The following is a 57633-nucleotide window of genomic DNA, read 5'->3' as shown; positions in this document are numbered from 1 at the left end:
GATAACCTTTTTATGCTCCATGCGCTCAGAGCTTGAAGAAGAAAGGCCCTTCTAACAAAGTTGATAATCACCAACATGGTACCCGCCATCTCTGTCTGAGTGGGGTTTTAGCCTCTGTCGAAAACTTTCTTTGTAGTACACACCGCCAGGTGTGGACAAAGACACAGAAGTTGTTTTGCAGCTCAAATACTGGGTGAACGTTAAGAGGAAACCTCTAAAGTTAAGGAAACCCAACTTCTTCTCTCAAGTCATCCAATTTCTACCTTGTCCTTTTATTTTAGGCTGTGCTTTAGGACTATTACTCCATTTCCTACTTTGGTACTGAAGATAAAAGCTTTGACCCGTGATATCAAGCTAGAAAAGCAACAGTGCACCACATGCACAGATTACCTCCACAGACAACCCCCTGTACCAAGGTCCTCTGTCATTCCTTTTGGAGCTTAATCATGCAAAATGCCCCTCTATTGACTAATGTTGTAAATGTAGCGCAAATTCTACCTGTTTAGATTCACTTGTATACTAATACTATACTACTACTTCCAAGGGTCAACGGAAATTGAATGAATAACCGTAAACTGCAGTTGGGTCATGTCCATTCTCATGTGACAAGAGTACTGGTGTTGAGTCCCATGAAGATAAAATTACTAAAATAGGGGCCTGACCATGGGCCCACTAGTCTATTTCACTGTTTTAAAACATTTGATCAATTGCTTGTATTGTCAAAAATGACCAGTGGCCAAAAACTGCAACCGAGTGAACAAAGGAGATTTGTGGGCCACAGGATAACGATATCAAAGACTAACAATAGAGAGTGCACTAGAGCTCGAAACCTCAGACACCCTGCCAGTCCTTTGTTCTGTCAAATGGTCTATTCCAGTCCCCATATGCTCACCTCTCCACATGGTTAATGATCACAGCTTAGCCTCCAGGCAAACACACACACACACACACACACACACACACACACACACACACACACACACACATTGAGACAAGCCCCTCCTCTTAATGGGATGACAATCTGCCCCTCGAAGTGACATTTAATGCATCATCCGTGGGAATAAAAAAGGGGCACCCGCCACCCGTATATTCTGCCAGCTGCCCACACACACACACACACACACATACACACACACACACACACACACACACACACACACACACACACACACACACACACACACACACACATACACACATGACCAATCTCTCTTGTGTATAAATCATATGATTCAGGTCAAAGCTGAAGACAACAGATGTGGTCTGAATAGTCTAAATTTGTTTAAATCCTTTCAGTCAAATTTATACAAGTTCAAAATATAAATTATCTGCTAGGATAAGATGTCATTCCGGGGTCTGAAGTTGCCAAACTATATGCTGCAAAAGATTATAATTATTATTCCAATCCATCTTGTATAATATATATATATATATATATATATATATATATATATATATATATATATATATATATATATATATATATATATATATATATATATATTTGTTTTTTATTATTATGTATTCTGTTATGTGGAATACACTGGAATATATAATTTAGAAAATAAGTAAAAGAAACAATGAAAACAAGGTGTTTTTGCTTGTAATAAGTGAAATATAACTTTCTTGAAATATGATGCGATATTTAGGCCTTTTAAAATAAAAATAGATCTATAAATAAAAACTAATTTCGAGCTATAATTCACCAGTAATAGGAACCACTAATATGTGTCATCATAAGCCTGTAATGTTTAAAAATAGAACCACTGAAGATATTACAGATGCATTGTCTAAAAACAAAGTCCTCGTATCTCACTGAAATGCTACTCGGTCGGTGGGTGATTATGTCTCATATTAGGTGAGATATTTTGACTAATAATTAATCAAAGGTAATTTGTATGATTTTGCATTTTTGCACTGATATAAAGAATTTGTAGGTCTCCTTCAGACAGACTGGTGAACTTGGGCAGCATGCCAGACCTAACTAAGCCACAGTGAGTGGACACACACACACACATGGAAAAACAAAAAAAACATTATTCTCAACACAAACATTACGTTCACACACCATTATCTACAGGTAGACAGACAAACAAGTGTGAGGCTGTTTATATTGAGGTATTTGTCTGCCAGCCATCTAATCAGTCTGACCCTCCAGACTGATATAAGCCCAACTAATCCCACAACCCATCTCTGTAAATACTGCACAAGTAGGGCTATAGAGTTAGGGCAGACTTGTCTTTCTCGAGGTTTCAGCTCGTGCTGTCAGGATTTAGTCTAATTCACTGCCAAACCAGAAATGGTAGTACTCTACCCAGATAAGTAAAGCAATGCTTATTTGTGATTTGTCAAATGTATTCTACTGGAAAGAATACTACTGAAGGCCTGTTTGGAATCCAGAGATGGGCTTACTATCCTGTATCTTCTATCTGACCTCATTCACCGTTTATAACTGCTCGCTTCCACAGTGGAAAATATTCCTCCCTGCCTGCCAGCCCAGCAGACAGACAGACAGACAACAAACGACCGTTCATCCTACGAGAGATAAACTGGAAGAGATCTGACTTCAGCTGCTCAGAGACATGACCACACTCACAACGGTGGAGTCAAGTCTGGGTCGATCAAAGGCCAAATGCAAAGTTTCCTCTGAGACAAATTTCACAGAGACCATCCACAACTTAAGATCCGCTGTTCTTAGTCGTTCCTCCCATACTATTTGGAAGCAGAGCGATAAACACTCAAGTCCCTGAGCTCTCCTTTTTCTGTAGCAACCACCCTTAGGCATACATTCCCTAAACAAATAAGCAGGTTGTCATTAACTTTACTGACCCCAGTCGTGCTCCCCAGAGGATGAACTTTGAGATTTCATGTCACACACAAACGTTACATCGCTCACAGCCCACAACAGGTAAGGCAGTGAGATGACACTAAAGGGTTGTTTGCTCAAATACCAATGAAACTGTGAGTAATGGCAAACAATAATAAACACTTGGAGGTCCCAGTCCCACATCTATCCACCTACGTCTATTAGTGTTTGGTGCTTGGAGGGTGTTGACAGTATGGCTGCAAAAGTCAATGACTTGAGTGAAGACCTGGAGTACACATTGTTTCACTCAATTGATCTCTGTTCTCTACTACGGTGAGACTGTTAGTGAATTTGGCTTAACTACTTTTGAGCCAGATGCTGGGACAGCCTCCTCTGCTGTAGTCCAGGCTGCCAGCAGCCCAACAGAAGGGAAGCTTCAGCCATATTTGACATTGAAAAAAACGACAAACATGCTTTAAGTTACAGAAAGATGGCTCCATGGGCTGTTGCTAAGGTTTTTAGTGCAGTGATGATGGACACTTCCCCCCCACAGTGCAATACATTAAAAAAAATGGAGCAGCTACTTGCAGCTGGAAAAATTAAAACTATCTGAGCGGTGAGCCAGTTCCAGGAACATCTTGGAAAACAAAGAAATCATCATTAATCGTTTTTCTTTTTTTTCTTTTTTTCTGGTTCGGAATGAAATGTTGGTAGTTGCATTAGATTTCCACAATTGTGGTCTGATTGTTCCATATCTAGTACCATTTCCTGCATACAAAATGGCAAGTTACATATTTTTATGAGCTTGTGATATTGCCGATATTCAATTTTAACAGTTTGTCATAACTTTTCATGTTGTGCCTTTATCAGACTGCAGCTATTACATGAACAATGGTGGCATGACACTGGCTTCAGTGGATAATGACTTATACATGAATGATGCCCTTTTAGGGAAACGTGCACACATAAACCCAGAAGCATAAATAAGAAGTATTTTGGGTGGAATAACTTCTGTGCATGTCCTTCCTCTCGAGTAGAGAGCAGTTGTTCTGGAGAATGCAAACGCTGAGAGAAGAAATGAACGCAAAGTGTAAAGAGAACAAATGCGAAGGAATACAAAGATCACAGAACGATGGGGAGAAGAAAAAAGTGGTAAAGAATTGATCAAATACAAATAAATCAGATTTAAACTGAACCTCAAGCATTGTTTAATTGTGTGTGTGTGTGTGTGTGTGTGTGTGTGTGTGTGTGTGTGTGTGTGTGTGTGTGTGTGTGTGTGTGTGTGTGTGTGAGTGTGTGTACACTTGCCATCCCATATAACAGCTGACCAGAGGCAGAGCTTCAGTATTTGCAGGGTCTCAAGGGCAGATCAAAGCATCTGCTCCATTCAGCACAGACTACTAAAGCATGACCCAACATCAATACTTCCCCCAACACACACACACACACACACACACACACACACACACACACACACACACACACACACACACACACACACACACACACACACACACACACACACACACACACACACACACCACTAAACCTCTGGCCCTCTTTCTCTCAATGTCAATGTATACAGTATATCTTCCACTGTTGATTTGTTCTGCTGTATTTGACTCAATTGACTTACTCCCAATGAGGTTATACCCCAAGATTGACTTTGATGCCATTACAGCATCACAAATCAAAGATGTGTAACAGTTTAAAAATATAAAATAATACACTGATATATAACAAATCACAAACACCACCAGGACTGCATTACCATGTGAAATCTAAAAATCTGGTTTTATGGCTGTTAAGAAGAATCGACCCTTCATCTGTATTCATTGACATTTACCAATTACAATACCATCCGAGGCGTGATAGCCCTGCGTCAAACGTTACAAATGAATTGTGTGATAAAAGTTTAAAAAAAGAAGAAGCTAATGAGCCAATGAGCACTGAATGAAGTCCAGAAGGCAGAGCCTCCCCCGTGAGTTAGGCAGGTGTTTACTCACCGTGTCGCTCCTGCTCCTGGCTGCTATACGTTCCTCTCCGGTGTCCTGGGACAATATACGTCCGCCGCCACTTATTGAGCTCTTTGTGCGATAGGCCCGTCAGTAATGAAGCAACGTCATCACGCACTCCGTGTCATTCATTTCTCCAGATGGTTATCATGAAGGAGGGGAAACAAACCTCAGCAGTGACGCATTGTGACCGTGAGATTTAAATACACTTTAGACACAATAACTTTATCTTTTTGTATTATTATTTGTATTTCCTATGATTTCCTCACAGGATCGCCCACATTGCACGCATAAGTGGGCGGGGTCGGTCAGACACAGCATCACCGTGCACTGGCAAGGTGGGCTTGTTGTAATAAACGTGGCCGCATCCGTCCACAGAGAGGCAGAGCAGCGTCCTGCAAGGTGACTAGAGGCCATACTGCCTATTCATTAACTAGTTATTATGCATCTCCAGTTTCAGATGGCCGCAGCCTTGGTTTCCCTGCATGGTGATGTACTCTCGCTCTCCCTCACTCAGACACAGACATGCATGCATGCGTGTATGTCCTCTAGATACAAATTATATGATTCACCACCTCCCTCTAGTGCCCATTGACTGCCATTACATACCAATAACTCCTCTTGCTGCCTGCTATAGTTCACTTTTTCAGATGTCCAGTGAAATCCATGCATCTCTTAATTTGTTGAGTTTGTGTTACTTGTTTTAAAACTTAAGATACAATGACAATGAAAATGCCTCGACACAAAGCTGAAAACAGGGCAGTTTTCTTTCTGTGCTTATTAAAAGTTGAGTCTAGAGGTGAGGTTTTCACAGGACAGTGACGCTTAAAACAAATGCTGATCTTTGTCAGGTTGGGGATTACGAGGCTGCAAGGAAAGGACCCGTATACAGACAGGCAGACAGGAACAGTTCAGTGATCTATTGAAAGGTGAGGATACAAAGGGGAATCAGTAACAGGTGAGCAGGTGGATGTAATTTAATTAGAAGTACTCTACATAAAGTCAGTTAATTGCCAAAAATGCATTTAAACATAGGCATTTAATGGATACGCTATATGAATGGTCTGTCATCACTGTCTTCGTTATAGTATCTTAAAATGCACATGTAGGGAAACATGCATAGTATTTGTAGGATTGTGGTGAAACCCCTATTTTTTTTGGTCAAAATATACACATACAGTCCAGAAAAGGCTCTGTGGACGAGACACTGTTCTTATTGATTCACTCCAAAGGCGCCGAGGCATCAACCATCTGCTCAATAGTGTATTGTTATGGACCCGGTGCGTTGAATCATCCGAAAGTTGTCAGAAACCAAAAAATCCTAATAAATATAGTTTGTACCTCATCACCAACACCATTACTAACAATTCAATCAGTTTGTAGTGGAATGGAGTTATTCACCCCTCCATAGATCATAGTTCAATTAGGCTAACTCACTTGTTTTAATGAAAAATACATGTTTAAACAATTTCTTAGGTGCATTGGAAAAACCTAGATATAAATTGCATTTGTCTACCATAACATGTATTTTTTCCTAAATTTTATTTGCATTTTGATTTATTTATTTTTTTCATGGGCTGATGTAGATAAATAAAGATTAAACTCCTCTGCTGTTCAGAGTCATATTGACCCACTCACTCCAAATCAAGTCAAATGAGTCATAAGGATTTATATTGTAAAGTTGGTAGAACTTTGTATGTTTCACCTCCCCTGCTAAGTGTGGGCAGAGTTTTCCCGTAGGAAAAAAAAGATGTTCCTGTCAAAATATTATTTGTATTTCTTGCACAGGTGGGGTAGTTAGAAAGAGAGTGTGCGTGCATCTGAGATTGGGATGAAATATGTGTGTCACTCTCAGTCAGTGTCTCAGTCAGTCTATTAGAAATCCTATAGTACCATATTCATTAGGAGAGACATGAAAGAAACCCTTACTTTGATGTTCCCGGTGTATTTAGGGGGAAAGTGAGAAGATAAGCATTGTTTAGTCTGGAAGGTGTGGTTCACGTAGGAGGGGGGCACATGAAGGAGGACAGAGACGGTTCCCATAACAAACACCTGCTTTTTTGTTTGAAGTTTGAAATGTGTACAACTTTATATATGGGGTTGTGAACAGGTGTGTGTGCGTGTGCGTGTGTGTGTGTGTGTGTGTGTGTGTGTGTGTGTGTGTGTGTGTGTGTGTGTGTGTGTGTGTGTGTGTGTGTGTGTGTGTGTGCGCGTGTGCGTGTGCTTTTGTGAGAGAGAGAGAGGGAGAGAAATGTGACGAAACCTGGTAGGCGGGAGTAAGAAAGACTGTCTCTCACATTTTTTCGAAGAAAGAAATGGTCTAAACTTGACCCTTCTGACCCCTTATAGCCTCCCCTTCACTCGGGTCAAAAACCCGAACATCATCTCTGTAATATAAACCTGCAGGGGAGGGGGGGGTTACAAATACATGATATTCTTTTGGTATTTATTTTTATGTTGATTACACCAATTAAGGCAAGCAGAAGAAGTTTCATACAGAAAAAGTACTTTAAAATATTTTTCCTAGATGTTCAGACTTTGAAACGGGTCAATTTGACCCGGAACATAACAGGAGGGTTAACGTATTCACAAATAATACAATTGGCAAAAATAACTTATAGTACTTTACGTGGTTGATATCAAAGTAATTATGCATGTGACCCTGGCCATGTGAGGAGTGTTTTACTCTTCCCTGCCAGAGAAAATTTCAGGCTAGTGGTTTTGGCTGACGAGTGTATTCCACATGAAGAGTAAAATACTTTGAGAAGAATATATAAAAAGATAGTCACATATGTTCTGAATTTTTGGATTTGGAGTAACTGCACTTTGACCAGTCTCCTTCTTAATCAACCACTCTGTATCTTCCATGCATATGCAGATATTGTAGAAATAAAGAACATTTGAGGCAAATGCTCTCATTGAACGTAATCCATGGATTTGCAATCAGTAAAATACAAGTGTAATCATGTGTGCTCCTTTCAGATTGATGAAAATGGTGGATTCAGGATGTTTAATCATCACATAAACCAACATGAAAAAGTTCTTCCCCAACATTTCCTCCCCTTCGTTGCCCAATAATGTTTGTAGGTATAAAACCAACAAATGTGTGTCAAATGTTAAAACTCAGATGATACAGATACAACACCAAATGCTGATTACAGATGTGAATCAAGAGCAAGAGTGTAAATTATGTGAATCATGAGCAAGATCATTTATTTTTAATGTTTTCAACGCGCCGTAATTGCTGCTGTGTGCTGCTAATTAGTCTTGCTCAAAGGATTGCACTAATAACATCAATATTTAACCAGTTAAGAGCAAAACGTTTCCATTCATTCCCTGTAGTGATTCTATTATCTATCTAAAAAGAAAGCATTTTTCAAAAGTGTAGTACATTTACCATCCAATAATAATACGTCAGCAAACATCTTTGGTCATATGTGTACTGTACATCTACATTACTGGTGCTTCCTCCCTATACACACTCACTCACATCTCTGGCAACAACACTGTGGCATTCACAAGTAACAAACATAGTTCAGGTACATTTTGTTATAGGAATAGTGTCAGGAAACAGTGGAGCATTTGTTACAAAGCACTGTGTCCACACAGAGAAAGACACATTAAAGTCACCACAAGGAAAAGGTTAACAGTCTGTGGTTCTATGAGACATTTGACCCTGTCTGAGTCTTTTCACAAGTATTCACATCAATACCTCAACTATTCATTATCCCACCATCTCCCTGCCAAAGAAAAGTTGGAGAGGTCCACGTTGCCTGAAGGAATTACTACCACAATACAATAATGTAATACGTGTACTTTAAATACTATAAAAACATCCTCAAAGCCTTAAGTTATTGCTGTCCTTTCTTTTCTTCAAGTAATTTTCACATTTTTGTGTGTGATATAAGTCAGACTCTTTTTGAAGTAAAATTGTCTCCTTTTCCCATTAAGGTGGCAATAGATGTCCTCTCCTCAGTCTGCAGCAGATACTTCATGAAGTGTGTCTCACGTTTGTGAAACATTTCAGCTCAGAATTTGACATCACTATTTCATATAACTGAACTAAGAATCTGGACCCAAAAACACATGAACATATGTGGTTACACTTGTCATTTTTGAGAAATCAAACAAAAATGGGCTCCACCCCATGCTGCCTCTCAGGGTGCAACTTTTCCTGCCAAAGACCAACACACAAATGGACACTGTGTACCATAGCCAGGTCATATTGTTTCATTTTGCATACAAACCTTTCTCCGGTTATCGAAGCAAACAGGGCGCTCGGTACACACGATTCACTTTGTCCACATGCAAAACAAATCTGGGCCTGTGGGTTGTGTTCTCTGATGACGAATTAAAACAAAAAGTACACAGGTCATTATTGCCCAACCAAGTCCAGCTGGTCATGGGAGTATCGCTCCACAGCCTCAAAGACTTCTTCTGAGAAGTTTAGGCTGACGAAGACATTGTTCTCCATTGCTTCAACACTGTCCTCTAAGCAGACACTGTCGTGCTTGATGAGGCTGCTTTCAGATGTGGGACTGATAACGATAATGCGCGGGACATCCTGAGGCGATTTGGGATCAGTGGATTGGATTTTACCAAAATTCAGGGAATCAAAAGAATCGCTCTTGTAGGGATCGCTAATGCTGTCTTTCTTCTCCCAAGCATCTGGCATCTCATTGGTCAGACTCTGGCTGCGCTTCCTCGTAAGAACCAGTAAGGGGAGAGAGGCGATGGTGAGGGAGCTGGAAACCAGTTCTTGCTCACAAGTGCTGGATGGTTCACTCAAGGTGGATGGGTGCTGGCAATATGAAAAACAAAAAAACTGTTTTCTCAATAACCCAAAACACATTTAAACTGAAGTCACAGTGTTTACATGTTGTGTTCCTCACCTTCTCTGCAGTGTGGGTCTTCTGCTCTAATTGTTTCCGATAGGACCTGCCTCTGGAAGACTGTCTGTATGATGGTATGCTTCTGAAGGAATCCCCTGACTTCCTCCCAAAAGGCATCTCTACATCCTTTAATACCTGCAGGACAACGCAGAATTAATGTGAGCTGAACTCAACTCAACTGAAACAACTTAATTCAAGAGGAATTCACCTCAGATGCGTACAGCATGTCATTTAACTAAAAACAGGAACATGAACATGAGAAAGATTAAAAATGTCAAGAAACAGTGAAACTCAACTCTTTTTTTCATAAACAAATAAAATAGTAGGAATGAATGTATGCTTGTTTCTTCACATGTTGTTGTTAAGACACCATAAAAGTAAAAGTGTAAAGCATTATAATATATGAGATTTATGATTTCATAATTCTCATGATTCATTTAGATACATACAAAACATCTTATATAGTACATCAAAATACAGGTAAAAAAAGTGTACCATGTCAGGGCACGCTGTAATGAAGTGAGTCCTTGATGCTGTAGACTGTCGGCTAATGATGGAGTCCCTGTAAGAAGACTCACTAATGGAGGAAGACATGCATTCCTTTCGAGGAGGGGGAGACAAAAACCTCAAGCAGGGAAACTTGTCTGCCAGAGTCCTCCTAAAAAAATACAGGAACAAAAACAATCACTTTTGTTTTGCTTTTAAAGATGGATATGATGAACTACGACTTACAAAACAAGATCTTCGCAATAAGATAGAGAGTGAAGGTACATAAGAAAACATGACACAGATTCATCAGTTACCTGTATTTGTTGTGTATGATAGCGTAGATAAAAGGATTGTAGATGGCAGAGGCCTTTGCTATGATGGCAGGGACCGCCTTGGAGTACGGCGACAGGATGTCGGCATGACTGAATGAGACAGAACAACAGGAGTTTGCAAAAAACTGCTGTGACAACCCCGCAACTCAAAGTTCCCTTTTTGTGTCGTAATGGAGGGGTATGCTGGATCAGGGATTAGCCCAAATGTGCCAGCTGCCACAGAGCGGTGGTTTAGTCCATCTGATCTCTGTGTGTGCGTGTGTGTGTGTGTGTGTGTGTGTGTGTGTGGCAACCTTTCCCCGGTGAATGAGCAGGGGAAAGATTTCAAGGTTACATAACTACACCTCATCCTCCTGTTTTTTCTACCAAGGAGAGACGTGGTTTGGTGAATGTTTTGACGGTTTGGAAAAGCAGAGGATTTATGAGCAACTTTAACGTCTGTTGATATGTTACCCTTCAATGGTACTTGGCCTCCAGCTGACACAACGTTACATAATGACACATTCAATACCATTTTGGGAACATGTTTAACCAGATTGGCAGCACACCACCCGTACTCTGAGTCAGAGTGACATGGAAGTTTAGCATTACTGCTCTGCTGCTGTAAAGCTGCCGAAAGTGGGTTTACTCAATGTTTCCAGCTGAGCCTCTTTTGATTCTTAAATCTCAATTAATTATTTGATGCATCTAAATCAGGCTGCACTTACGCAATTCTTTATTATTGGTTGGGTAATTGGTTTGGTAATATTGGTTTGTGAACTTCCGTTTTGAAGCCTTGAGTTCGGCATTTTGGCCGTTGCCATCTTGTTTTTGCAACAAGAGGTGACTTGAGAGGGTGGAGCTAATCACAACCGAATGCTGAATAAAACATGTTTAGGTTAAAAAGGTTGCCATTAACCTTTATGAGCTAAAACACACACTTTTTGGGAGACAAAAATGCAACACAGACCGGACAACCTGTCAATTACAAGGTAGCCCCGTCCTAAAGCATACCATGCTTTATGATCTATTTTACTCTAAATAGCACCATAATTTACTCAATGAACATAATGCTGTATTAAAGAAGACTAGAAACTAGCGATTTAGACCAGAAACTCATATCTGTTTCAGCTATATCATGTAAGTTGTAAACCCCACTACGTGTGCTAAAAACATCTCTCCACAACAGCTTTCCCATGTAAAATGTATTGAGCAACATGTTTTGCATGTTAAAGCCACATTGGTGGACTCAGGCACTCATCCCCTACATGCATTAAAAAGTAAATGGAAACCTCAGAGAACACTGATCTCAACATTGCAGGGATACTTTTATAGAGGGGAACATGTATACGATAAATAATCATATCTAGAAATGTACAATCACACTAAAACCAGAAAAAAATCGTATTTAAGAATGAAGTCTTACCCAGCCCAGGAGATCAGTGTGACACAGGCGTACGGCGACCAGGAGAGGACATAGACTACGATGACGACAAAGGCGATCTTTGCCAACTTCCACTCACTCTTCATGGACTTCTGCTTGATCAGGGTGGATTTCCTCACCTGGGTCCCCAGACGCGCCACCTCCCTGTAGGGAGCATTACTATTGTGGACAAGCAAAAACCACATAATATTCACATACTCTCTGATGATAAGAGTTACAATACCTGCTCGTCTTCCGTATAGCCAGAAACATAAAGAGATAGCAGTAAAAGATGATTCCCAGTGGAATGAAGAAGACAAAACAGCACAGCATCATCGTGTAGCTCCTATTGGCCAATGTGTACGTGACATAATCCCATGTACAAGATGTCATCAGGCCCTCCGGGATATAAGAGCCTACAGGGGTTGAATTGAAATCACAGGAAATAAGATATCAGGTGAAACATCAATGGTTCTGCATTTTGTTTGACTTCCGTGTAGTCCGTGGCACAGTAGATCAAAGTGACATGAGTAACTGCAGGTGGATCAGTTACATCAATCGCTACATCAGTTTTTTCTACAGCACAGGTCGCCTTGCCTGTTCCTGTTAGACTCTCACACAGCATACTGCATTATTGAGCTTCAGCCCTGTGGCAAGTAAAGAAGATGAAACTCACTCCAGCCAACAAGAGGTGCCAGACTCCAAGCCAAAGAGTAAAGCCAGACCAAGAGAATGGCTAGGGTGGTTCTTCGTTTAGAGCCCCAGTGAATATTCTGCATAGGCTTGGTGATCACCAGGTAACGGTCAATAGAGATGGCCAGTAGGTTTATCATGGAAGTGATGCCAAACAAGGCGCCGCAGAATGCATACATCTTACAGCCTGCAGAGAAGGAGCACATACAAACTCATAATCAGCAAGAGCAGAATACTGTTCCATCTTGTGTCCTCTTTAAAAAAGGAGGATCTAAAATCTATTGTAAAACAAGAAAGAGGCTCACCCATCTCTCCAAACACCCATTCCTTGTAGAGACAGTTGATGAAGAAAATGGGGGACTGCGTGAAAGCCATGAGGAAGTCACTGATCGCCAGGTTCATGATGAAGTAGTTAGGCAGGTTACGGAGTTTCTTGTTACTACACACACACACACACACACACACACACACACATAAAGGAATGGAAGTTTTATAGCCAGTTGTAACAATACACACATGTTTTGTTTTGCCCTTCATTCACTTGGATTAGTCCGTTTCTTTTGTAGAGAAAGTTTAGTTACTTATTTAGTTGTTGTCTTTACCTTTACGGCAGCAGAGCGGTAAGTATACTTCAGTACTATTTACTGCTACATTACGAGCAAGATTTGATTTTGTTTGTGATATTATATTTAGTTTTTATTAATGAGGGCTAGGTGAGCACTGTGTGACTTGCTGTGCAGCCGATGCATATTTATACACTGCAAAAAAAAGAATCTGAGGCTTGTTTCCTTTTGTGAGAGAGACTTTGAAGCATCAGTTAGCTTCTTCCTTGGTTCTGTGCTGGCCCAAATGTCTGCAGTCGTGCTTTCTTTAGCAGAAGGAAAAGAGTCAGTTACCGTGTCATATATGTTGTTTGACTGCATAACTCAATCAACACACGGCTGTTTAATTGCCAGCATGAATCAGAAAGAAGCTCTTTGCTGAACTGGTCAACTCTGTGAGAACCATCATTCACAGCAGCTTGATTAAGCAGCATATTGACCTGCTGTCGGCCTCCACAGCTCTTCATTGATTAATCTTTGTTTCTACGTCAGCTGAAACTAAAGTGGCGGCTCTCTGATTGAACACCAAACAATCAGGTGAGGTAATCCTGTGAGTACTATACGACACTCCCTTCCTTCCTGGAAAATCATCATATTGGGTGACATCTCACTCGACCATTATTTCACTCCCCCTCTCTCTCGCTGTGTGTGTTTGTGTTTGAATTAATATTCTTGGAACTCATAACATCATGTGCTTTTCTGATTCAATAAACACATAATCAGCACAACACAATGAACCCATCTAATCTATACATGGTAATGGACGGATGAAATATAAAAGCTTCTGACAATCTCAGGAGCACACACACACACCCACACACACTTTCTATCGCTGACCCAGTTTCTGTGAAACCGTTAATGTTAGTAGCACAATAAGAGGTCTACGGCAGTCCAAATTACTCAAAATATAACACACATTCATCCACTTGACTTCTCAACATATGTTTACAATTTAAGAGCCACACTTGGTGACTTTAGATGGACAGTGTACATTTCACAATTCATTTGAACTGCATTGTAAATTAGATTTTTGACGGTAGAAAAAAAATGAAGAAATAAAGAAACCTGTTATACCAATGTAAAGACACATTTTACACTGCATACAAATCATTTTATTTGGGTAAGAACACAATTAATAGCCTCAGTTATGATCATATATCACCTGTATAATATCCAAGATGGTCTTCACAATATTTCTCAAGGATATAAGACCGATTTACTCTGATGTACTCCTCATTCTACAAAAGTGATGTTTCGACCAGAACACTAAGATGCAAAGATTATTTCAATGCAATTCATACCCTTTGATCCTCTGGAGAGGAGGCAAATACTGACCCTTACTCTGCAGTGAAGTAAAGACAGCAATTTAATGCTTAATTTTGATTGAGATGTGTTTGCCTCCTAAATCAATCAGACCCCACTGTCTGTCTCTCTGGGAGACCATCACATCTCTGAGTGATTAAAACATCCCGTCAAGGCTCTGGTTAAAAGAGAGAAACCCACATTCAAAATGGTAAGGGCTTCAGGGGAAGAGAACAGGCTCCCCAGTGACTCAAACATGTAAATCTGAACAAACTAATCCCTCGCACAAACCCACCTATAGAAGGCGAACATAACCAGCGCGTTGCCGGTGATGCCCAGCGCCCCGATGACAAAGACAAATAAGGCGACGATGTAGTGAGCATGGTCAGGCACATCCACCTTGCTGAAGAAGCTCCTCTGGGTGTGGGCGTTCTCTGGCTCCATGCTCTCAGTGGACCACATGGTGCAAACACCTCATCAGGATTGCCAACCTGGCTGGGTGCAGTGGCTCAAGAACTTTGTAAACTTTACTTTGTTCGTGCCTTGGCTCCATAGTAGTACCATTTGCACACGAGATGCGAAGGAGATGGACAGTATCTTCTTTATATCGTGCTACATTAAGGTCGAGATTGATCAAGATTCATATCAGTGAGAGAAACCTTCTTTCTTGGTAAACCATCCATGCAGTACTCTGGACTGAATACGGAGGAGAAGGTGATGTCCACTTTGTGAAGTCCATATGTTTACTTCTGGAGTAAAAGCTGGAAGACTGAAAAGGGTAATCTGGACAAAATTATATATATTTTTGTCATACCAAATGTTATCAAGAGTTGTTGTTAGTGAAAGAAAAAAATAGTTCCTCTTTTACTTCTTTGTCCAGCAGTGTTAGATGCCAAACAACGTCCACAGCCGTGCAGTCATTAGTTATCTCCAAATGGACCCATCCGTTCTGTTCCTCCACTCTGGTCTGCAGTTCCACAACGTGTCCTCCACCTAATGTTTCCTGTTTGACCCTTGGGCTACTGAGTTGATAATATATACATCCAGCATATTAAATCCCCCACTCGTTGTACATTGACACTGTCTGTCCACTCAGTGTTCGCCTGCAGCCTCCTCACCCGTCACACCAGCTGTGCACCAAGCTTTGAATCAGAGGCCTGTCTCTGATTATCTTGCCAAATGGCGACTCCTACCCGCTCATCTCTCTCTATGTGTCTCTCTCGCAATCCCGTGTTGCTCCGTGTCGCTCTCTCAGCCCTGCTCCCTTGTCAGACTCTCTCTTCTCCTCAAACCAAACATAATGCCATCCTCGCCCCTCTTGCTCTCTCTCTCTCTCTCTTTTTCTCTCTCTCTCCCTCTCGCTCTCTCTCCCCCACCACCCCCCTTCATGTAATACAGCCCAGCCCTGAGCTCTAACCCTTTAACTACGAGATCCTTACATAACAGACATCATGTTCACGAACTCTAGTATTAACAGCCCTTTCAGCACAGACTTTGTAAACGGGGTATGCACACAACGATGCACGGATGTCACCTTTCAAGTCTATTGATTCCCGGTATGCAATTCAGTACAGCCAGTCAATTAACAAGCGGACCAGTCTGTGAAGCCTTTTTGTGTGCATGCGAGCACTCACGCATGTCCCATCGTCAAAATAGTGGCCGCTCTGCTGCGATATCATTGTGTTGACAGTCACCGACACGCACAGACTTTTTAAGATCACTCATGGAATCACACTAATTGGTCTTCCCCAGTCCCATTGATTCACCACAGCTATGACTCATAAGGCACGCATCATGATCCAGAACATGCACACACACACACACACACACACACACACACACACACACACACACACACACACACACACACACACACACACTTCTCACACACACAACATGCCATCCCTTCCCTTTAGCTGGAGATATTAATGTGCAGAAAGGCCAACTATAGGAAAGTTACTGTAGTACAGTTTATCTAAATGAGTACATTCAAAAGCTTTATCTAAATCTGCCAATATCATTGGGAAACCCCTAATACTAGTTTGTTCACTATTTGTGTTGTATTGTGGTGAAACCATCAACCTATGCTAAATATAGATTAGTTATTCGATGTACAATGTGAATTTCAGAAAGTGTGCATATATAGAATACACTATAAAAAGAAGAATTTCATTAATTGTGGTGCTAATATCCTCAGGATCCACTTAGGAAGGCATTTTATTTCTCAATGATATTCTGAGGACTACCGACAGGACATCGGAAGGAAGCATTACTCATCTGCTGGTCATTGCTTTTTATGGTGCTGGACATGTTGTGAAGAAGATGAAGGGAATAGAGGGAGGTGAAGAATGCAGAGCTTAGACAGAGATGTCAACTAAGCCCCTACAGCAAGGGATAGCCTTAATCTGCACACTGTGCATGCATGTGAATCAGTGTTTGATCTGCATGGAATAAGAACTTATGTGATACTCTCCATGCAACTGTGTGACATATTGTGTGATCTGTCCACCCGTGTAGGCACGTGTACTTGTATGTGTGGACTACATCCCAATCCTACAGCACACACGGGCAGATGTTTTCAGGGATTACTGTTGGTTTCTGCTGGCCTTGATGACCTAATCACAGTTTATGTTTATGTCAGCACAGCAGGGGAATATACACCAGGACATCTAGAGGTACTTAAATGTTGATACAATGGTATTTCATTTCAAACAAACACATTTTAACGAGGGAGCACACTTTGGATTACATAAATCAGGTCAAATTTGATGCTGATTTGCCTTACACTGACTGTGGCTGCAAGGCCACTTGTCGTGTTAATACAGTATATACAGCAAGTGTGCGTTAGAGAAGGATTAGAGGAAGATGAAGGAGCCAAGACATCCTCCTCATCCAACTCTTAACCACAAGATGACAGCTCCATTCGAAGTTCACTTATTTAGAAAGATTTAATTGATGAAGTAGAAAGATTATTAGGCCTTATTTTGAATTAATATATATTTCAGGAGCTTCTTAGGTATTTTAGCATTTCTCCATGTGTCTCGTCTTTAGAGTTCCATCTATTTGTAGCTTCCCCTCTGTTTCCCTCCACTCCATCTGGATGAATGACCTTGTCTGGTTGGAAAAACACATCAGTGGTACGGCATTCACAGAGCATGACATGAGCAAATGAGGTCAGTATTCCACATGTCAATGAGTCAATTATTATTGAACAAACTGGTAGCGCTGATGCTTAAGTCCTGGGTATGAATCCCTTGTTATACCTAGCTGGCGCACAGTGGAAAATATACTAATTATTATTGAGTGAGTGGTGCTGGCCATGTGACAAGGGCCCTATTTCTCATATGTGGTTCAACAAAGTCGATCAAATGTCCTATTATCCAGCTGAAATTAGCGAGATGATTGACATCAGGCTAACTCGGTTTCTCCACGCCTGATCCGTGCTGAAACGGTCTCGTTAATTCTAACCAGACGTCAGTCATCTGGATAATTGTGCGTGCACGCTCCTCTTCAAAAGGGGGAGGAGTCGAACACAGATTCGATGATCTTCAAACACTACAATGGCAAATAAACTCAGAGAAAGAGCGTCTTTTTTCTCCGTGGAGGAGCAGGAGATGATCATGACTACATATGATGAATTTAAGTCCATAATCAAGTCTAATGGTGTGTTCCAGTGGCGGGCCGTGGGATTTGTACTTCCGCCTTCAGTGGATCAACTGCTTTAACACATCCATAAGTTTCTTAAGCGCTAAATAAACATTACGAACAGCACGCCATGCAGCGGCTTCCGCGATGTTCTCCACATCGCAGACACTGGACAAACATGTACCACTTGCAAAAAAGCTCAAGGCTGTGATCAAGTCTGTGAGACACTGTGATCCAGTCTGCATACAGTATGTGAGCTTTCGACAGAGCTGGTCAAATAGATTAATGGGTTATGGTTTTCTTTGAATGGAAAGATGTATAGAGGTCTGAATTTTTTCGATTTTTTTATTAAATACAAACACAGTTGCGCATATATGGAATTAATATACATATTGAAAATAAATCAAAAGAGTTTTACAGTTTTGTTCTGTCTTTGATACCACTCATTAACTTGAAAGGTCCTTGACTTTCTCTAAAACTTGCTGTCTTTCTTTTTGCTGAATGTGGATGGTGGGCTTTGTTTCTATAATCGCTCTAAACCGGTTGTGAATGAAAAACACAGCTAACCATGAAAAAAAGATTCAATACACAGCGCTGTGGCATCGGTGTCTGATTTAGTATAGAATATATAAAATTCAGTTTATGAACTTACACTTATATTTTATTGAATATTCATGAAAGGATTTTTTAATGGATGATCATTTAAAATATATATTTAAAAAAAAAAGAGAACCACTGTAGTACCTGGTCCTCTGGTTTCAGACGCTAATATTAAGAGGTGCAGCAGCATGTGCATCAGAGAAATGGGAGTCAAGCAGGACATTATGGATATGGTATTAGGGCTTTAGAGCTCACAACTAATGCATTTCTTAAGCCTCTTTAGTAACTGCCATGGGTTTCTGTTCACCACCATATTGGAAATCTGGGTTATAGATCATACAATGTGGAAAAAGCAGGCCATAACACGCTCTCTGTTTAGTGGAATGCAATTCAGTCAATAACACACAGCCACAGTAGGACTCTGGATCTCTCTATCAAGCCATCTCTTTGCCTCGTTGCCTCTACCTCTCCCACGGTAAAGGAATGCAATTAATCTGATGGGTTTTTTATTATGAGAAGTGATGGATTAACTTGATCATCAGAGATACATACATACAATACAGATCAATATAATATGTAAAAAGATTTAAAGCATGCTGAAATGCTTCAAATGGCAGCTCAGGTCTGTAAAGGTGCCCCAGTTCTTCTCTTTGCAGATGTCCGCATGTTTATGTATTAAATAGGACTGAACACACACCATAAAAGCTGGACAAGACTGCACGATGCATTATAAAGGTACATATATAATGTATGTCCAGGACGAGTGAATGGATATTGGCAAGATGGACAGGGCTAATTATATCTGCAGTGTTATATAAACCATATGCTCCATATCGCAGTAAAATCTATGTGCACGGATGTTTTTAGGCTCCTTGTTAACTGCAAAATCTGGACAACAAATCAATAAAATCCACAGGTACAAAATGTTTGCAATTTTTTTTTTTTATAGACATTGTTCAGTGTCTAACGATGTTCACCCCAGCACCTGTAACAACAGCAAACATATCACAAGGAGAAGTAGAGGTTTTGCCACAGCCATTCCTGCACGTGCTCCTGTAACCAGACTGAGACTCCCTGGGGTCCCTGGGAAAAATCACAACAGCAGTTTCTATCTGTGATTTTGCATTTAATTTGTCACCATGCTGTACCTACCTCTGATCAGAGGGTTGAACTTCACACTAACCCAGAAAACTGTGTGCTGCTGAGCTACTGTGGCTCTAAAAAAAAGAGTAAGAGAGCAGAGGTTTTACGTAGCTTTATGCTTTTGAGATTGTAAAGAAAGTAGTTTGGTTTACATGAAGCAGATAGGGCTTGTAGAATTGGGTGGTATCCAGCTGTATACAGTGGTGTCCTTCAGGTTGGTGTGTATTTCCCACACACTGCCCAATGTAAAACATCCACATCAAATTCACAATACAAAACTATTTGGACCCAAGAAGAATAACCACATATTTTCTTCATGACTAGAGTTAGCAGTGAAATCTGTCATATTTTCCTGTCTGCTTTTTTAGGAGTCTAGGTTCGTAAGACCCACCTGAAGAGGCCTTGTGTCTGGAGGAGGGATTTGCCAGCTCCCCAGAGCATTAGTGCTTCTGTCTGGCCGAACCTCCAAAGACCACCTCTATATTCTGGCCCAGTGATAATCACTGCAGAAACATACAAGAGCACGGCAGTTATTGTACCCAGCACTGTATTTGTTTGACAGGTCTTATCTGAACATTTGCACTTGCTTTATGAAAATACAGCCTATGAACAAAATGACAGATGAATAAGATGGACATTCATAATGAGTATATATACAGTAAACTAATACTATTTGCAGACCAGCAATGGTGTCCAAAGTAAGCTCTTACTTCCTAACAAACAGATGCATACATGTACACCGAAAAGGTCCAAGGAAAATAGTTTTCACTTTGCCTCGTTTTAGTATCAAGTGTGTATCAAGTGTGAAACAAATATTTGTATTCTCTTTGTATATATATACATTTTACCTGTGATGGCCTGAGAGCGTAGGGCGCTGCTGACGGCTGAGGCAGCAGCAGCGCCCCATCATGCCGAGGCAGCATTTTCATGAAACCTAAAATCCTTTTGTTAAAAAAAGTGACTTGACAGTTTAGCTCTACTTTCACAAAGGAGGAGTGTTGTACTGAACACACAGCAACTTTGGAACAAAAATGGAGATTTTTTTTTCACAAAACAAAGACTGCAGATTTTTTTTACTGAATTACATTATCAATGTCCACGACACATATCCAGCAGAGCAATTACTTCATGTGTAAGCTTTGTCTTGACAAACCTGAATGCCAATGTTGTGCATCTGAGCAGGTTTGCCATCAGGCAGTGTTGTGTTGTGTCGTTCGACACACAAAATAATGCTTTTTTCAACAATGTAACCAAAGAACTGTGTTTTTTTGAGACTGCATGAGGAGAAGCAACTGTGACTACTGAGTTTTCTTCACTGTCAGCAAAGACTAGAAACATACGAAACAACAATAAGTGACCTGAGAAAACCCAAAGAGCAATTAGTGTCGTGTAAGTGAGAATTGCTTCTCTTGTTAACTCCCAAGTCGTTGATTCAGTCAGAAAAAATAACCTTTTCCTGAATGCATGCACATGTGTAATCTTTGGGCTTAAAGGATTAGTCTCTCATTTGTAAGAGTATTTCTTAGTGTCCTCGAAACTTTCTAATCTTTTGTATTTTTCTGTTTTATAATAACAACACAAGAACAAAGACATAAAGTAAAGAACTGAATCTCTCTTCCCTAGTGATTAAATCCCAGAATAGCCATAAGTAAAGTTCTGTCCCTCCCTCTGACATTTCACACTTTCTGTTTGGTCTTTACATCATATGTATTATTGCTTTTACCGATAAAAGGGCCACTGGTGACCTGACACTTAAAGGAAAGAGCCTGCTGTGCTTTTAATAAATACAGAGCCAGGCACCATGACACGTTCTCGCTGGCTTTCACCTGTTTAAATGTACATCTCCCTGAGAGGATGCGCTGTACTCTTTCATCATTTATCATTAAAAAAAAATGTTTTAAAGAAGCATTATGGCTCAAACTGTTGCAGAGTCAGATATTCTAGTCTGATAATGTTTTGTTCCAGCTGATTTCTGAATCATTGATGTGTCACTTGCTAAGTTATTCATTCCCAATGCATTGTACACTATGTTCTCTTTTCACTCACAGAAAACCCCATAAGCCTACTTGGCAAGACTAATCAGTGTGTTCTGTATAGTGAATAGAGATCCAACAGAACATCCTTTTGTTTGGTAACACAGTTCCTTGTGTTCCTTATGTAAGCAAAGACACGTGTGCACAAAGACAAAGGTCAAATGACTTCTACTGTTATTTCCATTAATCTCCTGGAGGCTCTCCCGAGTCAGCTGAAATTACTTGGAAAACCTCAGAATAACTCAGAGAAACAAGAGCCAGTAGAGGGTGCAAGTTCTTTGCTGTACTAGTTAAATGTGTCTAATGAATGCAAAAAATATTTCCATTTTATTTGTTTCAACATAAAGCATAAACTACACATAACCTGAACATAAATATGTTAAATATGTTTGGGTGGGTAAACCCTTTTAAAAGCGGCATTTGCTGTAAGTAGAGCAGGATGAGGTTATAGTGTTCTATGTGTATGTAACATGATTTGTTATGGTATTCAAGTAGACGTTAATGTTCTGAGTGAGGAAATGGATTAGGGTTAGATACAGGTTAGGTAACTGTTCTGATAACGGCATTAATACAGAGGGAACGTACAGAACGATTAGATAAAACCAAATTATAACAAGTGAATTAAATGTGACATGTTTAGAGCAAATCTTTCAGAGGTTAGCTTTCACCTTAAAATGTGGACGACCTTAATATAACTAAATGGTTTCATTTATATGAAACAGCTGGATTCATTAGTTCATTTGAGTGTGAACGCTGTGAAGTTCAATGTAACTCTAGTTTTAGACATAGAACAATGTCCTGCAGTGCTGCGTGTTAGTGTGTATGTGTACACGAGTTTCTGCGTGTGTTTAGAAGTCAGGAAAGAACAAGAGCGGCCGCACAATCAAATTAAATTAAATATAAAATTCCTCTAAGCGATACTCTGAATCTAAGCAAGACCATGTCCTTCTTTATGCCAAAACTATAACTGTACAGTGATCGGTGAGACATTACACACTCAACTGAATACTTTAAAGCTGGGTTGTGTTGTCGCTGAGAAAAGTGAGACCAAACCAAGCTATTTCAGAAGCACAATGGAAAAATGTTGGAGCCACAGGAATGTTCTGAAATGTATTGTCAATCTGTCACCAGATTCATCACACACTCACAAACATATTGCTGGAGATCTTCAAGCCGCATCTCATATCCACTGCAGCGATTGTATAAGTGAGCACAACATCACAGCCACATACGAGGGAATATATTTTCAAAAATATATCTATGGAAAGATTCTATATATACATATGCATGTAACTGGTGGTGGCGTTTTTGATTCACATTTACTTTGAGCTCTTTGTCCTCTCCAATAACCTGTTCTTCTGTTCATAGCTGACCTTAATGCGTGGCTGGTATTGGTTTCACCTTGTGAGTCATCATGGAAAAAATATTGTCCCAGAAGCATCTTCTTTAGTAGTCAGATTTGTCACAGTAATAATGTCACAATAGATGCAGTCACAAATCTGTTCAGGTTTATAGTAGGATCAACCCTTACCCCCAAAAAGAAATGCATAAATAAATAGTTGGGTGTAACAATCCTCTGTTACCCCCGCGAGTCTCGGGCAGCACAAAGAGGGCGACTGTTCCAGCTGCGTCGCCTCTGCTGCCCGCTCTTTCCCGTTCCTCAGGCGCCACTCCTGTATTTAACGGGGAGAGACACAAAACACAAATTGCCCTCAGCTGAGGCTGATTACACCTCATACCCGGCACCTGTTCCCTGAACCACACCCTCGCTCAGTTCCCTCTGCAGCTGAGCCTAACCCCGCCCCGCCGCCTCAGTGGGTAAGAAGTGTGGAATGGGCCAGCCCATTTTACCTTTGCGCGATGGCCTCCTGTTGATGTATTTAGGCATTCATTCGTTATTAATTTTGTTCTTTAAGATAACTACTATTCTAAGCTTTCTGCCAATCCTTCGTCTCTGTTGTACTCACTTATCAATGCATCACGATTATAATGTGTCCTCATACTGTTATCCTGTTCTGTGGTGGATGCTGCTATTTGACCATGTTTTGACGAGGCCTCACTGTAAATCTGTCTTTCTAGTTATTTACATATATTACATTTCGACCTATTGTAACCGCAGTCATTGCATCATAGTCCTCGTGACCTCACATGCTTGAAACTTTATTTTGACATGTGGTATCCTGCAAATTTCCCCACGACGGGACTAATAAAGGAATATCTTATCTTATCACATTAATTGCAGCAGCAGCATTGGGGATCTCATGTCGGGTCCATATTGAGTTGGGGATTACGTATGTGCATTCTGCAATAGTTTCATTTTCATTATATTTTACTAATTGCCCATATAAATTGTACTCTGATATGTAGTGTCATAGCAATCATATCGGGTGGTGCTGTGTCATCATACCTGGTAAGTAGCATTCTATCAATTCTATTTTATTACAAATGATTCATATGATTGTATTCTCATAATTGTGTCATACGTTATCTCCTATATTCTAATTGCTTGTGTAATTGTTCACAATCATCGTATTCTATAGGTGACGCCAGGTACATGGTACATGGAAGTGGTGTCAATGTCTTATGAGGGATGTATGAGCCAGTAAATGTGGCTTCTAATGGAGACTTACTGCTGAGCCAAATATATATAATTTATGCCTGTTATTTCAGTACACGAGCCACATTGTTCAATCTCAAACTGTTGCTATGCAGCTCACTGCTGACCATTAGCCATTGCTGGCTAAGCTCCAAAAATTGTAGATACTCTGGTCAGTGCTGACCTTTGACCTTTGCAGTACTTTGATTCCTCTACTCATTCATGGTAAATCGTTGATCCTCTTCACCTTTCTGTCATGCTCCTTGTTATCTCTTACCCGTTTTGTTCCTGCTTGGAAAGTAAACTTTTTGGGGGAAATATTAGACTGTGGTTTATTTTTTTCCTTTTGGGTGATTTATCTTGTTCAGGGCAAATGCCCCTCAATTACAAATCTCCCTGTCGAGTCCAAGCGCCAAAGACTCTGTCAAGACTTTTCTTCATCTGACTTGTCTCTCCTGACTGAAATGTTATTTAACTCACTGAATGTATTTGTTTCATTGTGGATTGTACATGTAAACTTTCAAACTCTCCTACAGTACTCTTTTCATCATATACCAAATGGTTACACTAGTCTACCCTTCCTTAAATTACTTCTTTTCATTTTTGAGGGATTATTATGGGTCATGCTGGGCTTAAGGTTGACTAGTATCCTTGGAATGAGCACACTCAGCCGTGGTTGTTCCTGCTTGTCCCGTTTCAGCTCGACTCAGGCCAGTTCCTCTGAAGAAATCTGGATTAACTTGCATCACTAACGAACAACGAGCATAAAGGATCTTTAGACACATATGGCGACATCCCAGATGCTGCACCAACATCTTCCTACAGTCTCCGGTTAACGGCCATTTAACGAGTTTCAACACGTGCTACATGTTGTACAGTGGATGCTCAAACCCATGTCACTCATGCTCATTCACATTAATCATTCACACGGTGGATTTTATTTCACGAGCCTTTCAGACTTGACAAACTTGTTGAAATGTCACAACGACCACTGACTTTCTTACATTCTTTTCAAAATAAATTCAAGAAGTAAATTTGTGTAATAACTGACAATTTATTACAAGACTTGTACTGAGCTAAAACTTACAACCAAGGTGTGTGGGCCTCATCATATTTTCACATTGTCGTCATTTGTTTTGGGGGGGGGGGGGGGGGGAAACAACAATTAGGCAAGCAGTTAAGCAAGATCCAATCGAAAGCTTGCAGAAGAAATAGCTGGAACATTTGCAAAATGTTCATTTTAAGCAGCACAGCTTAGGCATTGATACAAATTTGACCATCTTGCACCACAAATGCTTAAATAAGAGATATATTATCTATTTTCTCTAGTGTGACAACAAAAGTTCAACTTGAGGGCTGACGTCCACAGGGCGGTGGTTTGTGTCAGATGATGTCATGCACAATTTCTCCAAGATTTTGGCTGCCTCCCCGTGTCGACATCAGGCTTTCATGTGACTAGAATCTGAGAGTTCCTAATAAAGGAGCATGTAAACTACAAGGAGTGTATACAGAAACAAATGTAGTGTGCAGCTGACATCTCTTCGCCCTTCAAAACTAGCAACCTTTAAAAAAAAAAACTGACATCAATCAGACTTTAAAGAAAAAAAAAGTAGTCTACAGACTGAAAATACGGCACAAACAATAATAAGAGTGCAACAAAAACAACAGAAATCCTCTATGGCCAAAAACTTCTACAAAGACATTTATCTCTGCTAGCTGCTCTAGGTCAGGTTCATGAAGAACTTGTGATGACTCTTGATCCCTTGGATCACTTGGTTCTTCCAGCAATCAAATAAGGATTTACAGTAGAAAAAAATAAAGATACGATTGGAATCGTCCCATAAAAAAAAAAAAAGAATTGTCCTTCAAAAGACCTTCATTACCCATAATGCCTAAATTCACAGGTTATTTGTGCTTTGTAATATCCATGGTGTTTCTTTTTTTTGCTGTAGCCGTGTTTCGAAAGAGCAATTTATCAACAAGTTGTTTATGTTCAAATTAAAACGTACAACTTGGCAGGCTAAAGTTGGTTTAAAAACTTTTCACCCAGGAGCCCCTTTAATCTTCTCGTGACTCAGAGTAAAATTGTCGTTCGTCTTTTCGCACTTTGGGTTTGTACCATGTCCGCCCCCTAAATAGGAAGGCCAAAATGTTATTGGTTCAAGATGACAAATCAGCCGGTTGCGGTGTTCGCTCCACTTGAAAATGTTGCGGAAAACGCACCTTCACGTGTTCAAGCCATGTGCTAGTTGGAGCAGGTGTTGATGTTCTTGCCGTCAGCAGCGTCCTCCACTAGTGCTAAGTGATAATCAGTGGAGAGTGTGAAGTGGGACACGCAGCCCACCAGGCCTCCCATGTACTGTCTGTTTGTGTGAAGAGCAATCTCCTTCATGCCTCCTTCAAGGAGAGAACATACGAATGCAGATATTAAAATCACTGTTTGATCTGCAGTACATATTCAGCAATGTATGTGATTGTGAGTGGAAAGCACCACATACCAACATATAGGGGTCCGTTGATATTGAGTTGTCTCATCTTTCCAGGTGACCTGCCTGTTTTTGCTCCATAGTCATCCACGGTCAGCTTCCCTGACTGTCCATCCCTGAACAGATAATGAGATGGAATGTTACTTTCACCGTTGCTTTTTGCATCCCCGAAGTACGTATTAAAAGAAACCAAATCTGAAGTCCTTAAAAGGATGTCCTTGGGGGTTTTATTTTCCACATGGATTGAAAGTTAACTTGTCTCTGAATGTCCTGGACAGGACAGCAGGCTACCAAATTACTTCGACATGAAGCTGCAATAATCCATATCAACAAAGGATCAAATGGCATATATGTAATGCGATGTGTGGAAGGGGTTGATCATTGGGAGGAAAACACAATCTGTAATGGCACAACTCTACAGTTTTCCTCAGGGAGCATCTTAGTATATTTTAGCTCATTGTTTACTGTTTTCATTCATAACTGTCTGCTGGATGTGTAAAAAAATAACTGTTTGCTAACTTGTTTGCATCTGTATATCAAATCAACAAGGAGACAATGTCAGCTTGTTCTGCTGCCCCCAAGTGGACAAATAAAGCAATTGGTGCATCTTTCCTGTGAGTTGCCAAGTGACACAGATGTTGTGATTACCACAGTGTCTTTTTGATGAGGATGTTTTTGAAGCTTACCTCACAGCTTTGACTCTGTGCCACTTTCCATCGGTAAAGGTCCCGTTGACAGCGATGTTAGCCGTACCGCTGCCCAGGTTATAACTAGAACAACATGGAAACACGTGCAAGGAGTTTAGCTGCTTTCAAAAGGATGGGTTCACATTTGTACCGTACTGCCCAGATACAGCCTGGTTCTTCTGCAGGTCATGGTCCTGCCCCAGACTTCAGGTCTTTTTTTAGAGCTGCCTCTACTGGGTGCTTAGCTCTCCCTGCCCTTCGGTGGGATCAGCGTCTCTCCCCATCATCCTCATCCTCTTATTGCACCAAACTTTCTTCTCTTGCTCAAATCTGACCTTTTCCTGCTTGCCGTGTTGTCAAAAAAGACAGGGAAGAGCGACCATGTGGTAAGCAGGACTCGTACACTGACTAAAAAGAATTCTCTATTATAATGTATTTCTGTAGGAATAAGTTGAGACACTTACACAGGTGTTTTTATTGTTTTCGTCCTGTTTTATGCAAACACTGACCTGAAGATTAATGCACCCTCCTGAAGCCCCATAGACAGCAAGTCACTGTTGGGTCTCATCGGACTGTCTCCTCGCCAAAGCAATAGGCCGTCCTTGGCTGTGCTCTTGAAACGCATGAAAAGATTGGTCCTGGACCCAGACACCCTAAGCAAATAATGACAAATTGACTTGCAAGCGTGATTTAAAATTGTTGCTGCGATAGTAACAACATTAAAACTTGAAGGTGGGACATTGTATCTGAACAAATCTGAAACCCCATTTCACACTAATTTCACTCCAAACCTTTTCAGGATATCTCTGTTGTCATATGTCAGATAACTTCGGCCGATGAACTGCGGGATCTCAATGGCTTCAGTCACAGCTGGGCAGAGAAAACATTGTATTTACTTCATAGCATCACAAGGTGGCAGCGTCCGCTAGTATCTACTGAAATCGGCTAAACTAGAACGCTGCTTTTTGAATTCATTAAAGAAAACTTACTGTTCAAACAGTAATTCCCACACTCTGATCAGTGAAAGCATTAAAAACAGAGAAGGCATAGATCAACTGAAGGGATTATGTTGTCCAATATATCATTTTATATGCAATTACATGATTAAAGAAAACACATTTAATCACTGAGAAGAGGAAATCATGCCACATGGTTATGTTATTACACACAAACAAAAACAGTCATCATTCATTTCTTTGCAATTGATTAAAAAAAAAGAATGTTATTTGCAATTTCTGTTCTTTGTGCACAAACCACTAAGTGTGGCGTCTAAATGTATACTGGTAGTACTTTTTGGTTTCATTCGGCAAAAGAGAGACATGCCAAAACAGATTTATATTTACTTCCAGTCCTCAAAAACACATGGCAACAGCTCAAAACACATCTTTTGCTGTGTGTAAACCACACACTGATTTCAGTTATATTTATCATTCCATTCCATTATCCAAACCGCTTATCCCATTTGGGGTCGCGGGGGCGCTGGAGCCGATCCCAGCTGTCATTGGGCGAAGGGGGTTAACCTAGACCGGTCTCCAGTTTATCACAGTCCACATATAGAGACACACAACCATTCACATTGGTGCATTCACACCTATACGGGCAATTTTAGAGTCTCCAATTAACCTAAATTAGTCTTTGGACTGTGGGAGGAAGCTGGAGAACCCGCAGGGAACCACAGAGAGAACGTGCAAACTCCACACAGATGAACCACCTGGCACCTCTTGCTGTGAGGTAACAGTGCTAGCCACTGCACCACCGTGTTACCAGTTATATGTATCATCTAATACCTTTTTATGGTTGCTCTTTAATCACGACACACCAATCAGTGAATTGGAAGTTATTCTCCTGCTCATCAGTGCAGTGTCCTGACCTTTGCCATGTGCTGGAAATTGTTTAAACTCAACCAAAAACTGCACTTATTTTATAACTGTCTTATAGTCACAGGATGTATAATATGTATACAAAATAAAAAAGACCCCTAAAAAGTTACTGTGCTAAAAAAAAAAAGCCAGTTCTGTGAAAAGACTGCTGACCAACTGACCTTTCTGGCAGTGCCTCCCATCATACCCTAGGGGGCAGTCACACTCATAGCTGTCCCACTTTGGCCTGCAGGTCCCCCCATTGGCACAGGGACTTTCCACACATGGGTGAGCTGAATTTGCTACATTAACTCCACCAGCGGAGCCAGTTGTTATCGGGATGGTGCGATCGTTGAGTATCAGCTGTTAATGTCAAAATAAAAGCAATCGACGAGGAGGAGGCAAGAAAAGGTATAAATATCTGACACAAATCTATTAAAAATGAAAAAATCACATGTACATAAGGATGCGCTGTATGTATCATGTTTCTTGCAGTGCTGAATTTGAAATGAATGACAAACTAATTGTATTGCCAAATACAAAATTAAAGTTTAAGTACAGGTGTTAGATGTAGATATGATAATACCTTCTGAATAATTCCTGTGAAGGGCTTTATCACACCTGCTGTCCTCTTGGTTTTATCATATTCTGGTACGCCACCAATATAAAGAGGTGAGCTGCAGTTGATCTGAGTGAAAGCTCCCTGAAGAGCAAATCAAACAGATAGATATTAGTTCATCATGTCAGTAGTATGTACAGAAGAAACAAAGCAAGGGTCTTTTGTATTTCAGCTAGAAGCCAGTAATCATATATAACAGAAATGGCAATTTATAGACACAGTTGAAGTTCAAGCACCAATCAGGAAAGAGAATACATAATTGCATAATAAGATGAATTTGTGAATGCACCGCCCAGACATTACAGCTCCTAATGAAGGAGGTATCAGAGTAATATTCAAAACAACAAGGATAATCTCAAGGTGAAAGAGAATACATAAAAGTTACTGCCCAAGACCGGAAACATATGAAAACAGTGGTTTAAGCTACCATACAGAATAATAAATAAAGAACCCCACCACTGTGCTTGAATGGCCAATTCTGATGACTTTTAGCTGAAACGTGTTTGTTTTTGCCAGCAATAAATAAAACAAATAAGAAGACCGTTTATCTCTGAGCTTTTTCCATCACATTATTATAAATGCCCTCATGTGGACGAAGAAATTGTTTTCATAAGCATTCTATTTGGAAAAGTTCAATATATCAAAAATTGATATCTTTGCAAATGAATAGATGAAAACATTAAAGCAGGTATCAGATGTAAAAATGAGTTGAATCAGAAAGTTTGCTCAAGTGATTGGGGACAAAATAGACAGCCATGTTGCTTTGCATCTGCTGAATTTGTAATTACACCACCCAGCAGAACTTAATAGTGTACAAAGACACCATGAGTGAGTGTTTTGACATTGAGACATAATGCAGATTCATGCAACACAGAAACCAAATACCTCAGCGATTCCTTCTATTGGCCTCTGACTATCCACCTGGAGGATGCCACTCTTTGCTGTGCGAGACACCCTCAGCTCATGCCATGTGTCCATACTGATCTTCTCTTCACTCCTGTAGCAGAGATCATCACACACAGTATAGGTCATAGAGTTAAAATATAAAATGAGAAAGTTAAGGAGACAGAGAAAAGCATGAAAGTGCATCTATTTCGCACCTTATTGTAGCTCCTCCAGAGCCGCAGTCAAATCTGAACTCTACATATCCGTCCACGAGGTTAATAGCCAGGAAGTCTCCACTGCCTGCGTCATCACTGTACAGGAGCGTCCCGTCGGGCATCAACGGCCGAAACGTCAGCTCAAACTCCATGAAGGACAGATAACTCTGAAAGGACTGAGGCCAAGGGATGACAGCGTAGGAAAACGCAGTCTCATTGAAGAGAGGTGAGGAGAGTGAGAAAGCTGAAGAGTTGGGAGAGAAGCCATGAAGAGAAAAGAGCAAGAATGAATGACAGAGGTAGGATTTGGGCCAAGTGGGGAGATGAGGTGTGATTAAGATGATTGAGAGTGAAGAGGAGGAAGAGGGAGAAGATGATGAGAAGAGAAAGGACATGGGAGAAGGACAGAGAAAGTGGAATGTTTCTTTGTGTGAAAGCTGGTCTAACATGCAATCAATCCCTCTGCCTCAGTACAAGACATAATGATCCTCATTCCCACCAATTTTCCTTCATATTGCATTCAACTGGTCAGTAATTACCTAAAAGGTTTGGGGAACAATCTGTGACTATCAAGTAAAAAGAAACCACAAAATGGATTGGTTCAAACAACATAAGATCTCTTTGTAGGAGTGAGACATAGGAAAGTAGAGTTGACTTACTCTCTTCACAAAGTGCTCCCCGGAAGCCGAGCGGGCACAGACAGATGAAGCCGTCGGCACGGTTTGCAAAGCAGACTCCACCATTGGCACAGCTGACCAGGTCACACACGCTGTCGCTGCACTCACCTTGAGACGAGGAGATGTGAGGTGATTAGGAAGGACTCGGCATATGTATCTGTTTCAGTGCTTTTATTATTTCTAGTAACATTCTTACTCCATAACTGGTTGTATAAAAAAATGGTGAAGTCCATTCTGTTGCATTATAGAAAGTATACATTACAAAGTCCTAAAGGGTTTGCTCCGAAACTATACTGTATATCTGAGCACCAACGCCTGAGAAGAGAACCGGTGCATTATGGGTAACATGGGTAAGGATCACATACCGCTGGCAGCAGTCACACTGATTGCACATGCCGTACGCTTCCTCACCTATGTCAGCTCCACTCAGAGCTCTGCCCAGAGGCCAAGGTCGGATGTCAGTTGCCTTGTTGTTGATGGTCAGACTCTGAATGCAGCCAAGAAAGCCATGATTTATCCCTGTCGCCCGGACCAGCCAATAAGCACTCGGGGATCCACCCACATACAGCGGTGAGCGGAAAGTGATCTTAGTGTACTGGCCCTGAGAGAGTGAAGAAAACAAAGTGTGCTTGATCCTTTATTACTTAAAAAACTCTTTGAGTATGGTCAACTGCCAGAATGGACTGAAAGGCAATGATGTCCACAATGCCTCATACGAGATTCATCCAAGCCACAGTATTTAAATGAATTAAATATTAATAAGCCTTTCCATTTTGTAAGATGTACTATGCTTCACCGAGTCACATTCATGCACAAAACCTTTCATCTAAATGTCCTAACTGTGACATTGTGTAAAAACAATAAAAATATGAGCGTTTATCTTGTTTCCTGTCTTGTTGTTACCTGCGAGCGGCCAGATATTGGGGTGTCGTTGTCCATGCGCAGCCAGCCGCTCATGCCGTCTCTGAAGACGGTGACCATGTGCCACTGACCGACGACAACGCGACTCTCACTGACTATCTGAGCTGCTCCTGTACCACAGTTAAACCTGAGGGGAAAACAGACCAAATATTAGAATCTCACTCTTTTCTAAGACAATATAATATATATTCTCTATCTGCTTGTTCTATGTGAATATATATGTGAAATATTAAAAACACATTCTTCATGGCTGCACCATTGAATCAAATAGATTTACAGAATTATAGATGTATTCAGTTTTCCTCTTTTGAAGGCTTTATCAAAAAATTAAAAGTAAAAAAGTAGTTTCTATTTGCTGCTTTTATGACCTGCCAAACCTTTGAGTGTCTCAACCAATAAGAGAGTCCCTGTTTTCTTCACCTGTAGTGAAGCTTGCCTCGCACCAGAGCCAAAGAGGTAAAGTCTCCTCGGCCATGTTCGTTCTCTCCACAGTATAGCAACAAACCGTCCTCAGCGTCTGCCTGTACCACAGAGAAACTGTTTAAAACTCCTCACCTTTTATGAGTGACAAAAATCATCGGGGGGGAAAAAACAGGGTGCTTTACCTTGAACTCGAAAGAGATCTGAAAGGTCTGGAAAGAGTTCTTCAAGGGTTCAAAGGTCATGTGAGAGTAGCCAAAGAACCTTGGAAAGTTCACAGACACCACTGAAGGAGGGATAAAATCATAATACATTTTAGAGATGGAGGTACAAAAGCATTACGCATTAAACATTTTTTGGGGGTGGGGTTGACTTTTTTTGTAGAGAGAAGGGACGACATGCAAAGTGGATTGGACTTGGATCCGCCACGGTCAGAACTGGCTTTGGTATGTGAGAAGCCTACTCCAGCAGCCCTCCACACTTTTACAAAAGCTTATACCCAACTACACTTCTCTCACCTTCGGAGCAAGTGTCCCCTCTTCGCCCGAGGTTACAGTGGCAGCGTGAGCCTGCACCGTCGTAGTCGCCGAGACAGAAGCTGTCGGGGGGGCACACAGTATCATCGCAGGTCAGGTCGTACACACGGGGTACCTCTCCTTTCCAGGGGGACATGGTTGGCGGAGTAGTGGTGGTGGCCAAAGTGACACTAAGGCGGATCAGAAGAGTTAGAAAGATAAGCTTAGCGAGTGCACAGTCAGTGGTTTAACAAAAAAACAAGCATTTCAAAGTGAAGCATAGTTCTGTGTTTTGGGGAAGAATCAAACAGCCCAAAGCAAAATGTTCATCGCAATGCAGAGGTAGTTTGGCCACCCTAGAGTTGCAGTAGTTAATAATGTGCTGTCCATCACAACCAGAATGACAGCTTTAAAATGATGTGACATTTCGCTGCTACATTCTCCATCTATTATCAAATAATGAAGTGGAAGAGCATGAAAAAAAAAAAAATGTCGGTGGCTTTTCGGAGAAAACCGAAAGCCGGGAGAGAAAGCAATAAGTAAGAGGAGCCGCAATAAGAATCATGATTTCCTTCTTGATACTCCTGTTTTTTCCCTCCTCCACAGGGAAACTCAACATTTCATCAATCGGAGACAGATTACTTCGGTCTTAGATTGAAAGGTACATCTTACCTGGTAGTGGTCAGTGGGGCAGTAGTTGTGGTGTCAATAGTGGTGCTGGGCTCTGAGGTGGTTGAGAAAATCAGATCTGGGAAATCTGGGAGGATGGGCGAGGTGGTGGAGGAAGCTGGAGGGGCAGTAACGTTGGGAGGAGCGATGGTGTTCATACGGTAAACAACGTTGCGGCCAGATGGCGGATCAGGGCGTGAACGGAGCTGGGACTTCCTGTTGTCCTGCTTGATACCTGGGAATGGCTTCAACTAGGAAGAGGATGATGATTTACAAGATTAAATAAGCCTAAAATGTGTTAAGTATTCCCGTCCTGCTGTGGTATCTAATAACCCACCTCTTCAATAAAGATATCATAATCAGAGTCGTCAATGTCGAAGCCATCTTCATCTTTGATCCTTGAATCTGTGAAGTAACGGCCGTAGTCACCGCTGCCAACATCTGATGCACCTGTTCAGAATGTCAATGAAGACACTTGATCTTTAGTACATGTCATTCAAAGTTCAAGGGCAGTTATAAAAGATACATGAGGATTGCAGTGGCGTGGTTAAAGGGTTAAACAAAGGTAGTTGAATAATGAAACAGCCCGTTAGTAAATATGTTAAATGTATATCAGGGATGCAGATCATCAAAGCAGAATGATGCATCCAGCTATATAATCATTCAGATTGTTAAAGTAGCTTGTGGTGGCAGGGGCGTGGTTAGCGCAGGTGCAGAGGGGTAGGGGAGAAGCGACTCAGGGAACAGGTGCCGGGATGAGTTGTGATCAGTGTGGTCAGCCTCAGCTGTGTGCAATTGGTTGTGTGTGTGTGGGGGGGGGGCTGTGTCTCTAATATAAGCAGTGGCTGAGGAGGAGTGGGGAGGTCGCAGAGACGGTGGAACGGCGGACAGTCGAGGGAACGACGACCCAGCCATACCTGCACATTAACTGTCTGAAATAAAGCTTATTACAGACCTGCCAAACTACAGTGTGCTGCCTTCTGTGTTCCATGTGCCCGGCCCCACGTTGGGCACCACTGTAAGGATCCCTGTTACCCCACCAATCTCGGGCAGCACAAAGAAGGCAGCACACTGTAGTTTGGCAGGTATATATTTATATTGGAGACACCCCCCCACACACACACACACACACACACACAACCAATTGCACACAGCTGAGGCTGATCACACTGATCACAACTCATCCCGGCACCTGTTCCCTGAGTTGCTTCTCCCCTCCCCCTCTGCAGCTGCGCTAACCACGCCCCTGCCACCACATAGCTATTGTTACTTTTGCAATTTGAAGGTGGAAGAACGTTTGTGAGTGAGAGTGGCCTCTGACACAGGTGCTCCTTTGTTTAGTGTATCAAACTTAACACAACATCAAATGTACCGAATGGATCAGCAGCCAAATGTGTTATGTAGAGGCTCCTAGTTTCTACTTGAAGAACATCCTCATGTGGGATATTTCTCATCACAAAATTACAGCAAAATGATGATGCTGATGAACAGGGCCCCGACAACAAGCAACAATGGTGTACAATTCATAGGAAAGATGCACAGATGAAGAGACGGAAGAAGGACGCCTGTGGTTGTGACAACATGAAACATTTCACTGATGCTGGGAGACAGACATTCAATAGAAGAAACAGCTTCTGGCCCAGCGGGTCTACCTGTTAGGCTGTACCCAGGCTGCTGAAGCACGTACTGAAACATGTCTCCTCGATACACAACAGCAGCTCATGATGTGCAAAGACAAAGCCAGACAGTGAATACGGTGAGCAGAGCAACGAAAACAAATATTCCTCTAAATAGACAGGCAATTATGTCCTTGAATAAGATAAATACAAGTAATTCATTCAAATATACATTCAGAAAGACTACTTGGACTTGACATACATGTGTATGTTATGTATCTGTGATGGGCGTTATAATATTATATGTAAAATGTGTATTTTACTCATATATATGTTGTTCATTTAACTGTATAAATAAATAATGAGTCTTAAGATGCTAAAAAAAATCCTTTCTAGAAAAAAAGTATAAAAGGATGGAACAACCATAGCATGTGACACCTCCCTTGCCATCTACTTTACCTGGATAAAGCCTAATCTTAGTTTATATAACAAAATCTCCTCTTGTCTCCTTGCACCTCCACCTCCCCATCTGCAATATCAAATACTGCATGTTTACCATGTTGTTAGGCAAATGAGGGAATTGAAAGGTATTAAATTGTGGATTGATATCAAACTACTTAACAATATAGAAAACCCTTTCAACAAAACAAAGATATCATAGAAACCTGACTATTAAGTCTGATTGGTTATAAAGTGCTAATTAACACGGCCTAATGAGGCCTAATGAGTGCTGGTGTACGGGGCTGGGGGATGCCCAAAAAAGCCCTCGGCAAACTAATCTTCTGTTGTGTAACAATCCCCCCTCTGTCCAACTGCATGCGCGCGCACACACACACACACACACACACACACACACACACACACATATATACACACAGAACAGTCATCGAGAGAGCAACAAGAAAAGTATGTCAGTCAGTCAAGCCCACCCCCGCTGTTCAGTCAAGCAGCGGTGCATTGTGTGTGTGTGTCTGTGTGTGTGTGTGTGTGTGTGTGTGTGTGTGTGTGTGTGTGTGTGTGTGTGTGTGTGTGTGTGTGTGCATCCATCAGGGGTGTGGATGGGCAGGGAAGGGGTCTGGCATCCCGTCCTTAATCCTGTCTGATGAGACTCGGACGTAACCCGCTTTCATCCCCTGCTAAGAAACCACGCTTGTCTATCTTTTCGTTTCTGTCCGTCTGTCTGTTTCCCTGTGATTCTAACTGGCTCATTTATAAAAAAAAATCAGAACAAGATCTTGAAACCTTTTTCCCTGTCTGTCTTTCTAGCTCTGTCTCTGAGCAGCCTCACAGGACTGGACTGAATTCAATCAGAACAGTTTACAACAGTTTGACAGCCAACATAGCGTGTGAAGCCGAAGCTGCCTGCCCAGACGGCTTTCTAGAGTCAACAGTGTGGTGGTCTGTAGATCACAAAGAAAAAAAACGCCTAGATAATGTGATTGTGTCTACATGGGCATCTTATTTCAACAATCATATCTAGACATACTCCTAAAGCCTGATATGCACAAATATCCACTCACACACGAGCACAACAGTATGCCCATAGGTAGATTGTTTGAATTAAATGGTCCTCGGCCCATTAAGACATTGCTATTACTGCATGTATGCATGTGTGTGTATTTGTACTACAGACCTGTGTGAAATTGTGTGTGTGGGTTTTTAATATCAATCAGGCCTGATCATCCCCCTCCCCCAGCAGCCGGCTACATCAAAAGTATTAAAGTAAATGATTCTGTTGCTCTACATCTCCATCATCCAGCTCCACTGACACACTGCCAGGTGCTGTCCTACATTCAAGTCAAATTTATTTTATTCCATAATAATGATTTGACAAAGACCAAAAAAAAGAAGAAATATGCCTTAAATCATCGGCTCGATATGTTCATTTAGAAAGGTAGACTAGAATCTGGTTGAGGAAAGATTTTGATATAATAAAGTTATGAGCATGAATAATGCCTCTACTGTTGGTTCACAATGCTGGGAGAAAAATATGAATGTTTCTGCAGTAACGTCGGGATGTAAACATTGTGGTTGAACATGATAAATGCTTTATTGTGAGGATAACTTTGGCGATGGAAAAAATAAGCACAGTTTGTTTAGTTCTGTGTGGGTGTATTGTTGAAACTAAACGGAAACTGACTTTGTTTTGAAATGTGGTTGAAACCAGACTAACAAGGGAGCTGAGACTGAGCTTTCCTGGCTGTCACATCCCAGCTCGTTGGCACAGAGATCAACGTGCAGCCTTACCGAGAGTGCGCACGGGGCTGTTGATGTGGCTGGGTGGGCTGACTCCGTGCAGGTTGGCTGCCCTGACAACAAACTGGTACTCTGTTTCCGGTAATAATCCCTTCAAAACCATGGAGTTCGTCTCAATGGGCTCACGGATGTACGTCCACTCTGTGTCCATTTCTGGCCTGTGAAAAACAAGACGTATAGAAAATATATTGTTTATTGTTTTTTACAGATTCTTTTTTATTCTCAAAACATCTTCAAAGTTATTGTAAGTGTTTTCTAGAACATTTCTATATTACTAGAGAGCTCTGAAGAATTCAACGTCAACTCATTTGATTGAAATGTTTTTCTTTCCATTGTTTCTATGTTACTATTTTTGAGCCCCTTCAAGTCTTAAAAGCATAATTTTCTGCTTTTCATCAGTGTTGAAAGGTTGAACCAAAAACAAAATGATGAACTCCTGAACTTGAATCTGTTCTGCCTATCATCTCCAGCTGCCATATTCATGTGCTGATTCTGGACGCCTGGAGCCACAACTATCTGTTGAATAGAGTCATCTTCACCACCGATCAATGTCTCTCTTCAGCAAAGCCTCTTTTGCTAAGGGTAGAAATATTTGCCTCTGAGATGGCCCTTTTGTGTTGAAAATGCCCCTGCATGCAAAAACAGAGTCTGATTCATGTCTACTCTGTCACAGTACGTGACAGTTTCTCTGCCTCCGTCTCTTTCTCTTTGTCTCTCTCTCTCTCTTTGCTCAGTCTCGGGAAGTAAACGCCGCACCACAAAGCTTGTTTCCTCTTCTATCTTTACTTTTTTTTCTTCCTTTTTTACCAATTCTTATGTCATTATGTCTTAGGTCATTTTTTTGTTATTCATATCAGACACAATCAGAGGACTCCATGCAAATTGGTTCAGACCTCCTTGACATTGCAGCTGAGGACTCGTCGAGACAATAGAGGCCCTTTGTGTGTGTGTGTGTGTGTGTGTGTGTGTGTGTGTGTGTGTGTGTGTGTGTGTGTGTGTGTGTGTGTGTGTGTGTGTGTGGCCAACACTACAAGATAGAGAATGAAATTCTTTCTTTCTCGTGTCTCTACTGATCCTCATGTCAAAACACAAATGGTTAGATCAAGCAGACCAGCAAAGGCCTCACAAAATCACAGCGTTGTGACGAGGGAGGCTGGATGTGCAGCTATACATCCCCATTAATGCACACATATACATGTTTGTAAAGAACTGTAGCCACCAAGTGGGTGATTGCTTCTGCTTATAAATGTAAATGTTCAAATCGAAAGAATTATTTTAACATTTTGGGAAATACACTTTATTTGCTTTGCTGCTGAGAGTTAGATGGCACTCTCATATTTGCTTATCAATTTTGGAGCTAAAGCCAGGAGTCATGTGGCTTAGCTTAACATAAATACTGGACGCAAGAGGAAACAGCTTGTCTGGCTCACTTTACAGGTTCAAAAACAGGCCTACTAGCACCTCTAAAGTTCCAGTACACAACTCCTCATAAAATCACAACTTGCTGTTTCCATGTTTCAGTTTGTATACAGAGTAGACAAACGAGGTATAAGCTGTTAATTAGTGAGCTTTTAGGCATATTTCCAAACCTCCGTACAAAGCCAGGCTAGATGTTTCCCCCAGCTTCCTGTTGTTATGCTAAGCTACGTAAAAAAGCTTTTAAGTATATTTCCCCAAATCCCAACTGTTTTCTTTTATACCCATATTTGGATTAGATGGTACTGCTTGTCTTGTGCATCATTTTTGTTAAATTTAGTTAAAAATCTTAGCATGTTGACTATATATTGGGCTTGATCTCAATGCTTGGCCCCACAACAAACATGTGTAATCATTGACCCATCAAACGATCTGTGTGGTCAAAGAAAACAAGGCAAAAAGCTGTTTGAATTGTCCACCTCTTTCAGTTTTGTCCAAAGACTGACGGCTTGTAAATTAGGAGAAAGAATAGGAAGATTAAACCAGTCGGGCTTTTTGCTCTGCTCTCACAGCCGGTTATGAAACACCACTTTTCACTTCGGCCTGTTCTTTCCCAATGAAGTGGCCACTTCAGACTGCTCTTCACCTGGTAAGTGTCTATATGGGCGGTGTTGATGATGTTTTAGTGCAAATGCAGAGACCTGTAAATATAAGTCTGTCAGTATTACCAACAACATTAAGCTGGTGAGGTCGCAAAAAGCCGGTTTCATAAACCTTAAGCTTCATTAACTGCTTTCTTGGGCTTGATCACTTAACTGACCTGATGTAAGCCACCAGGAAGTGAAGGACAGGTGCACTTCCCTCGTTTTCTCCTTGCTGCCATGACAACGCCAGCTCTGTGTCAGATACAGCCATGACAACAGGCTGAGTGGGGGGTGATGGGGGCATGCACATGTCTAATAGCACATGGGAAAAAATGTATTCCGTTAAAGATAATAACAATAACGCATTAGAAATAATAGCATCCGCTGTCAAATGGATTCCTACTACTCACATAAGTCTTACCATGTGGCGCAGTGCCGATGTCTCTAGGCATGCTGGGTCTACCCTCCCCTGCCCAACCATACGCTCCAACAGTGACTCTGTACTTAGTGTTCACTTTAAGGTTACTAATGTTCACATCCTAGAAGACAGCATGGGGGTGTGGGGGTAGCAATACAAAAATAAATAAAGAATGGTTAGAGGGAGTGAAAAAAGACAAGAAGCAACATGAAAGGAAGGAACGGTGGTGGTAGAAGAGTGGGAGATGACTAAAGTGGAAAGTAAATACAAGCATAATAAGAAAGCAGTGACATGGTTCAATTTAGTAAGAAAAGGGATAAATGATACTCACAAAGCTTGCTTGTCCATCAAATTGCCCCTTTTGACAAAATAGCAAATAAATAAATGTTAAATCCACAAAATGTTGCTATTGAAAGTAAAAAAGGATTTTGAAATATTGCAAGATTGGATGGCTTGATATGGATTTAATGATCATTATAACCACATAGTAAAGGCTCTAAGTATTCTGTATATTATTATTTTCCAATGAAAATATCAAAAGCAACAGTCCCTTGTGTCAATTTGTTTAAAAAGTAGATGTAAAAAATTTTAAGTAAAACAGGTTACAAATTTGTAGATTTTTAAAAGGCACTAAATAATTCCCTAAAAAAGCTGGGTTCTTCAGTTTTAACTTACATTACCAAAACAGATGTAAATTGTTCATTTGGGTAGAACTATTTTCAGCCGCAGACTAATACACATTTGGTGCTATAGTATAAAAGCATCAATACAGTGCATGTGGGATCATATTTAAATAAACTATTAGGCACATAATGAAGATGGAAATAGTTAAAAGTCTGTGTACTCACAGTGGTCAGCATGTCCAAGCTGAGAGGCACCTCCATCAAAGACTCTGTACCAATTGAATGGTCATTCCTCATCTCTGTGTAGAAGACCTAAAACACATACACACATAGTCAAAGAGAAAGACTCAAACAAATACATATTTGAATGAAAAAGCCTCAGATTCATTCATTCAAAATCTAAGCTATTTTTGGCAGGCATTCATAAATCTCATGTTTGAAAAAATTATCCCATCAGCTTTTAGCTTCCATTATCAAGACAAGGCTGTGACAACGTCAACACAGCATAATTAGGAGTAAATACTATGAGGAAACAGGATTATTTATGAACTTCTAAAGTGATTGTCCAAATGAACACACATGCTTATCAACGAGCCGCGGGGAAGCTAGGTAGCTGACTAATCCTCTTAGTGCAGGCATATGGTCATAAGCAGAGTACACTCATACTGATCCACACTTTGTTAATGTTTGACTCAAAACAAACAAAAGAGATGAAGGAAGGAAGGAAACTGGGTTATGGTAAGGCTTCATATCTCATTCCAAAAACATTAAATAAAGAAATAAAGAAACAAGTGAGCAAACAAAAAGCATGGGCACTTTCATATTACTATTACTACTATACTAGTCATATAAAGTAAGTAAGATTTTTATGTTTTAATTCAGCAGCAACAATACACAATATCTAGAGTACAAATCAGCCTTTGCATATCAATAAATGTACGTCTATTATATTTCTACCAAGAATAGCAAATTCAAAGCACAGCGTGGACCAAGACTTATAGTCGTGTGACCTTCAGGGCTACATTTGCCCTCAAAAGCAGACATTTGGCAGTGAAAGGTTTTCCATCAAAACACCAGAAAATGTTGTCGCCTCAATCCAGCCCTCAAGGCCATCTTGCTGGACGGTGGATTTGAATGGCACTTTAAAAGCAGTTGGGAAATGTGGGGACTCAACACCTTGCAGAGGGCATCCGTTCAGACAAAGTGAGAAGAAATATGGTTTTGGACATAGCTGAGATTTTGTTTGTATGTTTACCAGGTTGAAAAGCTTTCTATCAATTTTGATAAAGAGCTGTGTTAGTTATTTTAAGCCCGCTGTTTTGTTTTATTTTTCTTGATTTTCAACTGTTTTTTCTGTGTCAACACGACTGGTGCCACCTCAGACTTTCTTTAAATTTGCAGGTGGTGCCAAGCAAGAAAGCCACCACACAGAAACGGCTGCTGGCAAACCTCGATGCAATTTATATGGAGCATCTCATACTGAGACCCTCAGCTCCTTTAAAAATACTTCCCTGTTAGCTTTTGCCTTTAATTGAACCAGATTCAAGGATATTAATCAATTTCTGCATCTCACAACTGTATTTCATATCTTAACCTTTTAAAAAGCAAGCTATCTTTAGGCTTCTGCTCGAAAATTGCATACCCAAACTAAAAAGGGTTTATCTCTGCAACCACTAGGGCTATTTGAATAATTTTTGTGTTATAATGAAAGGCTACAGATGTGAGATTTTGTTCAGATGTGTAAATATCAGTCTATATGTTACTGGTTATGAGTAAATGAAGATGACACACAGCAGAAATGAAAAGGTTTCAGGTCCGCCTGGAAAAAAAGCCCTTTCCGGTTGATTATTTATTTAAGGTAAGGTCTAAACTTCTCCCAAATCATAGCACAATATGTGAACATTCTCTCTGCAAAGGTTGACTTTGATAAAGCGAAGCAGAACAAAGTTAGAGACGGTTTTAGTTCAGAAAATTCAGGTGTCGTCTCATTGGGGCCCATTGGGGCCCATTTGAATACTATTTGAATTATCTCATGTACCAAACCATACATTTCACTTGTATATTACTTACGGTGTTCAATACATCCAAATACAGCAGTTTTGGGCTTTTATAAAAAAAAAAAATCATAAAACAACCTATGATTTACAGCAGGGGTGCCCAATACGTCCGATCAGTCGATCACAGAGGTAGAGCAGATAGATCGCAAAAAAAAACAGTTTTATATAACAACATCCCTAGGGGGGATTGGTTTTAAACTGCACTGCAACTTGTATTCTATTTTTTGACTGTTTTTAATGTTTTAATGAATGTCCTTAATTGTTTTTAATCTAGTTTTCTTCTACATTATGTTTTAATGCTTTTATGTGAAGCACTTTGAATTGCCCTGTTGTTGAAATGTGCTGTACAAATAAACTAGCCTTGCCTTGCGACTATCATAAACAATGTCTTAAGTAATGGAGGAAATTGAAATATATGTGCTTAAGTAACCCATTACACGTGTCATAGAAAGATCATGATGGTAACAGCTAAACAGCTTTTTATCACAAATATGTTCTCATCACCACTTGAGCTGTCACATAGAAATGAAAATAATACATATATTATTGCTATCTCTGCGTTCTCATTTAAAGTAAAAGTCACAGTGGGTGGTTACCTTGTATCCAGTGATGGTGCTAACATGTCGCCGGGGCATCTTCCATCGTACACTAAAGGCGGTGCAGTTGACGGTCTCCAGCTGGATGTCTAGCGGAGGACTCAGGCGATCTGGTTTGTACAAACACACACAGAAATGATCAGTGAGGGCGACAGAAGATATAAAGGTTAAATGAGTCATGGAGGTAGCCAAAAACTCTTTATTTTAATTCTTAGCTCTGATAAATTAAAGAACCAGAGACGATTAATGTTAAATGTACATGGCGGCTTCAGACCAGACAAATGTTTACAACATTATAAGAGTCTTTAGCATGCCAGCATTTTACATTTAGATCGGCATACAATTTAAGACTAATTCAACTGGATAAAACGTAAAACTGTTCAGAAGTAGGGGACTCTGAAAACATTAATAGCACCAAACAGCAGACTAGCTGGTGAGCCCTTTGAAGCCAGAAAAAGGTTTACTAAAGATGGAATACATTTTGAACACACCTTTTCAACCTTATCATTGTGAAAGTTATTTTTAGAATTATTGAAAACTAATTATAGTTGTTCAGAATAAGGGAGGGAAAAATTGCCTGCCTATTATATGTAAACAATTTAGCTCCATGTAGTTTCAACAAATATCCAACAATAATGTGAAAACAACCTACTCTGTATTTCACCTCACAGTCTATTTGAAGAGTGACAAGGGGACCATTTAAAATGACATAAGCCACTGGCCTCTAAAATCAACTGACTCTGACTTCAAAGCTCATTATTTTCATTGTTAAATCCTGGGTGCTTCTGTGACACTTCAAGAAATTGTGATTGCACCTCCAGTGTCCAACTGTGGCCCGAAAAGCCTCTTATAGACAAAACAGAAAGAGCTCTGGAGGTGTAGCTCATCAGCACCGCTTTAATGAAGAAAAACGAGCAGACAAGGACCCTTAGAGAGTAATAACCGTATATCGTATGTCATAACATTTACACAAAGTAGACGATTGTCTCATCAAGACCATAAAGAAACGCCATAAAAAATGCTGCATAACAAAATACAGTAGATAAAGACGATGTATTATAAATTCACATTATTCATGACTTTATATGCGAGTAGATTCTTCTATGGCCTGATCTGGTCTAGTTGGACAGATTTCCCTTGTTTACACTGACATGGGGATTAAACAAAAGGTTAATATAGCAAGGGCAGACCTCTGTAAATTGAAATCTCATGCAGCTACAACACTGCTCTTTTCAAACTTTCCTTTTTCTCTTGTGACTCCCTTCTTCTGCTTCCCATGCCGACCTCCTGAATCCTTTCAACATCTATTCTGCTTTTTTTTTACCCTTCTCCCTGCCCTGCTCTTCCATTCGAGCGAGTAATTCAATATGTCAGCTGAATTCCCCGATCATCCATATCGCCCCCGTGGTGCGGGCTAGTGCAGGTACGGCTGAGCAGAACTCACAGAATTAGAACAGATAGAGAGGGAACTTCTGAGTTCCCAGGTTATGCCCAGTGCAAACTTCTGGAATACACTGGGGACCACTATTAAGAAAAAGGCCACAAGAGGCCCCAGTGTCAGGAAAAAAAAAAGCAACACACTCCGAACATATAGAGCACATTCAGCCTTTTTCAAATCCACCAAGCACAAACTAGATTAGCAAACTGCCATGATCGCCCACTTCCACAGTTCTGTGATGTTTCCTTTGAAACAACTCATTACTCTCTAAATCTGTCTTGGCGAGGACGGCAGCATGGGAAGGACCCAAACACATGAGAACAAGCAGACTAGTGCCGTTTTGATTATTTTATTAAGAAATCAAGCTTACAGGACATGAGCGCAAAGGAAGGCAGGTAACAATCTAGAACGTAAAATAAATCCAAACAGCAATGACTCTACACAGACAAACTGACAAAGAGCTGGACTGCTATAAATAGTGACTGACTAACAGGGAAGTGGGAACAGGTGTGAACCGGGTTAACGAGGAACAGGTGGTCCCAATCAGCACAGGGGAGACAATCAAAACTGGCTGAGGAATCAAACAAGTCAGGAAGTAAAACAAGATGACTAATACAAATAAAACAGGACAAAAGGGATAGAAACCAAAGCGACATAATCTAAGCTTTAACAATAGATTTTAAGGCAAATAGCAAAGATTTTAAATATTGAAAAACAAAAACAAAATCAATAATAAAAAAAAAAGACAGATTTTGCAACCAACCTAAACTTGTCAGTTCTCTCTGAAGGACAGACGATGTCATGGACACACTCTTTTTACATTACCTCACACATATTTTTTGCCATTTCTCTACAGGAATTTCTGATTACTTATTTGTTGACATATCGACTGATACCTATCTATCTGCAAGAAACTAATATTGGTCTAGTTTTAGTTCAAACTGTCCCATACAGCACCGATATGATTCAGTTTGTCGGACTAAAGCATGCGAGTATAGGGCCTTATTTCAATTGATATGGGGTTTCAAGCGGTTTAAAGCAGCTTTTTTTTCATTTATGTTGGGATTTCAATATTCTGGACCTTAAAAATGTAAGGAATCTTTCATAATACTTGCTCGCACTTGATCAACACTCGCCCAAAATTGAGCAGTCTTCTTTCAGACACACACCTGCTCTGTTGCTCTGATTTTATACCTCCACTTTCAGAGTCAGTCATGTAGAAGCACTGCTCTTTCCAGGTCTGAGTCATCCAAAAGTGACTGACCAATAAGACACATGCTGTTGTGCTGCTCTTCAGGATGGCTTTGGGAATGATATATAAACACTGAATCTGAAGGGATGAACTGTGAAATGTCATTTCCTGAAAAAATGTAAACTGTTTTTCATATTGGTTACATTTTCCTTATCTTTCACCAAACACTATTGTTTGCACTAATTAACGTGATAAAAAGAGTTTAATTTAAAAAGGCATGATTTTCATGACAAGTTAATACGTATAAATCTACATTACAGTAAAGTGCAGAGATGCTGAAGGATTCTATGAATAATTCAACATGTCATTCTAACCTGGGAGGAAGCTGTCAAAATCCTGAAAAAGTAAGACAACCGTGGGGAAAGACGTCATTCAAACTTAACTCCTTCCTAGTACAACCACTTTTGTTGTGTAAAAGGCTGATGTGATACATCTGGATGTCATCAAGCCCTCTTGACTTCTCCCCCTCCCTCTGAATGAAGTCTGAAAGACCTAAAAACAAGTACAAATGTCCCTGGAAGTCATAAAGACAGAACTGCAGCTGTCCTCTGTGTGGCAGTCACAACTATGGGGAGTTTTCTGTGCTGACAGACTGATGTAAGTCATCCTGTGGGTCCGAAAGAGTTTGGGAGAAATACGACAGACTGACAGCGAGAGAAAAAGGAAGTGATGGAAAGGAGGAAGGAGGAGGTACAAGGAAAAAACGTGGATTGGAAAAGTGTTCAGGGTGACAGAATATCAAAGATGGGAGAGAGAGAAGACACTGAGGTGATGACAAAATGCCAAAAGGAGCACATTGACAAGGTTGCTGATGAATGTGCTGTTGATCTGAGGTTGAATATATCCCTTTCGTTGTGTAAAATTCTTAAAATAAGTGGAAAGGTTTTTTTTTTTATCAACACAAACAATGTTTTAGGAAAGAAAACCCCTTTCACTCTTATCCATGCAAGTTCTGTTGCTGTGGATAATTTACAGTTTAGAGGTTAATGTGCAGTTTTGTGCTCAGGGACTAAAAAGCACCTTGCAGTGAGAGGGATGGGGATCTTTTATAAATATTCTCAGGAACATGCTGCTCTGGAGCTTTTACTGTAGAATAACCACTTATATATGAAAAGGGCAGTGGAGATTACATGATGATGGAGGGACATAATTATGAGATAGAAAGTCGAAATGATGAGATAGAAAGTAATATTTAGTAAGTGTGCATGTGCTTTTGTGGCGCTTCTGAAGCCCATGAGCACTACCTCATAATTTTGACTTTCTTATCTCATAATTTTGATATTTTACTGTTTAGTAAGTTTATGGCGATAAACGCTTTAAAATATTAACTTTGGTTATTGGAAAGCCCTCCATCATCATGTAATCTACACTGCCCTTTTCATATAGAAGTGATTATTCCACAGTAAAAGCTCCAGAGCAGCATGTTACTGAGAATATTTATGAAAGATCCCCATCCCTCTCTTTGCAAGGTGCTTTTTAGTCCCTGAGTAAAAAACTGCACATTAACGATAATCTGTAAACTACAAATTGTCGACAGCAACAGAACTTCCATGTATAAGAGTGATAGTGTTTTATTTCTTAAAACATTGTTTGTGTTGATAAAAAAAAAATGACTTTCTTATCTCATCATTTTGTTCTTTTACTGGCGGAAATAGTATGGGCTTCCATACAAGGACTTTTAAAGTCACTTTGATTTTTGTGAATGCATGCTAAAATATGATATGTGTCATTTGATAAGTAAACTGTGACGTGACACATCTTAAAAGCTGGCTTTATGATACTGGTGTAATCATACAAATAGAAAGATGAGCACAGGCTAATGCCGCCCCCACCCACAATGCTTCAATATAAAGGATTACCATTGTTGCTATTATTCCACCTTTTATAATCTAGTAAAAAAAAAAAATGTAAAACTCACCAGATCTCCGAGCATTTGATCTTCTTGCACAAAAGCAAACGCTGGCTGTGCATATTGCAAAGAGAAGTAAGTATAAAAGACTCCTTTCTTTACATGTAGATTCCATGTCTTCTTGTGGTCCAAAGTTTAAAACGGTCAAATTATCATTTTATCACACATTCAAACGCGCCTGTGACTCTGAATGTAGCTAACCCCTTTGTTGATAAAAGTTTTCACTGATAAAAAAATATCCCTTATCCAGATTTTGGCACAAATGCCATCCGAAGACAGGCAGAAACTTCCCGAGAGAAGAGGGCAGCTCCGGTTTGACACTGATAAGATTACAGTCCGCAAAAGATCAGCGGGTTGGACACATGGACACGTTAACGGACGGACAGACAGCTACTGTGTTCCAACAGGCGCGCTGACAGACGATGGAGAGGGATTCGCGCGTAATGCGCAACGACTAAAACAACCGAATGGTGGGCACGAACATTTTTACGCATGAATCTCGCTTTCGTGTCACGCCCCGGTCCGCGTCTTATACGGCAGATGAGATGCACAGCGAAGTGCAGGAACGTGGGGCCATTTAGAGCTAAGAGGATAACAAGCCTCTAATCCGCACACTGGACACAGATGGAGAGCGTGTCTTGACGAGGAAGCAAAGGGGAGCCGACAGACATTACTGTGTGCGTGCGCGCGCGCACGTGTACAACAATGGCCAGGAAGCAATACAATGAATTCATTAATTAACGTGCCCGAAAGCAGTTGCTGTGGTCATTAATATGTGACTACAACTGCCCGGCGGTTTAAGTGTTCTGTGTTGTTCTGTGTTGTCTCAGCCTGACACGAAGAAGCGAAGTTTGAAGGAGAGGAGCGAGCGTCAACTCACAATATGTACGTCACAATGTGCACGTGTGTGTACAGAGAGAGCAGTGTTTGCAGGAGAGCTCGGCCAAATCATCAGATGCATTCTTCTTTTCAAGGAGGGCCAAAGAAAGAGAGGATTTAACAATCGACGCACGGCGTAAGGCACTTTTAACACTGATCAAGTTCATTTTATTAGTCAAAGTTTTTAAGAGGCTTGGTGAAAATGCAGTTTTATCCACTATATGTTCTGCACAAACCAGCTTCAAACAATGTTCGAGACAGTAAATTGCCCTGAACTTTTCCTATGGATGAATTTATTTTAAATAATATTTTATTATATAAGACACCAGCAGCCAGGTAACAGGCTGATGTGTCAAGCCATTTGCCATCTACTACTTAAGACTTCATTTTCTGAGTCAGGCATTTTCTCCTTTCATACAAAACGGTATGTGAAATCCAGTAATTACTCAGGCCATCAATTTGCACAGAATAATTCGAAAATCCTTTTTTCTAGTTCTGATTCAACATGTTTACACCGGCTCACACAGTCTTGGAAAGACTGAATGTTTTACCAAGTAGACATTTAAGATAAATCTTGAGGACCTGCAATACACCATGCTAATAACTCATGTAGTTATACAATGTTCATTATTGTCTTTTTTATAATGGCCTGATTGGTACAGTAGCACCAATCTCACTACTCATTCAAAACCCCTCTGATATTGTGTATTGTATAGGTGGAATGGTGATATTAGGCCATGGAAGGTAAATATAAGACTTAACTCACAGAATCTGATTTTATATGCGAGGTTATGACAGCTCATATATTTCCATATAACCACTATGTTATAATTGTAAATTGCTGCTCTAATTCTCACTCTCACACACACACACACACACACACACACACACACACACACACACACACACACACACCAATAGCAGTGAGGGTTATAATCAGTATATATATATTTAGCACACACATTAACGTAGTTGCGAGCTGCAAATTAGTATTTGTCACCAACACTGCTGAACTCTAAACAGGTCATGAACGACACTTCAATGACAGTATAATATTCAGGCAGGCAATATGAAATGTCTTTAGAGGAAAAGCTATGATTACCTACAAATTATAGAAGTCAATGAACTATAAAAATGTCATCATATCTGCCTTATAGACAAACAATTAAATGTGAATCTGATACTTAAGTTAAAAGTATTTTTTTTATGATTGTCTGTTTTTATGTTTTGTACTACTTTTTATGCAGCTATCAGTTTACTAAATATAAGAAAACCACACCTCCAATCAAAGACCTTCAGCACAAATGCAGAGTTGGCTTGGTTTCTATTCAATTTATGTCCGATACATTGATTGAGATATCATCACTGTTTTAGGGGTCAAAAGGAAGCTAACTTTATGCAATTTAACTTTCAGAAACTCAGCAGCGCGGCTTTGATTATCTACTGGGATTTCAATAATGTAACAACCAAGGCTGATCGTGACCAAAGACGACGGACGATTCAGTGAGATTATAAGCAGCGTCCGCGATGATGGTCCCTGCTGCATGAATGGAGAGCTCACTGGTTCCATCTCCTGGACAAACACAAACTCACTCAGGACATTGCGGAGTGACGAAGGTGAAACTGTTACAGAAAGAGAAACCGATGACCTGGCAGGGGCAGCCAAAGCCCAAACCAAGCTACATATATTTACTTAACATTGTCACATAAACAACCAGTCCATCTATATCTATTTCTTGGAATCAAGCTGACTCAAACCATGAAGGAACACAACAGCTTTCATATTCGCCTCATCCAAGTAAAGCAATTGTTAACTTTTAATTCAATTAAAAACAAGCAAATAAACCAGACTGGTGGTTTAGAAAATTGTCTCTCTCAATGAGAAGATAAGCAGCCTGTAGGTCAAAGGCGTGTGACGTGATGTGTTTGATGTTTGGTAAACTAATGTGTTCTTTCTCACCACACTACAAAGATCATTAAACATTTGAAGAAAAATGGATTTCAGTCTCTATTTGCATCAGTTGTTTTGTCCTTTCACACACTTTTGTTATGCTGTCATATGTAAATCGTATTTAAAAAATGAGAAACCGAAAAGATTACTCTTTTGTGTGAGTACTGCTGAAGGGCTGTTCCAAATAGTAAATGTGTAACACATTGATAATAGCGGTGGTAAACAGTGTCCACTTGTGGCAGCATTTAAGTCCTACATGCACATGTGTACGAGCAGTTAGCACATCTGGATGTTTAGTGTTTTTAACGCGGCATTAGGAATCACTGATTGTAATGTTCTCCTGAAATCAGACATTTAGGTTTTACACAGCCAGCTAGCGGGCTATAATGTCACTCTCATTGCCAAACTGGAGACCAACATGAAGTAAAAGGTCTGTTTGACCTCATCTTAACATTTCAGAAACAACTCCCAGTGGTTCAGCTCACAGCTCCCGTAGCCTGATCGCCCGAGGCCCGAGGCTCCAGCAGCACCAGAGTACACATGGTGTGGATTACTCTCTAAGCACCATTGTGGCTCCCCACAATGATCCAACCCGCATCCAATCCATGAATAGTGATAAAATCATCAGCAAGGGAACTTCTAACTTTCTCTTTACTTCCTCTAGAAAATGTATGTCCTAAAAGTAACATGACTAAGAAAATCAAGGTTGTAAACCAGTTGACTAACTGGACAATCATTTCATTTTTGGTAACTTCCCATTCTAAATGTTAATTTGATGCATGTCCACATCCTTCAGTGAATCCAAAGGGTCCACCGTGGGGTTAAAGGTGATCAGTCTCTCCTTCCCCAGAGCTACAACCCTAGCATTTGCAGGTGAAACGAACCAGCTGGCTGATATTGTACACCTACCTGGCATAAGCAAAACAAGACTAAAGGTCTGCAGCCATGCTCGTGTCATGTCAGCAGGCTAACGTGCTCATAATGACTCATAATGCTAACATGCTGATGTTTAGCTGGTATATGATTATCTTAGTTTAACATTTTAACATGCATACCATTTGCTATTTGGCACTAAATACAAAAAGCTGTTGCTTACAGGAATGTCATTTTACAGTTATTGAGACATTTCATTCAAAAACACAAACGTCTAACTCATGGTGGCACAAGATGAAAACTCAGGAGATCACCAAAGTCATCAGGACCATAATTGATGATGTATTTCTCTGGATAAGGGGAAAACCCAAACTTTGACCTGCTTTTGGCACGTCAAGTTGTCACCAAAGTCATTAGGATTCATCATTTGGGGACCATGAACGCCCTGTAATACATTCAACAACAATAGTTGTAATAGATATAGGCATTTCAGTCTGGACCGACCCTCCAACATTGTCATCCCTAGAGCCATGCTTCTAGCTCAGCTAAACACAAGCACAGGTTCTCATCAGACTGAAACGCATGAATGTAGAAAACAGGTCACATTATCACCAATCTCCCCTCTCTCCCTGTCGGTGTGGAGAGTCAGGGCATTCTTTTCTTCTGCAAATTACACCGGCAGCAGTGTCCCAAATCAGACATCCATTCCAGCTGTCAACTCCTCGCTCCCATAAGCCACGCCACAGCTGCAGTTGCAAGTTGGCCGATAATGACGGGTGAAATGATCTGTGCAATTAGCCCTGTTACATGTGAGTCAAACTGAGCCCCAAACATGGCTGACAAATTACAAATTCAATTGCAGATCGGACCTCTGATAAGCCCTCATGCCTTGCAAAATGGAGAAATGACATCTGTTTGGTGTATTTTCTGCTTGCAAGGGTGTAATTGCTTGAGGATGAGGTATTTCCATCCAGTTAAGCAAGCGGGTCAGTGGGAAGAGAACCCTCTTCTGAGTGATTAGGAGTCAAACTTCTAAAAACGCAAGCGGCAACAGACAACTGCTGTTCTGTATGACTTTACAGTTGCAGCATATTTGGACGCTCAGATGTTTTTTGCATGTTCGGTGGAGTCAAGTGATTACAATACCGTGTGGCTGACCTGCACGCACACCAACATGATTCATCGTCATGAAACACTGTTCTTCAAGGGTGCCTTTACGTGCATGTGTGTTTACACATTTACACAGAGCCCTACTGTATCCACGTGTGCGGATATACGGTATGTATTTTACATCAACCTTGTAAAGTTAAAGTACCTCAGAGGAAACAGTTTTATTCACTTCTGCTGGGGCGCAAACGGCAACAATTCTCTTCTTCCTGGAAAGGTTTTTGCAGGAGAAAAGGTCTGCGTGCACCAGATCAGCGGTAGATTTTAACCACAATAATCACTGCAGAAGAAGAGAGAAAGTGAAGCATGGCTGCTTATTAAAAATAATTAGTAGCAAAAAAGTGTCTTGAACTGAAGTCATCTTGGTCATCTCCATATAACTGAACTGGACCGTGTTCCATCTTGAATCAGACATGATCATGTGGAATAATTATCATAGGCAATACCCTGAAAACAAAAGTCGTAAAACACTACAGCTGTGTGAGCGTAATTAGTTTTACTGTGACGATGACTAAAGTGAAATAAACAACTTCTATGTCTTGGAGAGCGCTTCACACGTTCAGCCTTGTTTATAGAGATAGATACAGCATGTGAGAGAAGAAAAATCCCTCAACAGTGTTTCTGTTTCTCTCTTTTGAGTTTTCTCTGTTTAGTTTCTCTCCATCAGTACTCTGTCTGGCTCTCTTTCTCTCCCTCTTTCCTCTTTTTTTCCTCTACAGCCATATCCCATTTCCTCTCTTTGACCTGCTGGGCCAAAGGGGTGAAGTCATCTTTTAACTATTATATTATATTCTAATTAATATTTTTCTCTTCGTTGTGTTGTCATAATGAAATTTAATCTGCAGCTTCGTTCAAAGGGAAGTGCTGAGTTTCTTATTGTTCACTCATGTGCAGTCAGCTGATCCATGCACAGTGTGTTGTATAGCTCAGCAACAATACATCACACTATGTTGATTAGTACCCAACACAAATCTGAAAATCTTCACAAAATGCATAAACCAAATGTATTGATTTCAAGATCATTTCACATGTCCTTAAAATGTTCTTTTGCACCTTTTCAGCCAGTTGTTCTTGACATAAATAAATACATAAAATTACACTTTGCATCGCGGATTATGCTAAACCAAATCAAGATAACCATTTCTACTGGCAAAAAATGAAACAGCCAGTTGCCGTAATGGATATGAGTTCACACTCCCTTGATGTTAGATGTCATCTGCTCATCAACTGCCAAAGCGCGTGATTTTAAGAGCACTGTGGCGCAGCAACCAAATCTGTTCAGTCTGTTTTGACTGGCTGATTAGAAACACATTTTCCTGTCCTATGTCAACCAAACACCAAAGGCCGGATGTGGAATCGGGAGTATTGTTAATGGAAAGTGTGAAACTCCTCTCCCCTTCCCAGACATCTGAGTACACAGACTGAGCCTCTTTCACAACAGAACTCAACTCCTCTACCCTCACCAACTCCGGACCTGAGGTTCAATCGTGGCTCTGGACTCCATCCCTCTGCATGGGTGGAGACCGGAAGAGGCAGAGGATGGACCATCAGACGTCACCACCACCTCCCATCTCTCCCGTTAGACCTCTCCCTCCTCCTCACGGCTCAGTCAGGACTGATGGTGATTAGGGATGAGCAGGAGTGTCAGTGTCGATGAATGAAAACCTGCAGACTGTGAACTGGGAGTTATTGTTGTCTTTCAAGCGTCGTTGGATTTGCAAACTTCAGGGAGAAGTCTTTGCTTTGCATTTGGCGCATCTGCCTTCGGTTTCGTGCCTCCTTGGATGTTGCGCCACGCTGCACAGCGTTTGCCAGTTGGCATAAGAGTGATAGCGTGCAGTGTACAGCAGGCTACGCAGGCAGTAACACATTGATCCTCTTCGTTTTCATCGTGGCAGGAACGCCGAGCCGATGAGTGCGCGTCACCTTTTCCTCTCCAACTCTTGAACGTCTTCAATATGCTGTTAATCGCGTTTGCCAGATGATACCGGTTTGATTTTTCCTTGCGCCATGTTCTTCTGCCGGACTGAGCTGGACAATGAAGTTATGGGATAGCCTGACCACTTGTTTGATACTGCTGTGCGCCGTGCACGCCAGCCGGCTGCTGCGGAGCCGACCGCAGTCCACGTCCACCAAGAGTAGCGGGCGCGCGCCCGAGATCCCCCTGGAGCTCCCGCCGGTTCAGATCCGCCTGTCTGTCACTTCCCCTGGCACCAGCCGCGCAGAGGCGGGTACAGCGGACTGGGAAGAGACGCTGGCTGGAGGGGAGGAATGTAAGAGCCTGTATTTTTTGTTTATGGAGTGTCCAAAGTGCCCAAAAAACATCCGTTGAAGAAATTTGCATCCAGCCGGAAGCTTTAATTTATTTCTAGAACAGATCAATTACATTACATGTGAGTCAGATACAACAAATTAACTGCTATATTAAAAACATGGGGAGCCGGCCACTCTATTATTGGTTTATTTTCACTTTAAAACAAATGATCGATACATATATAAATATACAGTGTTTGGACTGAATTTGATACTAAACTATTTACATAGATGCATTTTAGAGTGCATGATCCAGTAACGGAAATATGTGCAAATGTGTCTTATCCTGGCCTCTAACCTTTTTAGTGGATTCAGATGTTATTATTCATACATTTCCCACAGTGTACAACACCCACGCAAGACATGCTTTGGACAGAATTAAATAATGGTATGTAGGCTGGCCAATAACAATGATTTTTATTATCAATAACTTAAATGACTCGTTTTTCGACTAACTGGCAGAAACCTCATTGTACTTATTCACAAAGGACTAAATGTAGTAAATCTTCACAACTGATAGAAACAAATAAATATTTAGATTTAATACTACGGTTATCGATTAATTCTATGTCAATCTACTATTTCTAACTCTAATGGTATTAGCCATGGGATTTGATAACTGTGTAATGCAACTAGTCCACTCAAATATACAAAAGCGTGGTTCATAAGTAAGAATGGACTCTATTTGTAACTTCAAATGGAATTCCTCAAACTGTGTTCCATTTCCGCATAGTTTCTGACAACACTCCATCTGTTCCACAGCCAGAGTGAGTGATGAGATAGAGTGAAACAACATGTGCTGTCAAATATGATTCGCTTGTAAGAGTGCCATTTCTTGATGCGTTTCAGACACCACGGCGGAACCATCCCCGAACGAGCTTGAAGACGTGGTGGACTTCATCAAAGTGACCATCAGTAGAATGCGTCGCTCCTCCTCATCCACCGTGTCCTCATCTACCTCCTCCACCACCTCCACCCCCTCGAAAGAAGAACTGAGCGGCAGGACTCGACACAGACGGGGGAGGAAGAAGGGGGCGAGCCAGCAGAGTGGAGGGCGTCGAGGAAGAGCCAGAGGAGGGGAGGCAGGGAGGAAGGCCAAGGGAGGAGGACAAGGCTGTGTGCTCAAACAGATCCACCTCAATGTGACGGACCTCGGCCTAGGCTACCGCTCCAGCGAGGAAATGATATTCAGGTACTGCTCCGGACCCTGCAGGAAGTCTGAGACCAACTACGACAAAATCCTTTACAACCTCGTTCACAACAAGAGGCTGCCCCCTAAAGACACGCCCCCTCAGGCTTGCTGTCGACCGACAGTGTTCGACGATGACCTCTCCTTTCTGGACGACAACCTCGTCTACCACACCGTGAGGAAGCACTCGGCCAGGAAGTGTGGTTGTGTTTAGGGAGCGTGAGCTCGTGTCAGGCTTTGTGTAGTTTTACATTCAGCAGAATGCTGTGAGGAAACTTTCAGGCATTATGTGGGGACCATGTAGGACTTGAGTCCACCGCTAAAGGAATCTTTAAGGTGACGAGGCCACGGTTTTACCCCAAAGCAATGAACCTCTTCTTCCTCCAGTATATTTACAATTTCCTATACAGTTTACACCTATGTTATATGTTCAGAGAGATTTTAAATGTGTCTATGGATACTCAACCTAAATGCCTGAAATCAATCAGATACAATGGATGATTCGGAAGACGTAATCTGTCTACTGTATAGCAG

The 57633-nt window shown here is 40.8% G+C and overlaps 4 protein-coding genes across 5 annotated transcripts; 1 reads left to right on the top strand and 3 right to left on the bottom strand.

The window, feature by feature from the left end:
- Positions 1-9196: 9196 nt before the first annotated feature.
- On the bottom strand, positions 9197-14995 carry opn4xb (opsin 4xb; the record flags this gene model as incomplete). The annotated part of the gene is made up of 9 exons (XM_079222312.1): positions 9197-9622; positions 9714-9848; positions 10209-10371; positions 10517-10624; positions 11940-12101; positions 12181-12352; positions 12613-12816; positions 12935-13068; positions 14829-14995. The coding sequence occupies 9 exons, from the start codon at positions 14993-14995 to the stop codon at positions 9197-9199; spliced, it is 1671 nt and encodes a 556-aa protein (XP_079078438.1).
- Positions 14996-19751: 4756 nt separating this feature from the next.
- Positions 19752-23842, bottom strand: LOC306740209 (uncharacterized protein; the record flags this gene model as incomplete). The annotated part of the gene is given in 7 exon segments (XM_079222311.1): positions 19752-19861; positions 19931-19995; positions 20074-20180; positions 20313-20395; positions 20398-20424; positions 23538-23627; positions 23806-23842. Coding segments are annotated over 7 exon segments (519 nt in total).
- A 2953-nt stretch (positions 23843-26795) lies between these two features.
- On the bottom strand, positions 26796-48842 carry egflam (EGF-like, fibronectin type III and laminin G domains; the record flags this gene model as incomplete). 2 transcript variants are annotated; one of them, XM_079222387.1, is made up of 26 exons in its annotated part: positions 26796-26947; positions 27049-27152; positions 27723-27806; positions 28232-28375; positions 28514-28592; positions 28712-28735; positions 29764-29944; positions 30168-30284; positions 31086-31197; positions 31301-31544; positions 31960-32085; positions 32389-32578; positions 32881-33025; positions 33319-33419; positions 33504-33604; positions 33837-34024; positions 34506-34753; positions 34840-34952; positions 36155-36220; positions 38366-38532; positions 40611-40746; positions 40856-40973; positions 41184-41210; positions 41701-41787; positions 44129-44238; positions 48737-48842. In XM_079222387.1, 26 exons carry the CDS (start codon positions 48840-48842, stop codon positions 26796-26798), a joined length of 3270 nt encoding a protein of 1089 aa, XP_079078513.1. The 2 variants fall into 2 exon arrangements, with proteins under 2 accessions (XP_079078513.1, XP_079078514.1); XM_079222388.1 differs by lacking the exon at positions 36155-36220.
- A 6793-nt stretch (positions 48843-55635) lies between these two features.
- On the top strand, positions 55636-57313 carry LOC306740009 (glial cell line-derived neurotrophic factor-like; the record flags this gene model as incomplete). Its single annotated transcript, XM_079222113.1, has 2 exons — positions 55636-55870; positions 56760-57313. The coding sequence occupies 2 exons, from the start codon at positions 55636-55638 to the stop codon at positions 57311-57313; spliced, it is 789 nt and encodes a 262-aa protein (XP_079078239.1).
- Positions 57314-57633: the final 320 nt, after the last annotated feature.

Source organism: Taurulus bubalis, assembly GCF_910589615.1.
Source record: "Taurulus bubalis genome assembly, chromosome: 8".
Classification (NCBI taxonomy): Eukaryota; Metazoa; Chordata; class Actinopteri; order Perciformes; family Cottidae; genus Taurulus; species Taurulus bubalis.
Note: the sequence above shows the minus strand (reverse complement) of the source record. Positions and strands in the feature narration are given on the sequence as shown.